The sequence below is a fragment of the Centropristis striata genome, chromosome 1 (genome assembly GCF_030273125.1).
Source record: "Centropristis striata isolate RG_2023a ecotype Rhode Island chromosome 1, C.striata_1.0, whole genome shotgun sequence".
Classification (NCBI taxonomy): domain Eukaryota; kingdom Metazoa; phylum Chordata; class Actinopteri; order Perciformes; family Serranidae; genus Centropristis; species Centropristis striata.
Window position 1 is genome coordinate 14,354,644 of NC_081517.1, and position 72,089 is coordinate 14,426,732.

Here is a 72,089-nt window from a genome sequence, read left to right on the forward strand (position 1 = left end):
ATGTTAATCAAAGCAAAACAGGCAGAGAGAGAGAGAGAGAGAGAGAGAGAGAGAGAGAGAGAGAGAGAGAGAGAGAGAGGCTGATGAATGAGTGGTTTGTGTGTGTGTGTGTGTGTGTGTGTGTGTGTGTGTGTGAGTGTGAGACTTACTGAGTTTGAGCAGGAGTTTCTTGCCCAGTGTGTCCTCCGAGCCGCTCAGAGACAGGCTACTGATGAAAGGAGACGTGTCCGTCTCTATGGGAACAGAGGCCATGTCTGACAGAGAGAGAGAGAGAGAGGGAGACAGTCATGGCCCTTTCAATGATGAGCAGCTTTGGTCTCTGCTGGAGGAGACATTAAAGTCCTGCAAAAGTCTTTAAGATGAAGCTAAAGACGTCATGTCAGCTGAAGTCTGGAAATGTCTACAACTGCTCAAGACGAGATTTTAATTAATTTGAAAAGTCCTCTACATTAAAACATTTCTACCATGTATTGTTATGAGTGGTGGAATGTAACTAAGTACATTTATTCAAGTACTGTACCTAAATACAATTTTAAGCTACTTGTACTTTACTTGAGTATTTCCATTTTACTTCTACTATGCCACATTTAGCTGTAGACAGCGTACCAGTGTGTGCATCTGTCTCAGATCTGTCCTCTCTGATGTAAGGGATCTCATCCATCCTGAGAAACACGGAGTCGCTGGGACTCTTCTGGCCGTCAGACTTGCTGCCTGCAGCAGATACACACACACACACACACACACACACACACACACACACACACACACAAACACACACACACAAACACACACATCAGAATACATAGGACATATTTTTCCTTTATCAGATTAAAACCCATTTTTCAAAGTCTGTCTTCCACCAGAGAGACTTTGAACTGGTTTTCATTAGATTAAAGCCAAGAAAAAACTAAATGCTACTATAAAAATATGCACTTTGTAATATCCAAATCCCCTGAAAACAATATTAGTCATATAACAAAGTTTTAAATTATATATCATTGTATTACAGTTGCTGTTGTGAAAAAATAATCTGTTCTTTCCCACTGGTTCCCATTTATTTGTACCTGTGAATTTAACTGTTTACAGGTTTTACCTTTGTTTTTGTAAGCAGCAAAAAGTGAAATCAGTCCTTGACTACAATCAGTGTTCATTCGTAGTGAACACACAAACACAGTTGGCCTCCATAAGGAGCATCATTTCATACCACTTTGAACAGAGTAATTAAGCTAGAGTGGTGCATCGATATTCATGTTTATGTTCTCCCTCCCAGTGGTGCATTCAAAGAAAGATTACTGACTCAAGTTCTAGTCTGCAGTAAAATAAATGCAGCTGTAAGAGACAAGTGTCTGCATGAACTCAACACTATTATTTACTTATATATACAGTATTTATATTATATTTTTACTTTTACTATGTTTTTGCAAAGTAGTGCATATGGAATGATACTAAACATACAACCAATCAGCTTATTTGTAATAATAAAACACTCTGACAAAAATCCAGTTGGGAAAAAGTCTGCAGGTGTTATCTGTGCTGCTTTCAAATATCCACACTCCTGTATATGTAACATGCACATAATATACAGTATATATTCTTCAAAAAACTGTCAATAAATCTCCTACAAATCTTGTAAGTGAAGCCAATGTGCAATGGCCTTAAATCTGCATTCTTTTACTGGCCAGTAGGGGGCGACTGTACTGGTTGCAATAAAGGTCAGATTGTATAGAAGTCTATGGGAAAATGATCCTTCTTTTCCCTTAATTTATTTCCTCAGTAAACATTTTCATTATGAGTTTATGGTCTCAATCTCTAGTTTCAAGTCTCTTTAAAACAATGTGTAGGGATGTCAATTATTAAGCAGTTGTAAGTTAATTGCTTTTACTTATTTGACTGCGTGCCATAATTGTCAGAAAATGATTTACTGTAGTATGCAGCTGTGCCACCAGGTGGAGCCTGTTTTTAATGAGACTGAGTTACAGGTGCGCTGGGTGAGCATAACCCGAAAGGGCTGTACAAACACTTCAACAAACGCACCTCCATGCTCTCTGAGTAAGGAAAAAGTCACAGCATGACTCACTCTGCTGAGGTATAAATTGTGAAGCATAAAGTTTGGAATATTCCACAGAGTTGCTGTTTGGTGGCCATGTGGTTTGGCTCTTAGACACCCATAGGTACGTGTAAAATACAGTTTTGAAGCCTCAAGTTTGGCCTCTTGGCCATAGCCATCTTGATCTTTTGGGGCCAAAATTTGGCCATTTTTGGACGAGAACATGTTTACATCAACTTCTTTCATACAGTCTGCACCCAAAACCAATAAAAATCTCTCAGCCAGCCAACAAAAGTCTCAAAAAACTCAAAGTGCTTCGCATCAGGATTCATTAATAAGAACAAACAAGCCTGCTGCCTTTTCTTTTTGTTTCTGTTTTTCTATTATCTCATTCATATTCAATCATTCCTCTGTATGACAGTCTGTTTATCTCTCCTCGGACTCTGTCTCCGTCAGCCTTTTTGAAAGCATCTGCAGTTTAAATGAGGTTATTGAACTCAATTTATTCTCAGTATGCAGAGAAACTTATTCCGAGGGGAACCAGCATCGTTGGTCCTTGACTGTGAATCTGCTCCTGGAGTCGAGCACACTTACGGACGATGCGGTTCTTCTCGTTGAGCAGCGAGGTGCTGTGTGGGACGCTGGACTGCTGTCCTCTGGACCGGGCCGAGCTGGGCCGGCCAGTCTCCCTGGGCGGGGGCATGAGGGTGGCGGTGGTGGTGGAGGAGGTGGTGCTGTGGTCAGGGGGCATCAGCGTGGCGCCGTGCTCTGCAGCCGGGGGCTCCGGGGTCGGGGTGGTGCCTTCTGCAAGACGGGCGTCGGCATCGGGCGTCTGAGGAGAGCTGTCCATCCGGGTCGCTGTGACAGCATTCTGGTAGTGGCTGCGGGTGATCTGAGCAGAGGATTATGGGTTTTATTAAGGGTTATGGTGGAAGTTCTTTCCACTCTTGTCAAATACATTTACATTTACATTTAGTCATTTAGCAGACGCTTTTATCCAAAGCGACTTACAGGAAGAGTAAAAAGCAAACAATCAAGGTATAGTGCAATAAGAGCTATTAGTGCTAGTGACAATTCTTTGAGGAGTAGACTTATCATGTGGTCTAGGAGAGAAGATGCTCTCTGAAGAGCTGGGTCTTCAGGAGTTTTATATATATATATATATACATAAATAGAGACTCATCTGAGGTTGTGGGACCTTCAGGGGTTACCTTGATGATCTGCAGATGCGTAAGCTGTCTGACAGAGTAGTCCGGCAGGTAGACGTTCCCCCCTCCGTTCAGCTGGCCCATGCTCCCTCCATATAGCATGGACTCAGAGCGGTCCAAGCCACTGCTGCGAGACGGGGATCTGTGCACTGTGCAGGAGTAAAAAAGAAACCTCTAAATCTTTTATTAAACACTTTTTTATAGACCGTATCTAATCATGAGTGAGCTCAGGCCTGCTGCTTCATTCTGCCCTTCTTGATATAAGGTGGTCTAAGCCCATTTCAGCTGAAAGCTTCCATTCATTTTAGTCACTTCACTCCATGAATGCCGCATTCATTTTTTTTTCGGCACTTAAACTGCTCGGAAATGTTCACATATTTCAAGCTGTTCAGAGAAATTTAACTGAAGATTTCTGGAGATGTTGAGTGCTGCTGATTTGCACTCTGTCTGTAATGCATCCCTCATCTGTAACTGCTTAAAAAAACCTTTAAAAAACCCACTCTGTTATGGGAAGAACATGCTATCTCCACACACAAGGGCCCCACACATGCCAGGGGGTTATAACCCAGTACAGTAGGTATTTGTGTACTTTACTTCTACAATTGAGCCACTCTGAGCTTAAAAATAAGCACCTTTTCGGACTAAATTTTCAGTTTATGGGTTTATTGGGAATAAGTTATTGTTCTGTAATCAGGATAAGTTTGATGTTTAGTTTGATATGGTGGAGAGGAAGGTTTGATTTGGATGTTAAGGAGCAGCTTGTCATTGTTAGTGTGTGTGCGTGCGTGCGTGCTTTCATGCGTGTCTGTCTGTCTGTCTGTGTGTGTATACCTGCTGGCATGATGGAAGGAACCCCAAAGTAAGAAAAAGCTCCGTTCTCAAACTTTAGCGCCTCCTTGCCGAACTCCACCTCAACTCGACCCTGACGAAACACAGAAACACCAGGTGAGCCGACCAGTTTCACATCTTATTTCTAATATTTGTTGCAGTATTAAAAGCAGGCACCTGAAGGACCAGGATGAAGTAGTCCACCGGTTTGTTGCGCTGGAACAGGAAGTGCTGCTGCGCTCGCTTGTTCCTCTCGTCGAACTTGAGCTCCTGCACCACGCTGGGGTGTTTGATCAGCCTCAGCAGGATCTTCTCCGAGATGTGAGCTGGTTTGAAGGGCTCCACCTCTGATGGAAGAGAGGAGAAGAGACAAAAGGCTCTTATGGACCAATCAGGAGGATTTTCTTCCCACTCAGGACTCTAATGGGTGAGTATAATCATATTAAATACCACTTTGTCCCTTTCAAAAAAAGTAGTTAAAGTTTTGGTTAGTTTCTACTGTTTCTACTTCAGACTCATTCTGTTTCTGTCCCTTCTTGTATTGAAATTTGTTATACATTTAACCCCAACTTTAGCTATAAATGTGAACATAACCATACCCTCAAATTCCAGGTATTGTAGGAAATCTGACGCAATAAAAGCTGAATGCAGGATTATGTTGTTAATATTAATAAACAGGCATATACATTAAATATATGTATTTAAAGTACATATAAATATATGATATTTAGCTGTTTCATAGCTAAATGGGTTTTTTTTACTTTAATATGACGATAATTGTTTTTCTTTTGCTGCCGTACTTTTTACTGTTTTTTTTTAATGATTTGTTTTTACATTTTTCTGGTTCTTTTTGTTGCCCTTCTTGTGTGGACATTTATTATACATTTAACCCTAACTTAATCTGTAAATGCGAACATAACCATAAACTCAAAGTCCAGAGTTTTGTAGAAAATCTGATGCAATAAAAGATGAATGCAGGATTTTGGTGTAAATATTCATAATCTCTCTGTGATGTCCTCTACACCTACTCCCTCTCACACCATGCATCATTCTGTTATGCACAGAGCTTTCAGTGCATTTCCACCCCTGGAACGCCTGGTATGAAGTGTTTTCCTAGATGTGGTTTAAATGAGGAAGTGGTCGAAGAAGTGGAGTTCAATGCATGTGATTTAACGCACGTGACATCGGATTCATCTCTCATGCAGCAGAATTAATACAAGTACAAGGACGTTAAAGCAATTTATACAGTCGTGGCTCAGTGCCAGATATTTTGGGTACATTGAAAGTTGCTTCACATCGTGCTTACATGGTAAAGTTGTCAACACACATAATAAAGGTGCATCTCAATAAATAAGAAAATCATAGAAAGTTTATGTAAGTAATTCAATTCAAAAGGTGGAAATAACATTATATAAACATTATATAGACCCATTACACACAGAATGAAACATTTCAATATATTCATTTCTTCTAGTTATAATGATTATAGCTTACATTTAATGAAGACCTAAAATTCAGTGTCTCAAACTATGTAATATTACAAAAGACTAATTTTAAGTATGTTTAATATAGAAATGTTGGCCTCTGAAAAGTATGTCCATCTATATGACTCAATACTTGGTTGGAGCTATTTGACTTGAACTACTGGAAATGGACTTTTCATCATATTCTAACTAATTGAGATGCACCTGTATATGGTCTGCTTATATAATCAACCTGTCATAGCTGACATCTCACTCCAGTGGTCAGTAGCGACACAAGTCTAGTTCCTTAAATACACATTCCTAAGTATCAAACTTATCTTTATAACTTATGGATACATGCTATGCAGAATTACAAAGAATGCATCCTAACAGCAGTTTCCCTGTCTCAGTCAGAAACACTGAGCCCATTTCTGTAACACAGTTTTTTTTAGCTTGTATTCATCTGTGGTGGAAGAAGTATTCAGATCCCTTACTTAAGTAAAAGTACTAACACTACACTGTTAAATGACTGCATCAAAATGTACTTAAAGTCTTAAAGGTAAAAGTACTTGTTATGCAGCACTCAGATTGTTTGATATATATTCCAAATATGTTGTTGGGTTTTTATTTTTATGCAATTAAATTTTACAACAGTAAATGCTGTTTACAGCTCAGGGCTCATTTAAACTACTTAATCATGTTTTTTTATATTAAATATTGACCTGTAAAGTAACTAAAGCTGTCAGCTAAATGTAGTGGAGAAAAAGTATAATGTTACATAAAATGTAAATACTCAAGTAGAGTACCTCAAAATTATACTTAAGTACAGTACTTGGATATGTACTTAGTTACTTTCTGCCACAGTTTTTTTTAATGCAGAATCCTCCAAAACAGCAAGAGATATGAAGCCTGAGGATGTAAACTGTAAGAGTTTTGTGGATGTTATCAGCCATGTGGGAGAATCACTTCCCCTCGGAGAAATTGTAATTCTCTAACTCGTTATAATCACATTAAACTCCGGCTTTAAGCCTTAATTTAAACCTAATTCTTAACCCTCATGTGTAAACTAAAGATATCCTCAGATTGGATGATACCCCTAGTTTCTCCTTCCCTGTGTAGATGCAGTTACCTGTGGACAGGAAGCGGTGAGTTGCCAGGAGGAGCTGAGGAGAAATATTCACTTTCATCTCGTTCTCCGACAGTTTGAAGATGGAGAAGTCCTGTTGCTTCCGCTCGTGGTGAGAAACACGGCGCTTCGTACGATTGTCAGCTGAGAACACACCCACAGAATCAGAATGAGTGTATTTAAATCACACCTAAATATCCAAACATGTCTGTGTGCATGCGTACGTACTGTAGAGGTCGGTCTCGTCCAGGATCTCTGACTTGATGATTTCCTCGATGACGTCCTCCAGCGTGACGATGCCCATCACCTCGTAGAAAGGGTCGCCCTCGCCCTCGTTGTTCACCCGCTGCACGATGGCCAGGTGGGACTTCCCTGGAGGAAAAAAACATCCTCACGGTTATTAAGGAAACAAGTTTTTAGATTGGAAGGTCCACTCGAGGAATATAATCCTCATATCTGAGCAATAACCTTATATTGGTAATATCAGAGTAGCTGAAATATCATAAATCATATATGTATATATATATATATATATATATATATATATATATATATATATATATATTATATATATATATATATATATATATTATATATATATATAAAAAGGTAAAAAGTCTGGTAGCAAAAGTTACCAAGCGCCAAATACCTGTAAACAACAGTAAAGTTATTTTACACATCATTTCTTTAAAAATAGGGACTATATGCATTAAATCAAATTAAATGTATATATATATATATATATATATATATATATATATACAGTATATATATATATATATATATATATACAGTATATATATATATATATATATATATATATATATATATATATAACTTATGTAGCTGTCTTTTGCTGCCAGACTTTTTTTTTTTTTTTTACAATTTCTTTAAAACATTTTTTTACATTAAATTTCAAGTTCTGTTCTAAATGTATTATTTTACAGAGAATGTCTTTGAAAATACAGATAATGTAAAGTAAATATCTGTATTTACTATTAATATTTTAATACTTTAATATGACAGTGTGAGGCAACTTTTAAGTTTTTATTTTTTTTAATGACTTCTTTTAACATTTTTTTCAAAGTTTTACTGGAAGAAAACAGAAAGTTTACTTAATTTTACATTCAGCAATATGATGAGTATTTTTCTTTTTTTTTTACATTATTTTTACATAGAATTCACTGTGATTTAACATTCAAGCCCATTACGAGTTTAATAATACAAAAAAAAACTATAATGTTCCATTATATACATTTTTCAGACTTCTAATTTAATTGTATGGTTAATATTTGTAATAAAGGTAATTTCCTTTTTTATGGCATTTGCACGTGAAACTTTGCATTGTAGAAAACAACAAGAAAACCCCTGAATGCATGTAAATATATCAAATTGTAGAACAAAACACATCATTAACAACAAAAACACAGATGTGCAGCTGTTTTACTGTAAATTAAAAAAATGTCTGACTGGTATTTCACTGATATTTAAAATCATCAATAAATGAAATGTCATTTTCACAAGTTGCTGTAAAGTCTTTTATTGAAGGTGCTGATGTCTTGGCAGTAATAATTACTTAGGTAATCAGTTAGTTATTTAACTCAGAAAGGGTCAGAGCCACTTACAATAAATCAAAGAACAACATCTAATTCATTAGAAGAAATGGAAACCAGGATGCAGTTGCTGCATATTGTCGAGTAAATAAGATTATAAATGTAGATTTGGGATTAGATCTGAGTAATGCTGCATCTTCTCACATGAATGTATGACTCACGCTGAGTGGGAGCTCTTCTCTCTGATGCTTTGTAAGTGGAGCAGCAGCAGGAGCTAAATGGAGTGGGTGTAACAGCGGCAGGATTCAGTACAAAACACACACAAACACAGTCCGTCACATGGATACAGTGCTGAGTGTGTTTACCTCCATCACGATGAGTGTGTGTTGTGGAGGTGAAATCTTGGGGCGTTTCCAAAAATAAATGGAGTAATTAATAATCTGTGCACTGCTGGGTGAAAGGAGCAGAGTCTTTTACAGAAGAAGGAAATACAACAGACAGGCCAAATGGGATTTAATTTAATTTAGGATGAGTGGATCTTTAAATGAAGGCAGGACTGTCTGTGAAAACAGATATTCTTCTTTTTTCTTGTATGATTTTAATCGACAAAGTTTCTCCACATAGAGTCATGAAAAAGCAACACCTTAAGTTGTGTTTACCCAAAATTAGCTCATGCTTTTTGGAGATACAGTAAGTTGCATAAAAAGCATAAAAAATGACTAATCGACTAAAGAAAATCTAGTCAAATAAGACCAAAATTAGCTTTTATTAGTCAGCTAATGACTAAGCCCAGAAAGAACAAAAAGGGTTGTGTGTGTGTGTGTGTGTGTGTGTGTGAGTGTGTGTGTGTGTGTGTGTGTGTGTGTGTGTGTGTGTATCTGATGCCAAAGTGCGTATTACCAGCTAACGAGCCTCTGCAGCAGTTGTGTTTTGTGTTGCGTCACACATCTCACTGTTGCATTCACAACTTAACTGTCAGTTAGACGCACAAACAAATATACAGAAATATGCCACAGACACACACAGACACACACACACACCCACACACACACACACCCACACACACACACACCCACACATATGAATTACATACACAAAGTACATACACTGACAGAAAACAGAGTGAATCGTTGTTTGTAGCTCCTCCTCAAACAATCTGGCTCTAAATCAACTTCCCTACTGAGATTCTCTCTCTGCTCCTACACTCCCTGCCTGCCAAATACTACCTCTCACACAAACACACACACACACACACACACACACACACACACACACACACACACACACAAATGCACGGTATTCTGGCAGAACTGCATTCAGCTAAATAGGTCAGCCTTACATACAAAATAGTCTGAAAGAGGGAGAGGAGAGAGCACTTACAGCTAATGTGTTACATGCTCTTTCTCTCTGTATTCTGCACAAGTTTCTTTTCCTCACGCTTCTTCTTCCTTCTAGCATTTGTTTGACCTCCAAAACTTATCTAATCTCCTTGATTTTCTCCAAAACAAGTTTTCGGATTGGAAGGTCCACTCAACAAATATACTCCTTATATCTGAGTAATAGAAATATCATCTCAATCCAAAGCACTTTGCAGCTAGTTTGGACCTACATTGTATAAAAAAACGTAAAAAGTTGCCAAATGCTTACCATCAAATCACTGTAAACAACTGTAAAATTATTCTACAAATACTTTCTTTAAAAATAGGGATAATATACAGTAAACACCTTTATTTAATATATAGATATATAAATGTATGAATATCTATCTGTTTAATAGCATTTAAAAAAACTTTAATATAATGATCATTGCTCAGAAACTTTTGCTGCCAGAATTTTTTTTTTTACAGTTTTACTGCAAAAAAACAGAAAGTTGCCTGAATTGTCATTATTTTTATGTTGAATTCACTGTAATTTAACATTCAAGACCATTAAGCAATTTAATAATACTGTAAAAAAAAAATCATATTAATATTATATTATATTGATTTACAGATTTCAACTTTTATTGTATGGGTTATTTTTGTAATAAAGGTATTTTTTTCTTTCTTTTTTTTTAATGGCATTTGCACTTAATGTAGAGAGAACAAGAAAACCCATGTAGAATAATACAGTACCTTTCTGGAAAACACCTTTTTTTTTTTTACAGTGTCCCACTCGAACAGGCGTTCAGACCAAATAATTCTACCTGTGACAGATTAACCAACTCTCCTGCAAACTTGTTCTTCTGGCTCCTCAGATTAGATAGGAAAGTGACACACACACACATAAAGAAGGCGACTTTACGGCTGTGGTTGTAGATATTTATATACTCTTTGAAAATGTAAAAATAAAGCTTTAAATGCACTTATTAGAAAGGCTACTTCTTACAGAACTCCTCTGTGTTCCTTTCACACTGTGTCCCACGTCAGGAAGCAAATGTGTGACCTTCAGGGAACTCAGAGGTTGAACTCAGTAAGCAACAGATTTGACTGAATTCTAAAATTATTTTAGAAAAGGTGCCACGGACCAGGAAGGATTTCAGACAACCTGCTCGCTCATTTATATGCTTTAAATTACTTTGGATGCACTTGTTTTTTTCAGAATAAGAGCTCAAACTACCAAAAACAGTGACATGAATACAGAGAACAGATGGCAGGGAGACAGACTGTAAATACAGCACACTGAATATTTTATACTCCTGCCTCTTGGGAGACAGTATAGTGACAAGGACAGAGAGAGGAGAGGAGTCAGAGCGAGAAAGTGAAGGCTTGTGTCGTGTGGATACATGGCAGTAAAAGGGCAGTAATATATCATAGAAATTAATCTCTGTCAGTGGGAAAAAATGGTTAAATAAAGCCCCACCTTCCTTGTAGCAGGTCCACATTATTAAGGGTAAAATGTGCTGTAAGTGTGAAGCTAGAATAATCTGTGAAATTGTCAAAAACTGAGAAGATTATGCTTCTTTAGGAGATAGCATGGTGAAATATTATTGCTTTCTTATTATTTATTTGGACAGAGAGTTTGAGGCCGTACCACAGATCTTTAATGTGACTAAAGCTTTAATTTAAGCACACTGAGACTTTCCTTATCTTAATTTTGAAGCTAATGCTGCAGTCGCAGTGTCTTCTGGCTCGGCATTAGAAGACACATTTCTCTACTTTGAGCTTGCTGGCAGAGGGCTGCAGACCCTGGTCCAGCATTAGTGTGTAATGTTCGCCGTTCAGCTTCCCATCTGTGTAACCAAGCTTCCCCTGGCACAGCGATGGCTCTCTGTACCGGCATGCTACTGCTGCCGTTGTTCACAGCGGGGAAGGTGTAAACTTGGCTGGTGTCATTTGTGCCAGACATACTGCTTAGCATTCAGGCCAAAAAATCCCTCTGTGGTCTCACCAGTCTCTGTTCCACCTCTGCAGTGCCTTTGCATGTAGTGAAATCTGTGGTTTACTAACTCTTGGCAGGCAACAACGTGATTTATTTTGCAGATTCTGCTTCTTCTATCCTTCCAGTGAATTCTGCTGCAGCTAATGAGCTCTTTGTGCATGCATAGATCTGAAGATTGGCTTATTATGAGACTGTATAGAATTGTATTATTATTTACAAGCTGAAAACAGGTGATCCACAGAGACAGATTTAGACTTTCAAGCTTGCAAATATGAATAATAAAATGTTTCAACTCTCCAAAGGTCACATTTCAAGAGTTGGGAAGACTTTGGTGTGTCATGAGCTTTAAGTTGTAATGGGGAAACAACTTGGATGCCACAAATATATATATATATATATTATTGCTCAGAGCCCTTAAACATATATTAACAGCTGTTTCCAGTATTTCCATGATAGAAACTGATCATGTGAGCCATAAAAAATGTTTTTCCGATTATTCCAAAACAACGTGAATGCAGCAACAATTGTCCTTTCTTTACAATGCAAATGAAAGTGATGACTTCAGATCTACTCCAAAATTGAACATGTTCTTCCTCGAACAATGCTGCACCCTTCCACAAAGTTTCATGAAAATCAGGGAAGTAGTTTTTCTGTAATCCTGCTGACAAACAGCACACTAAAAACATAAGGTCCTTGGCCGGTCTATTCAATTTGCGTACAATGACACAACTTTGCACTTTCAAATTTGTGCAATGCATACGCCTTTTGCATGCACAGGATATGCACAGGAGCCAAAAAATAGCAACCACACCGGTTCCAGGGCGTCGAAACTTCATTATACATAAACATAACGATCGGTGATGTGAAAAGGTTGAAATGTCGGAAGCAAGAAGCACTTTAGGGCAAAGGCTCTAAAAGACAGTTTAAACATTAAATAAATGATGTAAATGCTGGAAGTGAAGTAGTTACGAGCATGACGTGACTACTGGATGTGACATATTTAGCAAAACGTGATGCAGGAAGTTAAGTAATGTTTGAAACACTTGGGATGAAACACCAACGCTGTTCTCCTGGATGAAGGTCTGGGGTTTGTTTGACCCTCCTGCCTCCTTAACTGCAACTTTTGTGCTTAATATTCCACCTCTGCATTATTCATCATAACTATAGCCCCTAGAGGGCACCAATAACACAAAACGTAAACATAGGGAAGGATTGGCGTATCATATGCAAGCAAAATTGGATTTAAGTGTATGCATTACACGTAATTTAAATGTGTTAAGTCGTGTTATTTAAATGTGTTAAGTCGTGTTAATTGCACACAGATTATAGAGGTTGGGCTGTAATAAGACAGAGAACAACCAGCTGTAAATGTAAATCAGTTCTCAATCAGAAACAGATCAGAGCAAATAAACTGATTAATGTTTCGAAGCATGCCACTGTTGGCCTGAAGCTGTTTGTGGGATGCGTTCAGACCCACAGAAGTGATAACGCTGAACACATCAAAGAGGGTTGTGTAACTGTAGATGTGTTGTAAATTTACTAAATGCTAAAGTACTGCACAGCTGTTTGTGTACGTTTTAGTGTGTTTTTGTCCCCAGAGCTCTCCCTAGCAGCATCAAGAGCAGAGAACCTGCGTTTGTTCTGCCGCAGTGCCAGAAGAGAGAGAGAGAGAGAGAGAGAGGGAGAGAGAGAGGGAGAGACAGACAGAAGGAAAGATGTTGTTTATAATCCTCTCGTCTGTGTAGATGATCTCATACAGATCCCTTTGTGGCACAGTGACACATAAATCATATTTTTTGTTCATCATACAACTCTGATGGCATCTGGTTTTGTACAAAATACTCCATTAACACACACAGATACACACATATGGAGGTTAAAGTCATAAGAATGTGTGTATATCGTTCTGGACAGCTGCATAATAATAAAACATATTATGCAGCTCAAATTGTGGACTTGTATCTTTGTATTTGTTAATCATTTGCAAAGATGTTTTGATGCATTTTCAAAATATGCCATGCAATCAAGCTAAATCAAGGATTATCTTGAAAATATGGCATTTGCATGACACTAGATTTTCACTCAGTGCTTATAATATAAAAAGATTTTGTAAGTGTAAATATATGAACTGTCTTTTGTCTGCTGTAAACAGAAGCGGTCAAGGTGTCCTTCTCTGTTTACCTCCGTCTCTTCCTGTCCTCACCACTAACTCCAGCAGATAAAAAAACAAACAGAAAACGCTGACTATGCAGGGTCTCTGAACATGCAGGATAGCAGCAAGCAGGAGCAGCGAGGCTTGTGATTGGCTGGTGAGCACCCCACCCATTTTATAGTCTTCAATAAGGCAGGGAGGCCAGCTGACTCCAGGCTGCTCTGCTGCAGCAGCTCTGCACACACACTCACTTTCTCTCTGTTTCTGATGCAGGGGAGGGCAATGCAGACTGAAACTTCTTCTCCAGCTCTTTTTTTACACAGATACACAGTCACAATACGTAATCACTGACTCCTGAGCAGCCTTAAAGGAGCAGGGGAAGGTTAGAGAAGGTAATGCCAGTCCAGGGACTCAAACCAGCAACTGTTCGCTCACATCCTCCTTAAATCTGCACAAGCTGTCTGCCAGAATCTTGTTTTCTATAAACAGTGTCTGGACATGTTTTTCCCAAATTGAGCGTACATAGAGAAATCAATAAATGTGATGTTTTTTGCACTCTAACCAAGTTGTTTTTATCCCAGCGTATTCCCAGCATCTCCTTGCAATTTTGTTTTGTTGGCTTGTTTATTTTGCTTCATACTTTTTCATTTCTTCTAAAAATATGTTCATACTGACTATATGTTTCCAAAGATATATGAAACACTAAAAAACCTGTCATAATTAAGGAAAAATATTGTTTTCATGTTAAACAAGATTTGGCTAGTCATGTTTTTTTTCCCTCAGGTCTAATTTAAAAAAGAGATGGCCCAATTAAATGTATCAACATGTAAGTAATTCAGAATTTCTTTAAACTTTTGACCTCCACTAAACTTCACCTCAAGTTTCTACATCCTGACACTGAGCTGTCCCAGACAAGCTGACAACAGAAAGAGAAATGTGGTGGAATAATAAATCCAAAGAGATGACCAGTTTTACTCCTCAAACTTCTCACTTATCTCACTGTGTGTATGGACCGTAATCAGGCGAGCTGTGTGGGCGTCAAAACACCTTCTGGCCAATCAAAGGGCTCCTTTACAGTAATGCATGATGTGTGTTTGAGCTGTTTCAGCAGGTGATCATTGGAACATGTCATCACTGTCAGGTGGCAAACCCACATCTCCAGATATGAAAGTCCATAGAAAATAACTGCATGTTTTCAGTACAATTTGGTTTCTTCTGCAAATTTGATAGTGTCTTCATCCTGACCACCCACATCAGTGTTGAACAGACGAGGGAGGTGTGAGGTCGTCACCAAACAGTGATAATGTATAGATTATAGGCTTGCCGTGCTAAATATTTTGCAGGTGAACAGATACTTTTTAAAAAAGCACTTAAAGCCCTTTAATAGTGGGTCGTTTGAGATTCACTCGATGCTCGTGTTTTATCTTTGGTGTTAGATTTTATTTGACACATTTGATTTATGCTTTTATGATTATTTTATGGATAGTGACATCTTTTTAGTACTTTGTTTTATGTATTCTTTATGAGTGAGTTGTTTTTAGTCTTTCTCTCTTCGTTTAGCTCACTGAGACCAGTTCTGATCAATAATGTTAATCTGGCACTGAAGTATTTAGTCATGACATTAAGATCAGGATAAACAAGATGAGTGGAACTTTCTCTCCCCCTGTAGTACTCCTTATCCAGAGGTTACCATGGTAACTAAACACCCATCAGATGAGTGGGGGAAATAATAAGTTATCTCATAATCAGTATAAGTACACATTCAGTAGCATTACCAGAACCAAATATTATATCTCTACATATACATATGTGCACAGTGTGATTTGGGATTGGTAAATAATGCACAAATAATATAACATCTGGATAATCACATAACTTGCAACTTTTACTATTTTGTATTTTGTATGCAATTTAATACACTGTATTTATAATTTTGCATGAACTTTTAGAAGATTTGACCACACTGCAGAATCACTCCACGAAAAGTAAAAGTCCCACTCAAGTTTTTATATATTCCAAATATATTATTAGATTATTATTATTGATGAATTTATGTAAGCAGCATTTTACTGTTAATGTAGGACTAATTTTGACTAATTAATATACTGTCATGTGTTAAATCTATCACTTTATTCATGTTAAATTTTGACCCGAAAAGAAACTAAAGCTGTCAGCTAAATGTAGTGGAGTGAAAAAGTACATAAATGACTGAAAATGTAGTGGAGTAGAATTATAAAGTTACATAAATGGAAAAGCACATGAACCTCAAAATTATACTTAAAAGTACTGTACTTGTGTAAATGCACTTAGTTACATTCCACCACTGGTGAACAAGTCTGTGAACACACACACACACACACACACACACACACTTGCCCTCATCACCTTTCTTGAACTCCTCCAGCATGGCGTCCAGCTTGGTGTCGTTGAAGACGCAGTGCAGCGGGTGTTTGTAGAACTGGGTGATGGTCTTCAGCGGGGTGCAGTCGTCCGGGTCCACGAAGGCCAGGTCCTTCACGAACAGGATGTCCACGATGTTGGACCGCTCGTTCTCATACACCGGTATCCTCGTGTAGCCGCTCTGCATCATGTCAGACATGGTGTTGAAGTCCAGAACCACGTCCGAGGACAGCATGAAGCAGTCCGTCAGCGGCGTCAGGACGTCCTCCACGGTCTTGGTGCGCAGCTCCAGTGCGCCCTGGATGATGTTGAGCTCCTCTTTGACCAGGTCGTGGTACGGGTCTGTGACGCGCAGCACCTCCAGGAGTTTCTCCCTGGTGTAAAAGTTTGAGATCTCCTGGTTGAGGATGAGGTCCAGCAGCTTGCTGATGGGGTAGGAGATGGGAAAGGAGAGCACCATCAGCAGCCGCGTCACCCATATGGTTTTGGAGGCGATGGCCAGACCGTGGCGCGACGCCACCGAGTGTGGGAGGATTTCCCCGATGAAAAAGATGCCGAAGGCGCAGATGACCGTGGAGAGCCAGGTCATGCCCAGGATCTGGCACATCCACACGGCGAGCGAGGCGTTAATGATCGCGGTCCCCAGCAGCAGAGTGCACAGGACGTAGTTGCCGTGTCGACGAACGGACTCGATTTTCCGCGCGTAGTTCTGCTCCTTGTCGGTGCCGCTGTTCTGGAGCACCTGCAGCTCCACCGGGTCCAGCGCCAGCAGGCTCAGGTTCAGCCCGCTGAACAGAGCCGACAGCCCGAGCAGCAACACGGACACCAGCACCTGCAGCCAGAGCTCCGGGACAGCCGAGCGCTCCACCACGGCCACCCAGAAATCCCTCGTCCGGTAGTGTTCCCACTTGGAGCCGTCAAAGGCGCACATGGAGTAGTACTTGATCTTCTCCCCCCTCCGTAGGTCCTTGGCCAGCAGCTCCACCAGCACCGAGTTCTGACTGGAGGCAGACTTGAAAGATCCTAAAACCTCGATGTCGGACGTCCTGGCGGTCTTGTCCATGCACATGTTCCGCTTCGGGTGAACTTGTCCCTCCCGTCCGGGAGTTGGCTCCTCGATGAACGCGATCCAGGGCGCGGCGTTGTTGGCGCGACTCGCCGCGGTGCGGTTGAGCCTCTGCGGGGAGGTGGAGTAATAAACCCGCAGCATGAAGCGGGTCCCCTCGGTGGTTTTCAGCACCCCGTCCGCCACGGACAGCTCCGCTCCGGTTTCCTCCGGCCGAAAGCCGAGCAAGCCGAGCGCCGGGGCGGGGAGCAGAGAGCAGGCGGCGAAGGAGAGCAGCAGCAGGCGGGAAGGAGAGAGCGGAGCCCCGCGGGAGCAGAGCAGGGCTCCGGTTCGGGACCGCGCGGCCGCATCCTCCGCAGCCATGATGCGGTGTGAGGTGCTCGTTCAGTCCAGAGCTCCGGGGTCACGTGGTGGCGCTGCGTGGTTCCGGTCCATATGGGAGAAGGAGGGACCAGCAGATCTCCGCGACCAGCGCTGATTATGATGTTCTGTTGCACTGACAGGGAGAGGCGCGCTCCACTGTGCCGTGACGTAACTTTCCAATAATAGCCTCGAGCTCACCACCATGACAAATGACTGTAGAATAATAATAATAATAATAATAATAATAATAATAATAATAATAATAATAATAATAATAACAAAAATAATAATCCAGGAGTTTATGTTTTATTTATTGAGCTAAATCACTGATTTGCAGTGATTTTCTTTGTGTTTTATGACTCTTTTGGGCTCACTTGTAAACGATTTCTATTGTGTGACCGTCAATGACTGGATCATATTAAATAGGCTAATAATAGTAATTTTTTTTACGAAGATAACAATGGTTGTAATAGTAATTAATTGTATTGCTGTTACTCATTGAAGCGTCCCTAGTTAGGTTATAGCCTAGACAGTAAAGTACAAATATATATTAGGTAAACAATGGCAGCAAAAGTTGACAAACACTTACCGTCAAATAACAGTAAACAACCGTAAGTAATTTTACAGATTCTTTTGTTAAAATTAGATATAAACCTGTGTACAAAACCCCCAATATCTTCAGAATAACTAAAGGGTTATTTTTACTTTAATATGACAGCAAGTTTTACTATTAGAACAGAAAGTTGCCTTTTACAGATTTCAACTTTTATTTTATGGTTAATATATGTAATAAAAGTAATTTACTTTCTGTAGCAGTTGCACTTATTGCTCTGGAAAATAACTTTTTTTTTCATTTTTTATAAAAAAAAATTAACAGCATAGTTATCTAACTCTAACCTACTTTATAGCATTTTTTAAATCAAATTTTCCATATTATTGCTCCTTTATTTCTAAAGTGAAGGTGGTCAACACTGATATTTTGACTGCCATACTGCTGTTATAATGCACTCATTACAAACTAATGGTTTTATCAATAGTTCATAAATAAATAAATAAAATAAATAATATTTTGAGCCCTGAGTACATTCACAGTGTGGTATTAGTACTTTTACTGAAGTAAAGGATCTGAATACTTCTTTCAACCACTGCTTCTCCCTCAATGTTTCATCTGTTTCTCTCTCAAGATTTCTGTGCATGAATTGATAAAAATGTGTGGTCCAAAACATGTTATTACTGGATACACTTGCAATATAAACATTGTCACAAGAATGTGGACACTGACATCTCATTCCAAACCTATAGGCATAAATTTGCTGCTGTAACCACCTCCTCTCTCTTCTGATTTCAGGCTTCCCACCAGAAACAAACAAACAAAACAGTGGAGCTTGACTGTGTGGTGGTGATGTCAGAGAGGAGGATGCAGTGCAAGCTGTGAGCATCATGCACAACTGGCATCATGCAAGAACACTTTTATATTCTTATCCTAACGTTCTCTTACTTTGTGATTTAACATTTATATTTAAACTGAAAATCACCCCAAAGTAATGACATATAAAAATCCATTAGTGAAAAACTGCATGTGACTCCTAAAACCAGTCTTGTAAATTGTCTTTGTGCCAAGGAGAAAATAAATCTATTCACAAGTGGTTCTTGCATGAGGCTCAATAATTCTCACCCTCTCCACCATGTGCTGGCCACACACCTTCAGCACCAGACTGATATCACAACAATGCACCACAGAATGCCACAGGAAGTCTTGTCTTCCTGTGGATATCAGACTCTTTAATTCAATCAGCCTACATCATGCAGAGAGATGGACGTCAGAGACACGAGCCTCCTCCCTGCTCTGTTTGAATCACACCTCATCATCAAAATATCTATTATACATGACCCTCTCTGTTCACTGTTTACTTCTTTGGCAAGTTTATATTTTTATTAATTTGCACCTTTATGAAACTTACTGTTAACCTGTGTTGTTGGTGTGATATTAACCTCTTTTTTTTAACAATTACATTCCAATTACTTTGTTTTCAAGTGTTTCATCACCAACATCGGAAGAATTCACAAGCTGATTTTTCGTATTATTTTTTTAAAATTCAATTTTCAAGAGCTTGGGATAATTTCAAGATAGACTCTGACAGATACTGGATTTTTTTGGAGGCCAAATACTGTCTGATACTAATATAATATTAGGGAGTAAAAAAAGTCTGATATGGATTTATTGGCCAATATTTATGTGATCAACACATTTTTTTTGTTATGATCCCTTAAATGAGGTCATCAAACATTTGTGAAAAATATTGAGGAATTTCGCCTTACTATTAAAAGTTTATATTTATGACACTACCTGTTATCACCTATATGTGCAGATTTTTTTGCGCCTTACTGATCATCTTATTGTTTATATTTTCCTTTATTTGCACTATATACACTACTGGTCAAAAGTTTTAGAACACCCCAACTTTTCCAGAATTTAATTGAAAATTATGCAGTTTAATGTCTCAGTGTACTCTGAAATGAATGCACATTTGCAACATTTAAAATTCTTTATTGAGCATGATAGTGTTTTGAAAGTAAAAGAAAGATTAAAAATCACATTTTATGTTGGACATAAAGACTAAAAAAAGACACAAAATGACCAAAAAAAGACACAAAATTACTTACAAAGACATGAAAATAATTCAAAAATGGACAAAATAGCCCAAGACTCCATAGAGTTAAGTTGTTAATCCACTTCTTGTTCCCTGAAAAAGGCCTACCGTACTTGTATAATTCTGAAATGTACATTATTTTTCAGTTTTGGCTAACCTTACCTTTTTTTATTTACCTCTGGCAGTTCACCACTTACCTTTGTACCCTTTCAAGCTGTTCATTAGACTTGAACTGCTTGAATTTCAATAAAAAACTGGAAAAATTGGGGTGTTCTAAAACTTTTGACCGGTAGTGTATATTTGAACTTTTTCCCAGTTTGTAACTATATAACTATAACTACTTGTATTGCAACTGCTGCACAACAATTGACCTTCGGATTCATACAATATTATTGGTTATTAAAATTATTGGTAACACTTATAATAAGGATGCAAATCATATTTTTAAGTAATGCTTAACTAATGCATGATTGATGCTGATTTAATGCAGGGTAAGACCAAAGTGCTTTACACTACAGACTGCGCTCATTCACCCATTCACACACACATTCATACTGGTGGCCGAGGCTACCAGGGCACACTGGTGCCACCTGCCATCATCAGGAATTCATTCACACACCGATGAACGCAGCATCGGGAGCAATTTGGGGTTCAGTATCTTGCCCACTTCGACATGTAGGCTGCCATGGTCAGGGATCGAACCACCGACCATCCAATCAGTGGGTGGACACTCTACCAACTGTGCCACAGCCACCCAAAGTTGTAATGCTGAAATTTCAGATGAGTTTCCCTCCTAAACTAAACCTCTGTAAATATAACTCCCCATTAACACAATACGACTGGTAGCACAAAAAGAGAAGCATAACTACCTACCACTACCTACCACATCAAGACATCCAGAAATTAGCCACAGTTGAGAAGTTTTGTTTTGAAATAAAATTTTGAACTGAGCCATGTTGGTTTTGAACAAGCTGACTCTTCAGAATGAAACAGATCACTGGCGATCATGTGTTTGCCTGCTGTGTGAGTGTATGATTCTGTCTGTCTGTCTGTCTGCATATTTGCAGCTAATCTCTCATACTACTGGACCTAACATTTGTTGGCATATGTGTGACCCGATGCGGAAGGACCTTTCATGGTTGCTGTAATTCATCAATTTTAATAAACCAGTTTTATTCATTGTTTTGTATCACAGTTGACTGCTGACTCCTTACTCCTCCAGCCAGCAGGGGTTTCAAGTTGCTGCTTAAATTACATAGCAAAAGTGCTTCCAGCAAACAGTGAAGGGGAAAAAACAACCCTTCACCTGTTGCAGGCCACATTAAGTCCTTAGCAGCACTTTTAATTTCAGTGGCCCCAAAAGTTTAACAGCTGGATCACATCTGTGTTCATTCATGAGACACACCAGCATAAGCAACACCACAGAACACACCACAGAAAGTAATGCAACAGTGGTTGCATTACTTTCTGTCATTAAAAGTAACCAGAATAACTACTATTGCTGCATTGTACATGTACGTGTATATGTCAGGAAACCAAATGCAGTCATGTTTGGATTATTAATATCATTCAGAGATCAAACAGCTCAGTGAATTTCATCAACTTCTTCAGAAACTGCATCTGTATGGCTAGTACAGCGCAAATGTGTCTCCATTGGTAAAATTGTTACCTAAAATACACTGATTTTGTTAAATTGTGACGCAATGCAAATAAATGGTTAGTGTGCCAAAATAACTAAAACATGATGCGAATGTGTAAAAAGTTGATGTCAAGTCTGTGAGCAAGCTGACAAGTAAACAACTTCTAAAAAATGTTGTTTTCTGAAGGGAGTTCAGGGCTAATAGGTCTATGCTAACTGCCGCTAACAATATGTACCCAAAATAAACTGATAAAACCATGATTTGATTGCAATAAATGGATTAGAAGCAAGCCAAAATAACGACATCATAATGCAGATGAGTAAAATGTTTGAATTCATGCTTTATCATTTTTGTCCACAAGATGACAAACAAAAAACTTAAAAACAAGAGTTTTCTGAGCGGAGTTCATGGTGAAAGGAGCTATGCTAACTGCCGCTCATACAGTGGAAGCAAAATAAACTCATAATTTTCGCTATTTAATTGCAAGAGACGGATCAAAAGCATGATGAATTAACGTTGGGTTACCTAACGTAATCCCTGGTTCTTTGATAACAGAGTGAGGTGTTTCACTATGGGAATTGCATAATGCGTGACCAACTACGGAAGCTCCAATGACACCATGTCTTTCTTTGACAGACAGGTTGAGGCCCCGTCCCCCTTTATTATAATGGCTGACTGCACTGACCAGGTCATTCTTAAACGGTTTCTTCCCTTACCGGGCAAGGAGGGAAGTGTCGGTTAAACACCTCACTCTGCTATCAAAGAACCAGGGATTACGTTAAGTATTAACGGCATTAACTACAGATAATTTTAGTGAGCATGAGTGACCCTGTTCCCTTATACTGTTTGTTTTTATCATCTTTTGTTTTGTGTAATTTGCCCGCAGCTGAGCCTGGGTGCAAATTTACAGACTTTATTTCTTTCAATAGGGGGATGTGAACTACAGTTTGAGAACAGTGAACATCTTGTGCTTGATGACACATTAAGAACTGCCTCTCTGTCTCCTCGCTCACATCTAGAGGAGAAATCCCCCGGCTGTTGGCTGGAACGGGAGCCACCGCAACATTGAGGGGGTAGAACTCACATCCTCTCCTCTTTGCCTTTTTGCAGGGGGATGAGGGGGTGATGGGCCGGCTTGGAATGTTAGGATGACCATTTTTTCTTTCCTTCCACGGAGTGGGAAGGACGGCGATTCGCCGCTGCAGCCACGAACGACTGTTTTCCCCAGGGTCTGTTATAGCTATTATTGCCGGCTCCTTCTCTCGGTGACTGATCATTGCGGCCAGCCCCGGGCTTTGTGTTGTGCTGCCTTCCTCTCGCTGCAGCGAAGCCAGTACGGGCTGGGGGGCACAGTGTCTGCTTACGAGGCAGGCACAAGTCGAAAGCCTCCCCTTCCTGTTTTCTGAGGGTGCTGGTTTCTCATTTTCTCAAGGGCTGGGCCGAAAAGACCCTTGGTGGGGTCATATGTTGCGTCCATCACTTCGGCTTTCTGTGCATCCCCTAAACCTGACAGGTTGAGCCACAAAGCCCCATGACGTGGCCACAGCCCTGCACCGCTCAACGGGAGGAACGTAACAGTAAATCGTTTGTCACGCAAATCTCGTTGCTGGATTTTTAACTCTAGAATCTAGCTGTTGGCCCATTTCCTCTAATATCTCAGCCTGGTAAACTGACAACAGTGTGACAGCGTTCAGAAAACAGACAGACTGAGCTGCGTATTTCTACATTTTCTGATAAATGGCAGCAGTAGTTTGTTCTACCTTACCGGGCAGTGAGACATGAAAGGACGCAGAAACGGACTGGCGATTCGGGTGGAGGTGGTGTGCCACTGGCTGGGGGTTCAGCCAGCCTCTGGTCAGCCATGCCATGCACCTCTAGTTTAGAGTAGCACTGTGGGGCAAGTTTGCTTTTATAAGGGCTAGACCAAAAACAGCTCATTTCCTTCATGCATGCTGGGAATGCTGGAAGTAACTGTTTGGCCGGAGGCTGGGCTGGAGGGAGCCTTTTTCCATCATCACTGTCCGTGTCCTGGGCCGCTGGCCATTGGATGTTTAGCTTGGCAGCGGTGTGCTTGCAAACCTCATACAAGTTGTTATCGACCGGGGAGGCCGCATCAGCACTGCTGGGGGGGGGGTCTGGATTCTAGAGTGGGGAAGATGGAATCATTCGCCCCCTCCTCCGTATCATCCATATCGAGGATGTCAGAACTGGCATCGCCGTCTGCATCGTCGCTCCCTGCTAAGAAACCCTTGAACAGCGGAGGCATGTTCAGTGGCTCCAGCTCGTCCATCACGTCGGCCCAGCTCGTTGAGGCTGGCCGCTAATGGGCAGTGGGGTTTGCTCTTGCCTCGGTGGTTTTAGCCAGGAATGGGTCCTGGCTATTAGTGTAAGTTACCGTAACCCTCATTCTCCTCTCTAGTATCTTTTCAGGCATGGTGATGCAGTGAGCGCAGACCTGCGGGTCAGCTAGTGAAGCCTGGGCGTGTTTAGCATCCATGCACACTATACATATTGGATGTGGATCCCTGCTCGAAATGATGGCTCCGCATAACGCAGGGCAAGGCCGGGACGCACCCCCTGCTTCCTAGAGCTCAGCGCCTTTGGCGGGGGTCGCAGGAGACTGGAGACGTAGAAAGAGAACTAGACTGTTAACCTATATTTTTAGTAGAAAACAAGGCTCGTCGTAACACGTTCGTCTTGTAACAGAGCACCGGCTATAGCTAGTGTAACCTCACTACAACCCGTACCCTGTGGAGGATGCTTCGGGAGTCTGGTTAGCCACCAGCTAATGTTTAGCTAACCTGACCGGGCTCGCGTGAAGCTTTTGCCCTAAATAATTGCGTGCCGCTTGGTAAACAAATACCAAGTCGCTTGCGAGAATAGCTCGCCACAACACAGTTGCTATTCCAACAAAGCTTAAACTCACTTTATTTCAATGACGAGTCGTAGTCCATCCGCAGAACTGCGCTAGGCAACGTAGCTCCTTGACGGGACGTCTGATAGCAGTTAAGCAAATCCGACTCGTCCGGATGCGCTGAAGGAGCTTAAATGTAGATTATTCCGTATGGGAAGAAAGCGAGAATGACCTGGTCAGTGCAGTCGACCGTTATAATAAAGGGGGGCGGGGCCGGGGGCAGGGGCGGGGCCCTACCCAGGAGTCGACCTGTCTGTCAAATACAGACGTGGTGTCATTGGAGCTTCCGCAGTTGGTTAAGCGATTCCCTTAGTGAAACAGAAAAAGAACTTAGTTCTTTTAGTTCTTTGAAAAAGAACTAAATTATGATGTAGATGAGTAAAGTGCTTGAATTCAAACTTTATCTTTAGGTTTTTCCACAAGATGACAAGCAAAAAACTTTAAAATGCGTATTTTTTCACTAGAGTTCGTACCGATCAGAGCTATGCTATGTTCGAGAAACTATGTTCGAGTTTACATACATTTTTTTAATTTAGGACCATGCATTTGCACTTCACGTCATACACCACTCGCTGTTTCAGTGAGTGTGTGTGTGTGTATGTTTATGTTTGGGCAAAACTTAATCTTAATCTATATCAAGTAACTTTGAATTAACATTCCTTAACTGATGATCGATTCAGCATGAACTAATCACATAAAGTCATAGTGACTTGCTTGTTTGTTGATGGTGAGCAGCAGGAATTCATGATACATTCTGCATGAAGTCATGCATTAAATCATCATGAGTCATCACGAGCGTTAGTTCATTATATAATTTGTACCATAATTGTAGAGTGTTACTGTCTTATTTGATCTTATCCTGTCCTGTGTTTATCTGGCTGGAGTTGCATTAGCGAGGTCTCACTCTGATTTTGGAAGACAAAGTCTGGTTCACTGTTTGAGTTCTAGATTAGTTTTTTGCTAAGGGGAATTGTAATTTTGATGATAAAAAAGGGGCCACAAAACCGGAATTACACTTCTGTTTAAAGATTTAAACTAGGAAAATGGGCCCAAGTTCAATTCATGCACAGCTTCATACTAATGGCACACACACATAATGTGCAGGAGTGTCCAAATATTTTTGTGCCACATAGTAGACTTTTGCAGAGACACTATGTTATGGTATGGTGCTTTGTATCACATTTGCATCATTCAGAGATAGTTTAGTGGCACAAATTGCAGAACATGGAGATTGTTCAGTGTTCTGTGCCATGTGAATGCATTAAAATTATTCTCCACAAAGGGGCAGTAGTGTAAAGGCTATCAAAGCCTGTGGCGAACATGTAGCTGACACTAATTATAGTAATGCATAATGTTATTCTATAATAATTGACTAACATGTCTCTTAAAGACTTTATCTGTCCTAACTTATGATGTATTCTTCTTGTTTTCCTGCAATATTAGTTTCTATTGAATTGCTGTTTGCAAGCCAAATTTCCCTTGGGGAACATTAAAACTCTGCTCTACTTTTTAAGTGTTCATTTTTATTCATGCACTGTTGATGTGACTGCTAATGGCCACAAAACAAACAAATTACAAATGCAACATCTAGTGTTCATTTTAAAGATGAATCAAGCATTACTTTCCACAGCTAAAAAGTATCAATTATCAATATTTTCATCTGAAAATGCAAATATACTCACCGTTTCGGAAACCCCAAAGTTACTGTCAGAAGATTTGACTCGTTAGTTTACTTCAACTTACTATAAAAGTTACTTTTTACAGTCACACATTAAAACTTTAAAGGGGAAACCAGTAGTGCATAATCACAGCTCCAACGCTTCAATATTTTGTACAAGACTCAGATGCAAACATAAAAAGTACATTTTCACATAATTTTGGACCATTATTATTGTCATATCTGTGTACAAAAATGTGGGAAAAAATGAGAGCAGATAGTAAATAAAAACACCCTCCAAAAAACGAATGCAAAACTTGCTGTTAACCGGGAGCCAACTATAACCATAAGATCTGTAAAAATGTGGTGCTCTCCACATTGATTTTCACATAAATCCAGCTAAAGTGTTGCCAAAATGGCTCGGGTGCTTTGTGATGGTAGGGGAAACCCTAACTGCATAAACTGCTGACAGCGGGATTATGATAATAAAAAGCTGTCCCCCATCCTGAGTCCTGGGACCTGCAGCTGATTGATGAGCCCTTACTACTCCTGGGAGGAGCTTTGGATCTGTTGCAGCATGCTTTGCTAACATTGCGAGGTGAAAATCGCTATTCCTAGCCGACCTGCAAAGTTTCTGCTGTCAGTTGTTTTGCAGGTAACTGAGTGAAATCAACAGGAAAAAGCGCGTTTTAACAGAGCAGCTTTTTACGCTCCGCGGAGAGCAAAAGCGATTAAACCCAGCTGCTCAATGAACCGAGTAGCTTCAAGTGAAGAGTTGAGACAGTTTCCAATCACAATATTTTGGTCAATATTTACAAAAGCGGGTTAGTGATTAACTGTCCTCGGTTGCAACAGCTGCACAGAGTCCCAGCAGGCAGGCAGCGAGCAGCTCGGTCACTTTAATCCGCTTCACAATGCTGTGCGCCCGGGTATGGAGAGGTCTGAGTCCCCTGTGCAGAGGAGGTCACCTGTCAGTATGGAAACGACCCCAGAGCCATACAGCAGCAGCCAGGCCGGACCTCAGCGGGATCTATCCGCCCATTGCAACCCCGTTTACCGCCAAGGAGGACGTGGACTACCAGAAACTGGAGGAAAACCTGCAGAAATATGCCAAGATCCCATTCAGAGGTCAGGCTTGAGCGCAAAACTCGTGTTTGCGGAAGGACGGAAGACTCATGTTTTTTTTAGAGTAGGCTAGAGTTTAAGGTGCAGGGGTCACAGAGAAAGACCCAGATGGTCTACAGTGAGAAAAGCTTGAATCTGTCACATTGGTAGTAATGTACACAGCGTTTGGAAGAAGCAGTGATGATCAGGTGCATGTGTGACTCAGACGAGCTCCTTCAGGAAAACACCCTATTAATGTGCAGATGTCTCGGATGATCCTGTAAAATATTTGGGACATCAGGATCACTTAAACTCGTTACACTTTTACAGAACCTGCTGAGCGGATCATTGGCTGGCAGGCAGCAGTGTTTGGTTAGTTAGGGATCTGACAGTGAGGATAAAGTTCAGCATGCAGGAAAAAACGCAAAATCACCTGGAGGCCAGCAGCTGTTTGTCGCCCTCTGGTGGTCTTCAGTTACTACTACGTCAAGTAACACTTCGTTCTTATCTACTGCTAGTATTGTTTATCTTTACATAGAAATATAATATGCCCTTGTTTATAATACACAAAGTGTTGGAAGGTAAGTGCATTTACTCAAGTACTGTATGTAATTGCAGTTTCGGGCATGGATGTATTATTGAACAGTGCCAGGGGCCCACAACTCATGTGCCAATAGTGAAAAAATTCTAAATGGCCATAAAGAAACATAAATAGACGAGAAAGAGATGCAAAACAGCTGCAAAGAGACTATGAAAAGCACCAAAAAAACCCACTAAGACATGCAGACAGTGCGCTTTTGGGTAAATGACTCAGATGATGGGACAGAAAAGTAGTTTTAGAGGTACAGTTACAGATAATCTGAATAGAAATAAAGGGTTAAGTTGAGGTAACAAAAATATAATAATAATAATAATAATAATAATAATGATAATAGAGTGTTTTGTGTTGCAGGTCTGGTGGTTCAGGGCTCCAATGGAGAGTATCCGTTCCTGACGGAGGAGGAGCGGGTGGAGGTGGTGAGGATGGTCAGAGGGTCACTGCCGCCGGACAAACTGCTGATGGCCGGGTCAGGCTGTGAATGTAGGTCTGTGTGTGTGCCTGTGTGTGTGTGTGTGTGTGTGTGTGTGTGTGTGTGGGTGTGTGTATGTGTGTGTAGGCCTGTCACGATAATTACTATATTGACTTATCGTTTGATATATAGAAATGGGCACGACAGTTTTTTCTGGACTCAATATATTGTCGTTTACATGTGTGACTTTTTGAGTTTTTTGTGTAAAGTAAAGCTGCAAATGTTTGACAGGCAGCACGAACTGCTGAAAAACCCTCAACTATATTTCCCAGGCAGCCATTCCAGCTGTTTGTATGTTATTTTAATAATAAAATAATGTAATACATCATGATTATCTCATTGCAATGTTTTGTTAACAGAGCCTGAAAGTCTATTGTATTTGTTATGGTTGTAGTTTATTTATTTATGTTTTATTTGTCTAGGATGTTTTAATATTTCTTTTCCACATTTCAGTTCCAATGTTTAATATTCTTGAGATATAAAAAATCATTGCTGTGGAAAATGATGGACTTATTATGCTGTAATATTGTTATAAAACTAAAACGACATCGATACAACGATACTATCGTTTATCGTGATAGTTTCTGGGAAAATATATCGTCCTAAAAAATGTGTTATTGTGACAGGCCTATGTGTGTGTGTGTCTATTTGTGTGTGTGTGTGTGTGTGTGCGCATGTGCATTTGTGCATGCATGCGTGTGTGTGTGTGTGTGTGTGTGTGTGTGGCATAAACTACACAGCATGAAAAGTTGCATTCTTTTATACATTTAGGGCTCAGTGATAAATAATAAAAATAAATGACATTAATAAGTTGTTTTTCTGTCAGCAGACATGTTAATATAAGTGACATTTTAATAATATGATTTTTCCTAAATTGACTCTCTGTCAAAACAATCACTGACACAAGAGTCATTATGGAACAAACTTTTAAAAGTGGCATCTGACATGAATTTAACTTTTTGTGGATAAATGTCGGCTAACTAAAAAGGTGAGATTAAAAAATAAAATCTTTACTAAAATAACTATTAGTAAGTATTAAAGCGTGTCACTTTTCTGGGTGTAGGTGGTGTTTAGTTTGCAGTATATTTTCTGTCCAGCTTAAAAACAGTTATCTGGGGGTTTTTTTTCCAGTGAAATCAACTGCATGATGTAACTATGTGCAGATGAGCAAATGCACAAAAACGTGCCGTTTTAATTCTGGTTTTGACTGTAACATCAATATTTCAATATCACCAATGCAACACATTTGCAACTGTTTGTATATTGTGTTAAAAAAGAAAGGCCAAAAAATGGTTGCTAATTTGTCAGAATGAAATCTTGATATTGAAATCTTATATAGAAAGAAATCTGGATGCACAATCACATAAGCTATATCTTATAAAAACAAGCACAGAATCTAATATGCATGCATGTAAACATAATATGTGTACAGCTGGAAATATGTATTTTTTCTTTCTCTATAACATCACTCTTAACTGCTATGCTCGTTTTGCACAAAAGCTCATAAGTAAATGAGAAAATCCTAATTTTTCAGCTATTTAATTCACACACAAGTATATGAAAACAAGCTTAAGCATGTGATTATTTCATATATGGTTGTTAAATGAATTACAAGAAATTGTTATTGTCCTTATCAACCCATTAGTCTGGTGTACTGCTCACTGTGAAATACAAGTATTTTTCTTATGTAATAGTGCAGTTTTCAGCTGCATATATTGCATATATTGTTCCCAATTTTATATTTATATTTCTTCTTGTCTAAATTGTCAATACTTATATCTATTGTTCATATTGCTTGCTTCTACTATTTGTTATTTTATTGATATTTTTGCTATACACTTTTTGCTGCTGTTATACTGAAAATGTCCCCGTTGTGGGACTAATAATCGAATCTATTGAGATATAAAATTCCCTTTTTTGGAATTGAATATTTTGACCAGATCGCTGAGCTCTAATTGCAACTGTCGAGTCCTGTTCCACCCTTTAAAAATGTCCCCATATTGTGAAGAAAGTTACTGAAATTTATCATTATAATGACTCAGAATAACCTTGAAATTGTCTCAGTGATGGTAAAATATCTTCTGCAGCAGATTCAGTTTGTTCAGACCAAACGCAGATTTCTTTCAAGGCAGTATGATTAAAATACAACTTTAGATTTTCTGCTTTAATCAAACGTCTGTTTATTTTGACTTCCACCCGTTAAGACTTTGAAAGATTAATTAGGATGACAGATCTTGTCAGCGGTGCAGGCTCCTGTGTGTGCGGCGCTGACAGCTGTAATTGGCTCTGCATGTGTTTCCAATAAAGATCTCAGCAATCTTGATTTTAAGCTCATAATGAGCAGGTAGTGTCATTAATTCTTATGGGCTGATAATTGAAGTGAGATGGAGTCTGTAACAGTTTTCACTTGTGTAATGACTCTTCAGAGATGTGCATTAACTCGCTCTGCAGCTCCTCTACTTGCCTTTTCGTCCTCCATTCACTGACATATAAAAACCTCCCGGGCTCTCACTTTATCACTTATTTCAGATGTTTATTCAATAAATATTCCAAGGACAAATTGGTTACATAAATTGTCTGGGTCCTGCTCAGCTTGAAGGAGAAACTCATTTTAAATCCAGCCATTTCTCTTCATTGTATCTGTTTCATTGTTTGCTCTTACTTGCTCTGTATTGTGGAGACACCGTGTATACAAATTAAGGAAGTGCTTGTTGTGTTTATTATCCTAAGTCAGAAAAAGAAAACATATATAGATATATATATATACATATAAATACAGGTGATAGAGCGTGAATGGAGTCCTTGGGCACACACGCTTACATGCATACATACATGTGTGCAGTGTATTACAAAATAAATAGATACTATAGAATGACATTAACCCCCTGAACCGCCTCTGGAAAAGCATGTTTTCTTTAAAAGATCATCCATAATACACCATTTATTGTAGAAAGAAGCTGTAAAAACAGGCATTGTCGTATCCATGAGAAAAAGTGACCCTGTTGGCACACCTGGCACAGCTCATACCATAGAGGCTCAGTCCTCGAAAGTGGGAGGCCCGGGTTCGTATCCGGCTCAGAGCCCTTTACCGCATGTCTTCCCATCGCCACTATCAAATAAAGCTATAAAAATGCCAAAAAATATATTTTAAAAAAAGTGATATCCCTGTCAAAATCACTTTATTCCACATGTTGGCAAAGTTAAAGTCTTTGCATTAACCAGATCCTGTTAAAAACAATAAATTCTGCTCCCCAGAGCCACTGTGAAGACATGATTGATTCTGCTGAGACCAACGGTCACGTGACAAATATTCACTGAAAATCTGTTTACACAGAGCAGAGAGGAGAGGACAGGAGAGGCTGTTTACACAGAGCAGAGAGGAGAGGACAGGAGAGGCTGGAAACATGACAATACTTTAATTTGTATAATATGTGGAGACACAATTGTTTTTCCCAATATTCATGACACTTGTGGGCACTTGGAAAGTGTTTATATATAAATTCCAGTTTATTCCAATTTAAAAAAAAAAAAAATTAACAGAGAAATTCAACTTGCATTTTATAAATTGCATTGAAATACAAGGGCATAGTGAGTAAAATGAAAAAAGAGCGGAAAACTGTCCTGAAAATGCTTGTCTGGCTAAACAGAGTGAGTATACATCCAAAACATGCAAATGTGCAAACATGCAAAAAGGAAAAAAGTCTAAAACCTCCGGCAGTTATTCTTTGATTCTCTCCTGCAGTCATTTAAGGTCTCTGACTGCATGTTAAAGCTGAGTAGTAAAGTCTGTTTTATTCTCTCTCGTCTCTTTAGCCACGAGAGCCACAGTGCAGCTCACAGAGAAGATGGCGGCGGCCGGTGCTGATGTGGTCCTCGTGGTAACACCGTGCTTCTACAAGGGCAAGATGGACAGCCGCGCTCTGATGCAGCACTTCACCAAGGTCAGCTCACGGTCACACAGACTCACTCACATGTGTGCTTCCATGAGGACCCAGACGGACATAATGCATTTCATAATTCTTCCACTAACCTCAACTTGGACCTGATTTCTAGTTTTAAGGGATAGTTTTTTTTTAAGTGGGGTTGTATGAAGTACTTCATTATTTACTTATGGCAGAAGGGGTGCTATAGAAAATTTCACAATAAAGGGGTAAAGTTTGGAAACCATGGATCTATTATAAAGTATTCCTGTTTTTTAGAAGAGTTTAGCAATAACATGCATCCAGTTAGACTATTTAAACACAACATTTATATGCAATTAATATTTTATTGTAAGTATTTCCAGGCTTGTTATGATTATTATGTTGATGTCATATCATGGTATGAAAAAAGGATCAAGGTCATGTGTAAATATGGTACAATATTGCCCCGACGTCAGCATTTAAGCAAACATGAGGCCAGAAAACAGCAGGGTTTTCTTGACCAAGACATTTAAAAGACAGTGGCAACTTATGTTGTTGTTAATATTATTTCTTCTTATTATTTTTTTAAAGTTAATTAATTTATCTATTTTAGGATATTTTAATATTTATCTCCAAATTTTAATATCCAATGTCTGAATGTTCTTAAGATTTAAAGTTCATTGCTCTTTTAAAGGGTGTACTTGCATTATTGTACTATTAGAAGTAGGACATAAAACAATTAATATGGTTTGTCACATACATTTTTGGACAATATAAAAAATATAAAAGTTATTGTGACAGGGAATTATATACTGAAACTGCAATGAAAACCTGTTCAATTTAAATGGTTCAAGAGGGCGATTAAGAAGGTGATTAAATGAGAAAAGCTTGAAAAAAAACTTGACTTTTTGTTACATTTATTGCCGATGAGGGAGAGATTGAGTGACGTAGGGGGGAGACTGTGATTCAAACATCGTTCCTCTGCGTCCCCCATGCAGGTGGCCGACAGCAGCCCGGTGCCGGTGGTTCTGTACAGCGTGCCGGCCAACACGGGGCTGGAGCTGCCGCTGGACGCCGTGGTGCAGCTGTCTCAGCACCCAAACATCCTGGGCCTAAAGGACAGCGGAGGAGACGTAAGCAACACATCTTTTTCTTTTTTTCCATGAAATCTGTGTCAGTGAGTAATCTCTGTGTATGTCTTTACATCAAACTATTTCATATTTACCAGACAATGTTAGACATCCCGACCAGATTGTCCAACTGAAATACTTGTTAAATGTTTAAAAACTCCTGAATCCAGGCAACAAACAAGATGATAAGAATGTAACATATTGCATGAGTTTGCAACTGCATAATAACCCTTTTTGTCAAGCACAATGTCTCAGATTGAAATTGTGCACAGAGCCTAATGACAGTTCTGCAGTAGGTCCAGTCGGGGTACAGAAAGGCTTAAATCATGCCTAAGTATACGGTGCAGTCTCTTGAAATGTCACCTGTTATGCAGAGCCACAATGATATACAGAAGCTTCAAATTGTTGGTTGTTGCTGCAGGGCTCACTTTGCATGGCCAAGATTAAAACTTTTCCACCCAGACTTAATATAAAACCCAACAAAAACCATGTCAGCTGCCCTGTGATCAGCCTGTAAAAATAAGTTTGTACATTTGGAGCCATATGAAGGTAATCGTACATCTGCACGTCAAGGAAAAATTGTGTCCATTGGAATGAACGTGTTAAACAAAACATTAATCATAATTTTTTGTTTATGTATTTTTACACAATTTAAATATTAAAAGCTAGTAGAATCATCATCAGTCCGTGAAGATCTGTCCTCAGGACAATATATGTCTGTTCCAAATTTCTAGGCAATCCATTCAGTAGTTGTAGATATTACCTTTCCTAGAGCCACACCAAGGCGAAAAATGGCTGAGATAAGATAAGATAGAACTTTACTAATCTAGAAGAAAATTCTGGTTCCAGATTGCTCCAAAGCCTCCACAAACAATTATAGAAACCTCACAATAATAATAAAAGAAAAACAATGAACAAAATAGGTAACAATCACAATATATTATATAAATTTCACAATATAAAAGGAGTAAAGTGAGAAAAGTGTAGTAATGTCATATACAGATATATTGCACATGATAATGAATATAATATAGTCAGTGGTGTAGAAAATGCACATGATGTCAATGTTAGTCAGTCCTCTATGTTTCTTGATCAAGCTTTGCTCCCTGCAGAAAGAGAACTTGATCAGAACATAGTTTCAAACCGCCTACTTCTCTGATTTCTTCAGTGAATGAGAGAAATGAAATGTAAAGTCAGTCTGATTGCAGCAGTCACCAACCCTGCATTTCATTTCAATCAGGAGGATTTTTTGTGTTTCTTTTTCCATTTTATCTAGACATCAGGGTTTTTCCCACCATTATAAGTCTTAGAACAGCATGCAATGGTTTTTAAAGACCAGCTGTAAAATCAATGTGGAGAGCACTCAGACTAACTAAATTACTTTTTCTAGATCTTGCTTTAAGCTTTTTGATTGTTGTTTAAGTATTATCCATGTTGAAGTAGCTTTTCCAACTTTTTATGCACAGATGACGTAGTAATAATGCTCCAAAAATAAGTGAAATTGCATATATTATTTATTGGTAAATGTTAAATTTTCTTGGTCAGGCTCCTGAAACAGCTGCAAAATACAGCTGCAAGAAAAAGTATATGAACCCTTTGAAATTATCTAGTTTTCTGCATTAATTTGTCATAAAATGTGATCTCATCTGCATGATCAGCATGTGCTAAACCTTAAACAAACCTAAGGAAAACGCTGGACTTAATGATCTACAGGGTTTTTTTGTCTTTGTAAGCTGATTAAATCAGCTGAAATTAAATTATGTGAAGAAGGTGCAGTAAATGAAGGATATACAGATACGTTTTTTATTTGTGACATTCATTTTAAATAGCAGAATTAGATCAATATATATATATATGTATATATGTATATATATATATATATATACATATATATATATATGTATATGTATGTGTGTGTGTGTGTGTATATATGTATATGTATATATATATGTGTGTATATGTATATATATATGTGTGTATATATATATATGTATATATGTATATATATATATATGTGTGTATATATATGTATATATGTATATATATATATATATGTGTGTGTATATATATATATATATATATATATATATGTGTGTATATATATATACGCCGTCGTAAAAAATCTCTTGATTAGTAATAATAATGAGCCAGAAGCAAAGCTAACATTTAAAATCTTTAAGCAATTATTAGAAGAAAGCAATACTTCTTTGGCTGTACAGTACACTGTAAGTCTGCTCATCAGTGGAAACGGCCCTGTGTCCCCATGTTCATTTGAGCTGCACGTCTTCAGTAAACGAGCTGCTGCAGAGAAAAGAGTGGTGACTGCTGAAGAACCTAAAACTAAAGTGTGTGTGTACTTTTATCCTTCGGGGCTGATTGCAGGGTTACTGCTTGGAAAAAAAGAACAGTTTGCCCTTAATACCTTTTTTTCTGTGTGGGAAGTGTTTGCAAGAAGTTGCAAATGGATTTCTGATTTGGGAAATAACATGTTTGTCCACTCGCTGGGAGACAGCAGCGTGGGCGTAGTTCAAGCACAGAGCGGCCCTGCTCAATAGTGGGCGTGAAGAGGCCAAACACAGAAAACAAGGGGTGATGGGTCAATTTGAGGGAGGCAGACAAGTTGCAGAAAGATTATACAGAACATGAGTGGCAAACAGATTTTCCCACATCAGCCAGCTCCTGCTATTTGGCACTATTTTATCAAAAATGTATTTTTCTTTTGGCCTGCATGGACTCCATATCAGAACATTGCACATCAGAAAGTGTGGATTCTTTTTACTAATTTTCTCCTGAAGTTTAGTGAAGCATATAACCCAGCATACATAGAAATGCTGTTGAAATGCACTTCAGCACAGTACTTGAGGGAACAGCTACGTGGTGGAGAGTTTTGAGTGTTTGGAGACTCTGATTGCAGAGTTTGTTAGAGCATCAAACATCAGCCAAATCCTCAGAGTCTCTCTGCTGCTTTCCAAACAAACTAACAAGAAGTAGAAATAGATTTGTTTGTGCATCTGTGTGTTTCCTACACAGGCACCAAAGACTTGTGTTCATCACGAGATATTGTGATGCTGAGACAGACAGCTGTCACATCTGACGGCTCATTTGTGAACAAAATTTACTATTTTGTCATATTTACATCTTTTTTTTTTTTGGTAATTTTGTTTTTTGGTCTTTTTTGGGTAATTTTTAGTAATTTTTTTGTCAATTATTTTTTACATTTTTACATCTTTTTTGGTAATTTTGTGTTGCTTCTGGTAATTTTGTGCCTTTTGTTGGTAATTTTGTGTCTTTTCTTGGTCATTTGTGGGTAATTTTGTGACTTTTCTTACCTCTAAACAAACTGACAAGAAGTAGAAATAGATTTGTTTCTGCTTCTGTATGTTTCTCACATGGGCACCAAAGACTTGTATAGTAGTTTATTTTAGTTCACATCTGACAGTTCATTTGTGAATAAATGAATAAGACAAACTGAGGGAGAAAACCAGAGCTGATACTGATTTTGGAGCAGAAACATTCATAGATTAATTATGTCAATGAAAACTGTGATAAAACATTTGGCAGCATCTTATATCATTGACAAGAAACACAAGACTTAAATGTACTAAAGACTTTATTTCTGTATTTTACTCACCTTCCACCTTGCCTTTCTCTCTCTCACACACACACACGCACACACACACACACACACACACACACGCGCACACACACACACACACACACACACACACACACACACACACGCACACACATACGTTGTGTTTCTGTTACTTTAAAATATGTCACATTGACTTGCATTCATTTCCTATAGACTTTCTGTTGCTCTGTCCCTCACAGCAACTTGATTAGTGTGATGACAACATTTCTAAATCACCTCAAGCTTTTATATTGCAGTCCAGATCAGACAACTTATATGCTGATTACCAATAGATACCGATAGATACCAGTTTACCATAGTAGGCTTATACTGGCCAATAATAGAGAGCAAACAGAGTTTAGTAGTTTTGTAGGCAAACCCAGAAGTCAGCATCACCATGGGGTCTATTGAGAATTTGCATTGGATTTTTTTTGGTCATTTTTACATCTTTTTTTTTGGTTATTTTGTGTTGTTTATTTAGTCGTTTTTTGTCAATTATTTTGTCATTTGTACATCTTTTGTTGGTAATTTTGTGTCTCTTTTGGTAATTTTACGTCTTTTGTTGGTAATTTGTTGTTAATTATTCAACTTTTTTTTGGTCATTTTTACATCTTTTTTGTAGATTTGTGTCTTTTTTTCCTGTCCTTTCATGTCTTCTTTTGGTCATTCTGTCATGATTTTTTTCCAATTATTTTGTAATTTAAAAAAAAAATATTTTGTGACTTTTTTTAATTTTATAAATGTGTTGTATCTCTCAGGGCTGCAAGAAAATAATCTGTTCTTGCAGCCCTGAGAGAGAGAACAAATGTCTCTGCTCTTGCTCTTGTATTAGCCTTTAAGCTTGTATTCAATGCAGATCATATTTCAACCCATAAAAAAATCCTCATTGAGTTTGAGAGGAAAGACCTCAGGGTGCTAAATTGATAACGTACTAACCGGGTTTGAGACCTCATTCCTGTGGCGTCCTATATTGGGGGTATAAGGATCGTCAGCTGGCTTGAGACATTTGTCATCCACCAGTTTTTCTGAATCACCTCCAGACTGAGCAACGGTGTATTTAAAAAAAAACATGAATAAAAGGGTTTAAACAAAAAGTAACTCCACTTCTCTTTAGAGCTCCTAATGTTCTTGTCATGTAATTAAGATATTTTTTAGTTTTCGCAGGGATCATTGAAGTTTCACCCCACCTCCTCTAATCTGAGTCCTGCTGCCCACGCTGTTGCACACACACATCTTGTGTTTTTACTTTGAGCCTGTGCAGCTCCTGCATGTGCCAGACGTGTGAATCCAGTGGGCATTATGGCGAGGCATCGTCGCTTTTGCACAACGACCAAAATTAACCTGTCTGTGAAATCCAAACAATTATCATATCCCGAGTGAAATAATCCTGCCGTCTGTTGTTTATCCCTGTAAGAGATCCGAGAGTGTTTATAGCTTTGTCTCAACAGCTCACAGCTGAAAAACCGACTCATGAACACCTTAATATGACACGAGACCAAAATAACACCTTTAATTGTCACAAAAAACGAGAGTTGATAAAGATGACAAGCCTTTAGGAATTTAAAGCTATTTGTCTCCATGTTCACACTGTGTTTTGACAAGAATTCAGTCTAATTAATTAACTCCTTTTCTTCTTTTTTTTAAACATTTAATAAATAAGATTCATTTTATAGAGCTCAGCATTTCACCTCAGAAAGCTGATGTTGTTATAAATATTTTTACATGTTGTAATATTTGAACTAAAGTGGGGAAAATGTTTCCTTTTTTTGGAAAATCTGTCTTTTCATATGGTCATGTTTAACATTTCACCAGGGTATATGACAGTATTTGTTTTGGTGCATACAAATCCCATCTGATCAATTGTCTGCCAAACAACGCTACAGCAACTCCTTGTCATTTTTTGGAGGCAGGTTCATTAAACATTCAAAATCAAACTATAAAAATTCCTGAAAAAACAGCTTGGTCTGTATCGGCTGGCTCACCTTTAACATCAAGATTAAACCCAAAACACGGACTGAGTCAATTTAATTAAAAAGTCCTGTAAGTCGCCGTGTTCCTCAGCTAAACTGCCTTAACACTGACCCCAGTGCATCTACTGAGCATTACACATAAAAACCCAACACGAATAGTAGAGGTGTAAATCCCAAAAGGCCCCATGATACGATTTTATCCCGATACTTGAGTCCCGATACAATATTATTGCTATTTTAAGGATTTTGCGATATGGTGAGCATTGCGATATAATATATTGCGATTTAACTGTTTAACTGCATTTTGTGTCCACAATATTAAATTCAATCAAGAATTGTTTGTCAAAGTCTATTCATCTCACTTCAGTCTTTTTATTTCTCCACAATGAATTTAGTAAACTGAACTGATATCAAACATGTATGGACGACAACAACTGCAGTATTTTCTCAAACTTCCCCCAACTTTAAGCTTCACTGCTCTGAAATTTTTTTGAATGAAACAGAAAAAATGGCCAAACCTTGCAGTGTTATTTCGACAACTTCCCGGCACGATATCCTGACACACATGGTGCCTATAGATTCCTTAGATCTTCTTGTTTCATATGATACCAGAACCCCAGTATATTCCAAAAAAATACTGACGACCGTTGAAACTTGGTGGCCATGAATCGATAAAATATTGTCACACAAAATATTGCAATACTATGCAGTCAATTTAATTGAAAAGTCCTTTATGTCACCCTGTTCCGCAGCTAAACTGCCTAAACACTGACCTCTGGTGGCGACTGCTGAGCATTAAAAATAAAAAATACAAGCCGATTAAATAGTCTAAATTAGCAGCAAAATCAGGATTTTATTTTTTATTTAGTTGTATGTAACAATGTAATACCTCACATATTACTTGTAGGGGGAATAAAAAACATAAGCATGTTTATTAATTTCTAAATATAAATATATATTTGTTCTCCAATGTGCAATATCTGTAAAATGCAAAGTACTTTCAGGAAAACAAACAAACACAAAAATGTTATATTAATAATAAATGCCAAATAGCAGAAATGTATGTATATAATGTGTATGTATATGTCTTATTTTTTATATTCTTATTCTGTTTTTTATATTTGTGTCTGTATCTTGAGCTGCTGTGACGACTTAATCTTAAATAAGGATAATTGTCAAAGATATATTTTATTAAAACACTTAGAAGTAGTTTTCCATTTGTTGGCTCAAGGCAACATTGTGCACCAACACAAAGCTGCTTGATAGAGCCACAACATGCTCCATAATGGAGATGTAATGCGCTGTGAAATAAAGACCTTGTTCATCCACCTTGCTATCCACTGATACTCCGAGGCAACAATGGACACATGGGTTTGATCGAGTGCTTCTGTTCGCTCTGGTATGAGAGTGAGGGTGGAGCCCTTGAGGGAGAATCACCAGTTTAGAACCAACAAACACAAATCACTCATTCTTTTTTACCACCATATAATTAAATAAGAATGACCTTTATTTATTTACCATTAATGAAAGCTGGACCAATCTTTAGTGAAGTGTTTGGTGGAATGAAGTGGAAGAAAGAATAGGTGAGAAATGTATATGTACAATGTATTCCAAGGTTCAGTACAGAGAGAATGAGGGAGTTATAGGCATAATAAGTGTCACTAGGAACTGAATTTAAATTGATTATATCTGAATTTGAATGACTCAACTCAAGTAACTGCAATAAACACTAAAGTTGAATCACATCATTTAAATTTTTGTTTAGTTTAAGTTATTGCAAAAACTGAATCTGGAAAGCAAAATTCGAACGTGAATTTATTATTTTTGGAACTGAATGTCAACTTAAAACTAAATGTAATATGATACTGAATTCAGTCGCACTGATTCTGTTTGTTAATCACTGAAACGCATTCAGTTCTCACAATTTTAATTCAGTTACTGAGACATAAATTTGTTTGTTCAGAAAAAGCCACTGACTTCAAATTTCACCAAACTCTGTGTCCATCTAGACAATGTTTTTTTAATCATTTGATTATTGGTCGAAATCTAATTGTTGCAATTATTGAAGTTAAGCAATTCAGATTTATGCATAAATGATTCAAATTCAGTTTCTAGTGACACATTTCTGGCAATAGTTTTATAACATGCATTAGAAAAAGAAAGAAAGTTGTTGAAATAACGCTCCAAAGTTAGGTTCTTTTTTAATGTTTCATGGTGATTTTCAAAGCTTTCATGTGACCTCTGTCGTCATGCTATCTAAATGAAAACAGGCTCTCTGGGTTCCCACAAGTTGACTCTCATTGTGAAGAAATAAAAAGACTGAAGTGAGATGAATAGACTTAGAATTTCTCTTATTTGACAAAACAATTCTTGATTGAATTTAATATTGTGGACACAAAATGCAGTTAAACAGTTAAATCGCAATATATTGTATCGCAATACTCACCATATCGCAAAATGCGTAAAATGTCAATAATATTGTATCGTGATTCAAGTATCGGGATAAATTCATATCATGGGGCCTCTTGGGATTCACACCTCTACTATTCGTCTTGGGGTTTTTTTTATGTGTAATGCTCAGTAGCCGCCACCAGATGTCAGTGTTAAGGCAGTTTAGCTGAGAAACACGACGACTTACAGGACAGTTGACTCAGTCCGTGTTTTGGGTTTAATCATGTTGTTAAAAGTGAGCCAGCCGATACAGACCAAGCTGTTTTCGTGCGATTTTTTTCTCATTTTATTTTTCAAGTTTAACAAACCTGCCTCCAAAGAACGACAAAGAGCTGCTGCAGCATCGTTCGGTGGACAGTTTATCAGTCTCAGTTTCAACAATTCACCAGGGTATACTGTCATATACCCTCGTGAAATGTTGAAATATGATCATATGAAAAGACAGATATGCCACCCAAAATGCAACATTTTCCCCACTTTAATTCAAATAATATAGACTGAGAGGGGTTGTTACTTTTGCAGATATTTAGTTATAAACCAAACAGCTTGAAAAAATACAATTTTGGTCAGATTTCTGTACCAAACCTGGCAGTCCATCCAATAGTTGTTGAGATAATTGACCTAAAATACCATCTGTAATATATTTATACATAAAAATTGTTGTTTTAATACAACTAATACTAACTAATTTTCTTGGTGTTCATATTACTTATTGTTGCCTGGAGGCAACAAACAAGTATCGGGGTGTATTTTTTTGATTGATGAATTATTATAAGACTCTAATCTTCAATAGAGGATTAAGCTCCCCTCTGCTCTCAAGTTGCACACTGCGGGCTAATGACAATAATGAGACTTAAAAACTAAAAGCTAATGAGTGTTTTTCTCTCCGCGGTGCAGACAGTGCTCTCACTGGGGAGCTGTTTCGAAATAGCCAGAGTGCTCGAGCTTTCAGGAGACCAGCAGGAGCTCCTATAACCTGATTGACTGACTGATCAATTACAGTCCTGCGTGTTTGAAATGACTGATATGGGGAAACTGATTGACACCCGGCGGTTAAAAATAGAGCCTCTGCGATAACAGTGATGGACTTAAACCGGAGGCTGCAGGTTTTCCCTGCGGAGTTTTCAGTTTCATGTGCAGAGCAGAGCGGAGTCGTCTTACGCTCCCTTTGAACATTTCAGGTTTATTTGGATTCTGCACTTCATATCCGGATTGACAAAAGAGAATTAAAAGAGGCAAAACAAAATAGGGAGCTTATCAATTATTCATGAGCCTTCCCCATCCTCCTCCTCCTCCCCCTCTTTTGAAGTTGATTCCTTTTTTTTCCTCACTTGGGACTTGTCTGTTTTTTCTCTCTCTTCTCCTCCTTTCTTCTTCTCCTGTTTGGGACTTTTAACAATCCCCTCCTCCCAAAACCTCCTCCATGTTAAGAGTCGATGTTGGTCTCAATTTGAGCGATTTGTTTACCTGGTGAGATGTTGGATTTGTCGTCGTCTCTTGTGACAGTGTCTCCGGGGATTAAAAAAAAAATACAACAGATATTAGTCCTGACAGTAGGGAGGAGTGATGACAATGAAACAGGTTTTTTTTTTACCTACTTTACCTTCTCATTCACTGCTTCTTCTTTACTCTGTTCCTCAGATCTCACGGATCGGCCTGATTGTTCACAAAACCAAAACGCAGGATTTCCAGGTGTTGGCAGGCTCAGCAGGGTTCCTCATGGCCGCCTATTGTGTTGGTAAGAATCTCTAAAACAGGACTAACAGTGCTGTTGTTCCTCACAGGGAGGGACTGTTTGTTTCCTTTTGATCTCAACCAAAGTGGAGTTGACTCTGTCGTTTTAGGGACATATTATTTACAAATATCCTTTTTTTGTGTGTTTTGACAACTGATCATCCACACAAAACAACACCTGCCTCTTTCTACCCATAAACCTTTGCATTCTGGGGTCACTTCCTGTAGTCCTTTCACATTTCGCTCACGCTCCAGATGATCAGAGCGCTGCCTGAAGGGATTGTCTTTCACCCTCTACCCAGTAGGTGCATTTCCACTATAGCTGCATACCCAGAATGAGGCCTGGTTGCTGATTGGAAAGAAAGCTAAGCGGGATGTGACGTAGTACTCGACGCCACAACAACATGCGCCATTTTTAAAAGCTGGTGAAGTATCGAGTAGTCACAACAAGGCCGCCATGTGCATGAACACAGTGACTGAAACACAGCAGCTCTGCTCCTTCCATCTCTGTGTCTCCTTCCTTATTGTTTATGTTTGGCTCGTCTCCCGTGTTAAATCTGTCGCGTATGTGACGTCACGGTCGAAACTGTCGCTAAGCAATCGTAAAGCATACGTCAACTCCGGAGTCTCGTAAATCCCTCTGGAGCCTTTTTTTGTAATGGGGACATGCCGAGTAAGCGGCCATTTGAGGGTGCGTGGCCTGAAACTTTCCCAGCGGCCACTTTTTATCCTAATGGAAACGCGCCTAATGTGTGGGAAGAGTTGCATGTCCTAAACATGTCCTCAGTGTATGATTTTTAAATGGCACGCTGACATTACAGTAACAAAAGAGACATGACTTGTGAACAAATTCGTTAACTTCTAGTCTTTGCGGGCCAGTCCACACTGATCAACTTGCAGAAATATGCATTAATCAACCACCCAAACCTGACGAGTAAACCAACAACTTTGCATGCATTTTATGCAACTATGCATTATAGTAGCACTTTCAGAAAAGCAGAGAGCCGGACTGTGCATGGTGCTGTCCAAGGTGTGCCTGTGTGAGACAGAAGAGAAGATAATTTGTGCATGCAATGTTAATACTTAACTTACTTTGAATGCTGCTTGTCACTTTTTGACCTGTTATGATCCGGCTCACAGACCACACAAAACTAAGGAAGCATATAGGGATTAAATGGAAAAGTATAATTTATTTTAACAAAATGAATCCAAAAGGAAACAACATAACCAAATCTTTACTAAACTAAACCAAAGGAGCTGACAGAAAACATACTACTTGGTCAACTTAATATAATGGAAAACTAAACACAGAGAACTCAAACAAAGGTGATCAGCTCCTCCATGATGCCAAGGGAAAAATAAGAGACCAAACCCCTCAGGAGGGCAGGTTTTAAAGGCGTGGAGACAGTGGCCAGCTGCCTCCAATCGGATCCAATCCAGCACCCTGAAACAACAGACAAACAAACAAACACACACACACACCCACACCCGGGTGGGGCCTGGGGCCGTCACAGACCCACCTGTGCATCACTACACTGTGCAGTCTGCCCTGCCGGCTACCGTCAGCTCGCCTCAACCATCAGCTAAGCTAAAAACGAGCCTTCTGTTGCAGCCATATTATCGTGGAATCACCTGTTTTCGTCCACGACTTTGGCTGCAGAATCAAATTTTATTCACGCTACTTGCATAAGGTGCACCAGCGGTAAACACACAGCTGCAATAGTGCACACAGCTCAGTCAATTTCATTGCCCTATCCAGGAGCTTGGTCTGGATGACTGCCTATACATTGCTACTACATCTGTATGAAGCCAAAACAAACTGACTTTTGCTGGGATTTAATTGCATAGACAGGACTTAAGGATGCCGAAATAACTACAACATGATACAGATGTATAAAAAGTCTGAATTCATGCTTTGTCAGGTCTGTCTGCAAGGAGACAAGCAGACAACTTTTTAAATGCATTTTTCTGAGTGGAGTTTGGATGTATCAGTTATTCTATGCAGGAGGTTCTCAGTGCCTGCTGCAGATCTGCACTGTACTGATTGCACTTTTGTAGTTTTTTTAGACTTATTCCCTGCTGCACCTTCTATGTGGCTGCTATGGTTTCAGTTCATTTTACTCCAAAAATCAATTAGCAAAGGCATGGAAATTACTTGGGAGAATTAATCTATCACAAAGAACATTAAGTCAACTCTAATTAATATGCTGAAGGCACATTATCCTCTCTTCTGCAGTTGAATTAGGTACTGTTTTAAAACCTTTTTACATCTAATGAATAATGCATAATAATGGAAAGCATTGAGCTGTAAGGCTGGCAAACTTAAACAGAAGATCTTAAAAAATGAGCAAATTTCCACCTTGCTGAAAGAAAGTTTCACACAAATTTGCAGACTTAAAACTGACCTATAAAGTACTGCATAAATTGGCTCCAGATCCTCTGCAAGAGTTCATCAGCCAAAGAAACAGCCTTGAGCGTGTTACTCGAGGCTCTGTCAGAGGTGACTGTTATATTCCTCTGCGCAGGAGCACTTTCAGTAAGTCGGCCTGGTCAGTAGGAGTGCAAGTGTGTGGAACTCAGTACCTGAGGAGGTTAAACTGCTAACAACATACAAGGCCTTCACAAAAAAGTTGAAATTATGGCTTATCAACACCTACAGCTGCCAACACTAAAAGATAAGCCTGTTGTGTTGTTTTGATGTTATGATAAAATTTTATTTTGTGATGTTGTATGTGATGTTGTATTTTTTCTTAATCGTAAGCGTAAAGTGTTTGTATATGTATTTTGTATATTGTACGTATTTTTATTTTTATTTTTTGTTTGTTTTTGTTAGTTTTTGTTTTTTTGTTTGTTTGTTTTTTGTTTCGTAATGCTCTGCTTTTTTTACATCATGGCCAGGGGACTACAGATGAAAACTAGCCTTCTGGCTAACTCTGGCTTTTTTAACCATGTATAATCATGTGTTTTATGAAATTGCACTGTCCCCTTTTAAATAAACTAATAATAATAACGTCTTAATGCACCATCAATGTATTTATTATTTTATTACTGTAAGAAGAGAGAAACTTTCTTGCAAATATAAAAGGATCTAATGTTGGATTTTACTCGTTTAGTGCCAGATAGATTCACTGTTCTACTCTCATTCAATGATACAGTCATACTTCCAATAAGAGTTGAAGACATAAGTTGTTTTTGAAGCCTTTACTGGAAGGAAGTTTGATATTTCTCAAATTCCACAAGTTTCTATTTATTAGAACTTGAGAGTCTGAATGTGACGAGCATTATATAATCATAGCCTGGAAGTTCATTGGGTCACATGCTTTGAGCATTCAAACCTGCTAACCCCTTTGAGGAAACATGTGACCTGTCAGCAAGAAAATTTCACATTAAAAGTTTTTTTTATGTCAAGGACAACTCGTCTGTGCTTATTAACTTTTTTTATATGTTAGCCCAACACAGTTGATCAGAGTTCCTCACCCTGCAGAGAAGCATATGATCTTTTATTTGAAGTTGCAGCAAATTATCAAACAGCAGCAACCTTTTCACAGCAGCGTTGTGCAACGATGTCTTCTACCTGCTTGGCATGTCGGCCACGTACAGTGCACTGTAAGACTGGATTAGATAACACGTTAGGGGATATGCATCAATATGATCCTCAACAACCTAATGAGTCATGTTCTCCCACTGACACACACACACACACACACACACACTTCCACAGCTCTCTGATCTTTGCTCCATGACATGTTCTCATCTCCATAACTGAAATATGGGAGTAATTGGCATTGGCTGCGTGTGTGTGTGTGTGTGTGTGTGCGCGTGTGTGACTGACACAGCTAATGCAGAGCAAGGTAACTCTAAGTGATTGATATGATAATATGTCCAAGCTGTGAGTGTGTGTTTGAGTTTTGGTGTCCAAATTCATGCTCTCAGCACCTCCCACAGTAATGCTGAAAGGGACTGGCCTCCTCAAAACAAAAAGCTTTGATGGGACAATGAAGAAGCTTACTCATTGTCAAAATATACAAAAAGGGCAGACTTGGCATGCTTGAGTTTTGTACGGTTGTTGAAGGGAAAGTCTGACATTCGAGCTGAAATCTCTCGACTCACCATGTTCCTGTTTTTCTGAGGGAAATATGGCGAAGCGAGGCGAAATGTCCAGCTGTTTTTGTCTGTGAGATTGTTCTTTGTCTAGGTCAGGGGTAGGGAACCTGCAGCTCCAGAGCAACATGCTACTTGCATAAGGTGCACCAGCTGTAAACATGCAGCTGTGAACATGCAGAAGTGCACACAGCTCAGTTGATTTCATTGCCCTTTTTGGTCTGGATGACCGCCTATACGCTGCTACTACATCTGTATGAAGCCAAAACAAACTGCTTTTTGCTGTGATTTAGCTGCAGAAACAACATGATGCAGATGTGTAAAAAGTCTGGATTCAAGCTTTTTTCAGGTCTGTCTGCAAGGCAACAAGCAGACAACTTTTTAAAATACTTATTTTCTGAGTGGAGGTTGGATCGATCAGAGTTATTCTGTGTTAATATTCTATGCATCTACAGCGGCTCCCTGTGGCTGTCACCAAAATATTTATACAAAATGAAACCGTTATTCCCTTACATTTTTTATTTTTTTTATTTTTCCCTCGCTAGCCAAATCTCCTGGGATATTTCTTCAGTGTCAAGCCTCTCATTTGCACTTTGGTTCTCACTGTTTTCGGACAAAACCATATTCATAAATGCTCATTATGACCTATTAGTAATGCTGGTAGGCTAATTTAGACTAAGTAGGCTGTTTTATCATCAATGTAAGGCTTGAATAAGGTTTGTCGCTCAATTCCAAGACATTTTTTTCTTCTTTTTTCGGCAAACAGTGACTAAAATTTGTCGACTGCTGGCCTAGGTGTTGTGCAGAAACAACCCTTTTAGTTTTGGTCTATTTAGTCAGTTTTTTCTTTTCATTCTGCCTGTATTACCACTTAAAAAATGTTTACCATGACATGTTTGTATCATTTATTCAGCACAACCTCACAGAAATGACCTGACCATTATTGTTTCACTTTGACTTATTGGATCAACATTTTGAACAACCCCCTAAAGAAAACATAAAATCTGATCTCGAAAATTAGGTTTTTTACTTTCAAGACACAAACATGCTCAATAAAGAATTTGCAAAATATATTTGACCTTATCACCGGTTTTATTTGGCCTGTCACCATGAAACAAAAACTGGCATGGAGTGTGAAGGCAGAACTTTAGAGGGAAGCTGACGGCAGGAAACACGCTTCTGTAGGTTTTACAGCGTGACGTCACGAAGAAGTCATGCCCCGGCACTTTCCGTGACTCCAGAGGGTTAAATACACTATATTTCCAGTGTGAGTGTGAATTAAAAAAAAATCATGTTTACTGTCAGTTGTGCTGCCGACATGAATTTAGTCAGAAAAGCCAAATAGATGCCAAGTCACTAACTTTTATAATGACACAAATTCCAAAGTCCAGCCTTACGACATTAACCTGCTGAAATGTGAGATATAGAAAAAAATTGTGGATTATTGCAGCAGATTATTTTCATTCAGAGGCTGTAATGGGCTCTGTTACAAGCTACGGAGGAGATACTGCTGCCACATGACACTACTAGACGATGTACAGAATCCATATCGGGATATCATGTGGCTTCAGACAGAGGTTAAATTTTAGCGTGAGAATGAAAGCGGGTGCTATATAAAGTCTTTTTGTAACTTTATGCTAATCCCATGCAGTGTAGGGCATACTACATGCAGTTTTCCCTTTTTGCATTTGAATATTTCTGCATACCGCGATGCCTAAACAGTCTGTGAACTGCATACATTAGTTGTCACTAGAAACTGAGACTCTTGTGGATTCGACGAGCCCAATTTATTCATGTGTGATGATTAGATGATTAGTCCCCGTAGTAGCCGTTTCTCTGCAGTGAGAGAATTCTTTTAAACTTGAGCTCAATGTAGAAAATGTGCACATTTGATGCTCCAAACTGGAGGCAGTCATCACGCCCACACAGCAAGTATATCTCTGGCCTTAATCCCATCTACATCACTGTCACTTTACATGATGGCGTCAGAATACGGAGGAACAACATATTTTGCAGCTTCGCCCCACAGAAACACAGAATCTGCAAGAACTGCCAGCACTATACAGTCAGATAGATAGAGATTACAGGTGGGGGAAAAAATCCATACAGCATAGTATCACGATATTTTGCGTGGCAATATTATATCGATTCATGACCGCCAAGTGTCGATATTTAGTGTTCCGACGGCCCCCGTTTTCGCCGTTCCGGAGGATGTAGCAGGCTCACTTTTAGAAATATACCAGAGATACTGCTGTTATATGAAACTAGAAGATCTAAGGAATCTATAGGCACCATGTGTCAGGATATTGTGTCGGGAAGTTGTCGAAATAACACTGCAAAGCTTTAGCCTGGCTAACACCAGACCAAATCTCATTGGAGATTAGGTCTGGACACCTTCAATGCTTTTCTCCGTAGAGGAGGTGTGGTTTACGATCCTCCGGAGCCGTTTATTGGGAGCTTAGAATGTCTATCAAAGCGTCTGTAGGTAGCTCTTAGCCAATCAGATCAGTTATACCAGATGACGTAGTAGAGCAACAGAAATGGATGTTTGTTGTGTGTGTGTCTGTGAGAGAGTGTTGCTTGCTGCTTTGCTTCTCCAGTTCTCGCTTTCTGCAAGATTATTTATTTTCACGCTTTATTCCCCCTCATGTCATTCAGCCACACACATCCACTGATTTTATGGGCAATAAACAAGCTGCTGCGGGTCTCTGGGGGCTCTGCTGTCCCCCGGCTCGTAGCGAGATCACCGGCGGTGACCGGCGGTCTCACCGGCTTGGCGCAACGAGCCGCAGAAACCGCCCGTGCGGCGCTAATAGCCCCGCTACCGGTGATCTCGCTACGAGCCGGGGGACAGCGGAGCTGCCGAGAGACCTTTCGCCTTTCAACTTTCGCTCTAAACTATTTAAAACACCATCTACAGCTAAAGAGAGTTTCGCGTCTGCAGCAGCCATGTTGGATCCGGAAAGCTTCCAAGTGCCGAGTAGTACGCGTCATCGTCTCACCGTCCCTCCCCGCTCTGTGATTGGATCCCTAAAACAGGGCTAGGGAAATCGCTTAGTTTCCAGACCGCCTGGAGGTTCGAAGTCAAATTCGAGCGCGCAAGGCAGTCTGGGTATACCCAGGCTAGCAAAGCTTGGCTTTTTCATGTTTCATTCAAAAACATGTAGAGCAGTGAAGCTTGTTGTTTGTGAAAGTTTGATAAAATGCTGCAGTTGTTGTCGTCCAAACATGTTTGATATCAGTTCAGTTCAGTTTGACTGAATACTTTGTTGGTCAGTCTGTGGGTTTGACTCTCATTGTGGAGAAATAAAAAGACTGAAGTCAGATTAATACACTGAGAATTTGCTCTGATTTGACAAAACAATTCTGGATTCACACCTCTAATAGAGATATGGTTGAAAATTGGCAAAGGTGTTAATTGATTATGATTATTAAATAAGTCTGAATGGTAGAGATCTTTTGTAATTTCTCCTCCTCTGTCTCTGCTCAGCTGTCACTCGCGGCGTAGCTCGCCTGTCAGTCAGCAGCGTTAGGTAAGCTGCTGTCAGCTGTGTGATCTGAGCGCGGCGGCGGCGGGGCCACGGAAACATAAATCAGACTGAAAATCTGCCCATCAGCAGCCGCCGGCTCGTCTATCCACAACAACAACTCCAAGGCCAGGGACGGAGGCTGCCGCTGCGCTCCTCTCCTCCACCAGACGCAGACAATGAGATGTCACGCTGAAAGGCCATGATATCTTGTTGCCTTGGAAAATGTATGTGTAAATAGCTCTGTAAATAAAATAAAAAAGACATCATACACGGCGCTGCTGCCTGCTGATCTGTCAGTAAAGAAAGAATAACAGGATGGAAGGCTGAAAAGCTTCTATCTCTGCAACATTGTCAGTGAATCATTTATGTCTGTGTGCTGACAACAGAACTGCAAAACCAGAGTGATGGATGGCTTTATTTAAAGGGAATATACGTTAAAACCAGGGGAGAACAAGCCTCGGTGCTTTCTGCTGTTTTATCTGCAGCTGTTTGAACGCTGAATCCTGTCCACACGTTGTCATGTGGAGACTCCAGCTGAAGGATCTAGCTGCACGCTCCTCTGATGGCTGAGGAGATTCTCCAGCCTCTCGGGCAACTCGAGAGCTTCTTGTACTCTGCTGCGATGCATGCTAATGTTTTAGCGCGCTGTGCATGATTGCTGGTTGGAATATTTAATATTCTAAATCTACTGAGTTGAGTGATTGCACTCAGTGAACTGATTAGACGTGATTTATCTGGTCACCTCCTTCAACTTAACAAAGTATAATATGCAACATTTGCGTGTTAAAATGTGGAAAACCAACTGTTATGTTTTTCTGATGTGTGTACTCATATTATCCCAAATATAACCAGAGAACTCTGTCATTTCAATCAAGAACACGCTTGATTGCTGTCATCTGTCAGTGGCGGCATATCCCCTTTGTGGTTGTCTCACATTGACTTTTTATCCAGTTTTCAGCCACATATTTATGACACGTCATTTTTGTAGGTTGATTTTTTTTTTTTTTTAGTGTTACAAAGAATGTTTTACAACAAAGTGCCCTTAGAATCTCACCAATAAAAAACAAACAAATAAAAAAACACATTAAAATTAGTGGACAAAATTTAAATAAATATATAATAATAATATTAATAAAATATCAGCCACCATCTATGTAAAAAAAAAAGTAAAAAAAAAACCCCAAAACAAACAAAAACCCACAAACTTGCCTATGAGTGTTGGTCCATCTTTCAAATTTCATCATACATTTTTTATTTTAACTTTATATTTTATATCTTAACTTATCAGAGGAACCAGCTGAGCAAACGTTAGCAGCAGCTCTGCCTGCCGACACACTGAACTGCATTGGAGAAACACAGATTTTTAGATTGAAACGGCTTTTTCCTGTGTTTTTACTGTTTTAAATAACTTGGTCAGTTTGTTTTGGAGAGGAGGAGACCTCTGAGGATAATTCTGCTTTAGTTAAAAACCTCCTGAATATCTGGATCTTAAATTATCAGAGGAACAAGCTAAGCAAATGTGAGCAGCAGCTCAGCTCGCAGCCCCTCTGCTGACATGCTGAACTGCTTTGGAGAAACAATTTTTAAGGTGAAACTGCTTAAATTAATCACCTGGTCAGTTTTTTTGGGAGAGGAGACCTCTGCAGATGATTTGGCTCTCACTGAAAACCTGAGTGTCAGGAACTTAAATTATCAGAGAAACATAATGAGCAAACTTTTACCGCCCCTCGAACTCAATCTATGGTTGAACTACATTGGCAAAACACCTTTTTTTTCTTATTTATTCCGTGTTTATACTGGTTTAAATGATCTAGTCAGGTTGTTTTGGAGAGGAGGAGACCTCTGAGGATAATTCATCTCTTGGTAAAAACCTCCAAAACGATAAACACTGAAGGAATTTGAACTGACAGAAACTGAACTTAATGACGTCTCTTTGTCTTTTGTTATTGTTTTAATTGAGAGACACCTCGTTGGTATAAAATTACATTAAAAAAAAAACATTTAACATGGATATGAAACCCACTTCAACATCTGGTTGTGAATTAGAGTACAACCCTTTAAATCTGCATGACTTAATCTAAAATAGGAGAGACATGTCAGGTTAGAGCCAATCAGACGGAGCTTGAATCCCTTAACTAATTTGCATTGTTTTACCTTGTTGAGGCTTAAAAGGAGAATCTAAATAAGCAAATCTAACAGTGTGCAGGAAAAGGAAATGCAGCAGGGAAATGAACATGCAAATAAGAATGGAAATTGCCCTTTTAACCTCCTAATCCAGAAACCCCTGCTGACACGATTACATCTCTATTTTTTAATTCAATTTGTGAATTCAGTTGTCTCTTTTTAAACTTGAATAAAATCATGTATTTTAAAATAACCTCTTTATTGACTGTTCTATGCTGTTTGTGTAATATATCATTTGTAAAAAAAGATATAATTTATTTTTTTTGCACATTATATAACAAATAATGAATGACTTTGGATTTAGTACATTTATTTGTCGATTAATACATTCATTTTTGAACAAACGCATTATGCAGTATTAATGCATATTTCTTATTGTGCAATTAGTTGTGAATTTATGAAATACTGTATTATCGTTATTATTATTATTATTATTATTATTATTACTACTATTATGAGAGCTGCAAGCATGACTGCAGACTGCAAGTCCTGTTTTCTCGTTTATTCCTTTTTATTGAGATTAATTATATTACAAGCAAAGGATAAAAACAAACTCCTTAGATATTCATCCTTTGTCTGGTTGTGCTCCTGGTGTGTAGGTGCAGTCGGCGGTGTGTGTGCGCTGGCTAACGTGCTGGGCCGGGAGCTGTGTGAGTTGGAGCGTCTGTGTGTGTCGGGTCGCTGGGAGGAAGCCAGAGTCCTGCAGCAGCGCCTCATCGAGCCCAACGCCGCCGTGAGTACCATCTGCTGCACCGCGGTGGACGCTTTTATCCACCGCGCCGCAGAACAAACTCCCACAAACGGTGACAGACTGGAGGTTTAGTCACTGATCTGCAGCCTGATTAAAACCCTCAGTGGGCAAAGACAAACCACAGTGGTTTTGGGATTTAAAAAACAACTCTTTTGTAGATTTGCAGGATTCTTTGCCATGAAGCGTGGATTCTTCTTCTGCAGATACAAGTTTAAAGGCTGCATATAAAGACTTTTAACTCATATTCTATAAAGTCCAGTCTGCCCAGAAGGAAGGCAACTTCCCTCTGACATGCCTATACCATGTCAGAGGGAAGTGCATTGTAAAAATGTGGCTTAACACTGGATATAGTCAATTTATGAAAAACACTGCACAAAGGGGTTCTCCTTCTTGATGAAGTATTTCTCTGGGTTCGACAATTGTTGGAAACATTTGGAATGATGTAAGTACACAAGTGATTCAGAACCTTCGACCTTTCACTAGGGTTATATTTTGACCAAGTATTTTTATTTAAATGCTGCTGGAAACTACAAACAAATGACAAAATTGATGATTTCAGTCAAAATAAAATTTCTGCAATTTTTGCCCTAGACAAAATAATGACCATTTATAAAAGGAGAGTAGGTACTGTAGCTGAATAATTTTTATGATTATTATTATTATTATTATATTAGATTTTTTTTAATGGTTAAAGAATAGATCTTTTAAATCTTAGAGAGACAGAACGAGCAGATAAAAACTGTTTACTTCAAGACAAAGATGTGTTTTGATGCTGCCACTCTGGGCCTCTTAATCAAAACAATAACAGAAGATGAAGCAATGCAGGCAGTTTCTGTCATTTAAAATGCAGTGTTCATTGTTTTTAGCAGCAGCCAAATTATCTGCAGAGGTCTCCTCCATTGCAAAACAAACTGACAGGTGATTAAACTGGTAAAAACACTGAATAAAGTTATTTTACCTTTAAAATCATTATTTCTCTGATCTCTCTCTGATCTCTCTCTGATGATTTCTCGCAGTTTGGCATCAGTGTCTGCTGTAACTGAGCTCCTGCTAATGTTCGCTCTGCTTATTTCTCTGATAACTCCAGGTTCAGGATGTTTTTACCAGGAGCTTAATTTTTCGTAGAGACCTCCTCCTCTCCAAAACTGACAAACCAGATGATAAAAACAATTGAAAACACGAAATAGATCCATTTCACCTTAAAAATCATTATTTCTCTGATGCAGTTTGGCATCAGCAGAGGGGCTGGAACAGAGCTGCTGCTAATGTTTACTCAGCTTGTTTCTGATAACTTCAGATCCAGAAGTTCAGGAGTTTTTAAACAGGAGCCGAATTATGCAGAGGTCTCCTCCTCTCCAAAACTAACAAACCACATGATGAAAACGGTTGTAAACACCAAATAAAGCTGTTCCACGTTGTCATCTGTATTTCTCCAATGCTATTTGGCACACTAGTGGGGGAGCTGAACTGCTGATCCAGACGTTCAGTGACTAAAATCTTTCACCTGGTTAAAGTATATAGAGTTAAAAAATTACCAAGATTTAAGAAGTGTATCATAAAAATGAGGCTTTAAACTAGGGCCGGGACTTTAACGCATTAATTAAGATTCATTAATTACACAAAAAATAATGCGTAAAAAAAATTGACGCATTTTAATCGCACTTATTTTTGCGGCGCAGAACGTTTCTCACTGGATGGGTTTCAGGCGGACCGATTATACTGGAGCACCAACTAGTATTCATGAGTTCAGACAACAACAAACCACAGTGAACATGAAGGAAGAAGCTGATGAGACGCTTTGGTTGGCCCCGTGGATGATGGGACATTTGTTACAAAAAACGAACGGATGGAAGAATTCACATATCACCGCAGCACATCAAGCCTCAAGTTTCACCTCAATGCAAAACATATAGCAGCTAGCGTGGACGCTAATGTGGTATTCAATGGTTTACTAAAAATCCATATGAAAAAAATTACTTCTCACTGTTCTCAGGTCAAATATTTATATGCGATTAAAATGCGATTAATTTCGATTAATTAATTACAAAGCCTCTAATTAATTTGATTAATTTTTTTAATCGAGTCCCAGCCCTACTTTAAACTTGATAAAGAGTCCATGTATGACAAACGCTGCACAAAGGGGTTCTTACTCTTGCTTAAGTATTTCTCTGGGTTTGAAAATTGTTGGAAACATTTTGAATAATGTAAGTACACAAGCCAACAGAATATATAACAGTGGTCTTGGTTTTTTTTAGTCATTTTAATGCAGAAATGTTACATAACATACTTGTACAGTACATGAAACTGAAATAGGCTCTAAATGAGACATTTGCTGGCACTTAACAGCAGCACAAAGTAAAAATGTGTGTGCTTTCAGAGCTGCTCTGAGCCGTGTGTGGAAACAGCACTGAATAATACGCTTCAGGCTACGAATGAGTCTGTTAAGGTGTGTTAAATGTTGCTGCCCTAACAGCATCAATCCACCACGCAAACACCTCCACATGCTGCATCTTTAAAAAATCCAGCTCCAGTCTTAATATCAAGTGACACGTGGACCTGCCGGAGCTCAGCAGCCAAACATCCTTCACACAAACACTAAACACGTCTGATTTTAGGTGTCAGTATTGATGAACTGTGCTGGTTTCTGGAGGCTGATTGGTAGGTTCTGTGTTGCTAGGTGACCAGGAAGTTGGGAGTTCCCGCCCTGAAGCAGGCAATGGAGTGGTTCGGCTTCCACGGCGGTGCCTGTCGATCACCTCTGCAGCCGCTGGCTGAGGCCGAGGCTCAGCAGCTGAGGAGGGACTTCTCCTCCAACGGCTGGCTGTGAGGTGTGTGTGTGTGTGTGTGTGAGAGAGAGAGAGCGTGAGCGTGTGGACGGAGGAGGAACACTGTTCTCATCCCCCATTAAAAAAAAAATCCAACAAACATTAAACTCGGTTCATATACAGTACATCAAATCGGTTTGTTCCTGAATCATTTACCATGTTTTGTGCTGGGGAAAAGCAACCTTAAACAAATCAATATAACTTCTCTTTTTCAAGAAATAACAAATTTAGATCATTGATGAATCAGTGTGGGTCACAACACATGCGTTTAGACTGGGTATTGATTTGTAAATTTCTACTAATACAAAAAATAATGCACAAAAGTCAATTGTTGAGAAACTTCCCCGCAGTCTGATTAAGGTTTTTTTTAAATAATATTTTTACTAATTCCTCTGTTCACTTTACAATAAATTCTAATGTGTTGAAAAGTAAGAAAAATGTTGTGAATGCATTAATTTTGACAATAAAATTGCATTTCTAAAATAATAAAATTTGTTTTCCTTTCATTATAACAGTGAAGAAAAAGTGGGTCTGTTTTGTTTAGAATTTATAAATTTAATGCAGACAGATTGGTGGTTTAATTCAACTGTTTGTGAGGCAAGTGTAGAAAATATCTCTCTGATTGGCTGTTAACTTCAGTTATCTCAGTCACAGGTAAGTGCATTACAAATAGTTTAAAATAGTGAAATATGTATGTATTTTGGGATGTGTGGTGCATGCAAATACAGACATGTTGAATCAGCAAATCCAGGGGAATTAAAAGCATCTTTTAATGTTCACATTAGACATCCTTAGTTCAGGAGCTGTGATAGGAAATGCAAAGTGCGTCATAAGTGCTCACATTGTGGTGCAAAACTTACGATACCGTATTGTACCTTACATTTGTGTTTTCATGCTTAGACTTTTGCAAACATTAAACTTTCTTATTTAGCCACAATTTACTAAAGCACAAGTTGCAACCTGTCAATATGCTTCAGCTTAACCTACATAAATATAGTTGGCCTAAAACTGATATTGTGTATATGAATTTGTGACATAATACATAACATTAGACATACAGAGGATCCTACAGACTTTTTTATACACCTTTATCCAGTGGTGGAATGTAACTAAGTAAATTTACTCAAGTATTGTACTTAAGTACAATTTTGAACAATGTGTATGTTACGTAAGTATTTCCAATTTATGTAACTTAATCCTTCTACTCCATTACATTTTGAGGCAAATATTTTACTTTTTACTCCACTACATTCAGCTGACCACTTTAGATACTTTCCAGGTCGAAATTTATTTTAAAATACATGATCAATTAAAAGTGATTCGAATTTTTTAAAATTAAACCTCATAGCAGTTTATTAAATAGTCAAAATGTGTCCTACCTTTTCCTAAATTAAAGCGCTTTCATAAATGCATCAATACAAATAATCTAATAATATATTTGGTATATATTGAACAATCTGAGTAGATCCATTCTGCATAATGAGTACTTATACTTTTGATACTTTAAGTACATTTTGATACTTTTGTACTTTTACTTCAGTACGTTTATGCAGGACTTTTACTTGTAGTGGAGTAATCTCACAGTGTGGTATTAGTACTTTTCTTGAAGTAAGGGATCCGAATACTTTTGTCCCCTTAAGAACTTTTTTTCTTAAGAACTTTTTTTTAGTTTTGCAGCTTATAAAGACATAGTTATGGGTTTCTTTACTTGTGCATTTCACCACATAGCAGCTTTTCAGCATTTCTCTGTTGTATGGTAGCATGTGCTCTGTCTCTTCAAGTACAAAAAAATAAATAAAATGCATATGGCAGCAAATGAGGAGATTCCAATGTAGCAGCAGGGACCAGCCTGAGGATTTGACACCACATATCTGGGTTTTTTACTGTAAAAATATTTGGCTGCAGAGATTTTTTATATGAGTCAGAGAAACCTAAAGTCTCTCTCGCTCCTCCAGCTGCTCAACTTCATGACATCACATCACCCCACTCGTGGTTTTTGGCTCCCTATTCTATTTAACATTGATGGAGGCATTATATTGCACATCTTGGTCTGCCCCCAAGAAATGCTGACCCCCATATGGTCCCATTTGCAGCCTCAGTTGCTCCAGTAGGGCCTTCCTGCCTGTTCTAGTCCAGGCTTAACCTTAAGGTGATGGAGCCTTCTCTACCAGGACTCTTCAGCTTCTGAATGGTCTGTTTCTTTGTTTAAATCACTTCCTAAAACCCATTTTATACACTTCTCTTGCTTTTTTTTTTTTTTTACCTTACTGGCGCTTCTGCTTTCTTTTGCTTCATTGTTACCTGAAGTATTTTAAGTACATTTACTCAATACTGTAACTCAGCCAATCAGTTTGTGAGGACGGCCAGCTCTCTGCAGATTTAAACAAGCACCATACTGCTTCCATTTCTGAATGATGGTTTAACTGAACTCTGTGTGATGTCCAGTGAGTTGGACATTTCTTTGTAGCCATATCCTGACTTATACTTTTCAGTGATCTTTTCTCTGAGTTGCTAGGAGTGTTCTTTTGTCTTCATCTTGCAGTTGTAGCAGGAATAGTGATGAACCAGAGAATGGACCTCCCAGACACAGATGTTTTCATACCAAAATCACGTGACACACATCAACTGCGCTCAGGTGATCTCCATTTCACGAACTGTGACACTGCTGCATCAACTAGCTGGACCTCTTTTGAATTAGGTCAGTTACTTTAAAGGGGGTGAATATTTATGCAATCATTTATTTTACCTTATATATTTTTAATTGATTGACACTATTTTGTAAAAATCTGTTCAAATTCTCATTTAAAAAAAGCCAAATAATTTTGACCATGATTTCATGTGTAAAAGCAACAAAAGTGTGAAACATCCAAGTGGGGTGAATACTTTTTATAGGCAGTGCATGTAACTTTATACTTCTACTCCACTACACTTAGAGGCAAATATTGTAGTTTTTTTCTCCACTACATGTAACTGACAGCTTTAGTTACTTTTCAGGTTAAGATTTAACATGAAAAACATGATACATTTAAAATGATTATGCAGCTTTATAAATTAAACCACATAATCGGCCCTTCAGTTTTACTGTCAACATTAAGACACTGCTTACATAAATGCATCAATAATAATCTAATAATATATTTAGAATATATATAACAATCTGAGTGGGTCCATTCTGCATAACGAGTACTTTTACATTTGATACTTTAAGTACATTTTGATGCTGATATTTTTGTACTTTTAGTGCAGTAAAGGATCTGAATACCTCTCCCACTACTGCCTCTGAGTAACCTGATGTTGCCTTATAAACTGTCATTCAAAAGGGGCTCTAAAAGTAGTTATAAGTACTACTATTAATATTGTAATTACTAGAAGTCTACTGATATATATGGACATTAAAAGAAAATAATGTTGGAGGTTAATTTTGTTTAAAATCCCGACGTGATGAATGTTTCCTCTGGATTCAAAGATCAGCTGTAGTTCAGTAGAAAGGAGAACTGAAGGTCACATTCACAATTTGCAGTAAATACTCTGCACTTAGATGGGATAAAAGTTAAAAGCCACAATTACCGCAGTAATTAAAGTCGAGTGGAGCAGGTAGCCATGGCGATGAGAGTCTTCATCTTTTGTATATGCCACTTTCTTTTCTTCGACGACTCCAATTAGCACTTTTTTCATCAAAAATACTTTTGGATCATAGAGAAAGGATGCATTGTGTGTGTAGGGGAAGCACTTCAATTAAATCCAGTGTGTGAAAATCAGCAACCACCTTACATTTTCTCTCTGATAATGTAAAATGTTCCATGATTCAATGTTGGAAATGGGCTCCTTCAACTTGGCAGCCTGTTGTGAAATCATCTAAACACTGAGTGCATTCAGGGCCGTAGTTTCTGCTGAGGTCACTGAGGTTATGTCCTTGGTTAGTGACAGAGGTGCAAAGCAACTTGTTACTATGTGTCCGTTTCAGTTTTAGTTCAAATTTGAGCAAAATGTTCAGTTATAAATTCAGCCTTGTTTGGAGATGTCAGCTTGACATTTTCCTGTTGTGCATGTGGTTTTTATGATAATGTGTATTTTGTGCCGTGGCACAAAGTTTATACAGTCATGGAAAAAAATATCAGACCACCCTTGTTTTCTCTAATATCTTGTTCATTTTAATGATATCTAGCTGATATCTAGACATTTTCCATGGTTTTCTTGATAATAACCAAAATCATTATCAAGAAAACCATGGAAAATGGCTAGATACCAGCTCTTAAATTAAATTCTTATGAGCTATTTTTCTTGTTATCATTATATTTGTCCAAACAAATGTACCTTTAATTGTACCAGGCATTAAAATTAACAAGAAATTAGAGAAAACAATCGCGGTCTAAACATTTTTTCCATGACTGTATGTTCACCTGTCAGTTGCTTTTATGTGTTATAGTGGTCTTATTCTCGAGACGAGAGGACGCTGGCGCGCTTGGCTGCCGCTTCTCGCTCTAAAAACTCTAAAAACTCTAAAAACTACATTCTCGGCTAAATCTACCTGGATTTTTTTCAAAGCAACATCGACGGTGGTGCTAGGCTACTGTTTCAGAGCCCCTCTCAATGTTCTGTGCAGTGTGTTAGCCTGGACACTCACCGCACGGTGTCGAAGGATCCATCCCCGCAACCTGGTCGAAGGTAAACCCGGACGGATCTCCACCTGTACCGGTGCGGCTGCTTCGGCCCGCTGCCTTCTTCCCGAACCAACCCTGCTCCCATTCAGTGGACGGCTTCCATCGCCGCTAAGTTGAGGGTAGAGATCCGGGCAGGTTTCCACCTGTCTCGGTGCGGTCTAGCCCCTTGCTGGCTGGGACCGCTACCCTTCGACTCGAGCCGGCTAACTAGCCAGTGGTGGCGGCTCCCTGAGCTAGCTGCACGGCTACGTTGGCTTTCTCCGGCCTCCAACCCTGATGGGCCCAAGCGGGCTGGTCTCTCCATCCGCCACGCTGTGGTTGTTGATCCTGTTCCACCTTCTGCCTCTTCACCGGTCACCATCCATCTCCAGCGTTTGCCTCTTCACAGCCTCGGACATGGCACTTCGCTACTCATCCTTGCAGCTCCGTCAGCTCATTCCCCAAATTCCTCCTTCAACCGAACTCATCACCACTTTAAAAAACTCTCGACTTCTCCTCCGTCCCCGCTACATTCATCGAGGGTCCCGCCGCAAGTTTATTTACAGTTCCACCGCAGAAAACTTCATCCCAGCGCTCTGGTCTGACCGCAGCTCACCCACCGGCTCCCGCACCTGCTCACTGCGTCATCACAACAGCTCACGTCATCAGAATGCGTCCAGAGTGAACACCTTCAGCCTCCGTCAAATTCCTACTTCCGTCCCACCAATTTCAAAACAAAAGCACCTAAAAATCGCCCTCTTCAACACAAGATCACTCAACAATAAAAGTCTTATCCTCAATGAATTCATCATCGACCAACAAATTGACCTTCTGTGCCTCAATGAAACATGGCAAAAACCCCTGGATTATTTCTCACTAAATCAAACCACCCCCACTGGATATTCCTACCTGGACAACCCACGTCCTGAGGGCAGAGGAGGGGGCATTGCTGCCATCTACAAACAAGACCTCCAACCTCGCCCTCTCTCCATCCCTGCTGCTCCATCATTTGAACACCTGGCTTTTAAACTACCCGGCCCTAAACCTCTCATCATTGCAGTCATCTACCGTCCACCCAAACCCAACCCATCATTTCTATCAGAACTCTCTGAATTCATCACCGCACTCTCCTCAATCTCACCATCTGTTTTACTCCTCGGCGACTTCAACCTCCACATTGACTCCCCGGACTGTAAAAATGCCATGGACTTTCTGGACCTAATCAACTGCCTCAGCTTCACACAACACATCAACTTTCCCACCCACAACCGTGGCCACATCTTAGACCTGGTTTGCTCCACTGGCCTCCACATCCACAATATCTCCAGCACCGACCTCTCCATATCCGACCACCTGGCCATCACACTTGTCGCTGACACTCCCGCCCTCCAACCCAAACAGGACCGCAAAATCACTTTTCGCAACCTTAAATCCATCTGCCCAGTCTCTCTCTCCACTTGCATAGCAAACACACTTTCCAGTCTCACCTTCCCTGCAAATCCAACCCCCATGGACCTCGTCAACATCTACAACAACACACTGTCTTCATGCCTAAACAATCTGGCCCCCCTGAAAACCAAAACCGTCACTTTTACTCACTCGGCTCCCTGGTTCACCCCGGAACTTCACAAACTCAAAAAACAACTGCGACAATTAGAACGACTTCACAGGAAAACCGGTCTCACAGTACATGCCCTCACATACAAAGAGCACACAAACCTCTACAAATCAGCACTAAACAAAGCCCGTTCTGTCTACTACTCTGGCATCATTCACTCTGGATCCTCCAACCCACGCACTCTGTTTTCCACCATAAATAAACTCCTCAAGCCCCACGACAACACTTCATCCTCATTCACCCCGGAGAAATGCAACAACCTCATTTCATTTTTCAACTCCAAAATAGAGAACATCCACAACCAGCTTGCAACCTCCTCTGCCTCCACCCCGGTCCCTGAACCCACACCTCCTTCATCCTCAGACCACCGGCTCTCTACCTTCTCACCAATAACCACAGCAGACCTCTCTAAAATACTCTCCACCATGAAATCATCCACCTCCCCCCTGGACCCCATGCCCTCTGAACTCGTCAAAGCCTGTTTCACCTCTGTCGCCCCACTCATCACTGACATCATCAACTCCTCTCTTTCCTCTGGCACTGTCCCCCCACCTCTCAAGCTTGCTGCTATCACGCCTCTCCTTAAAAAACCTGGTCTTGACTCCGACGACCCCAGCAATTTCAGACCCATCTCCAACCTCACATTCATCTCAAAACTACTGGAAAGAGCCATCGCAATTCAACTCAAGACCTACCTCCTCTCCAATAACCTATATGAAACATTCCAATCTGGCTTTCGAACCCACCACAGCACTGAAACAGCTCTAATCAAAGTCACAAACGACCTCCTACTCTCATCTGATTCCGGCTCTCTCACCATTCTTCTCCTCCTGGACCTCAGTGCTGCCTTCGATACCGTCAACCACTCCATCCTCCTCAGCCGCCTGACATCCATAGGCATCACCGACTCCGCCCTCTCCTGGTTCAACTCATACCTGTCTGAAAGATTTCACTACATCGCAATAAACAATCACACATCCCACACCACCCCTGTCTCACACGGAGTCCCCCAAGGCTCAGTGCTTGGCCCCATCCTCTTCATCCTCTACATGCTCCCACTTGGTCACATCATCCGCCGCCATGGACTTCACTTTCACTGCTATGCCGACGACACTCAACTCTACATCACCACCAAAACCATCACTCCAACTGTTCTCTCCACCCTCACCAACTGCCTCACCGACATAAAAACCTGGATGGACCACAACTTCCTCAAACTCAACAGCAGTAAAACTGAAATCATAATCTTCGGCCCAAAATCCACCCTCCCCACCTCCGAGAACTTCACACTCTGTATCGATGGTCACTCTGTCACTCCCTCCCTCCTGGTCAGAAACCTTGGCATCTACATGGACCCCGCACTCTCCTTCAAGTCACACATAAACAACGTCACCAAAACATCCTTCTTCCACCTCCGCAACATAGCACGCCTTCGATCCACTCTCTCCTTCTCAGCCGCTGAAACACTCATTCATGCCTTCATCACCTCCAGACTCGACTACTGCAATAGCATCCTGTATGGCCTCCCCTCCACTGTCCTTCAAAAACTGCAATATATACAAAACTCCGCTGCCCGACTGCTCACCCACACCCCCTCCAGAGAACACATCACGCCCATCCTCCGTCAACTTCACTGGCTTCCCATAAAACAACGCATTCATTTCAAGATCCTCCTCACCACCTACAAAGCCCTAAACAACCTTGCCCCTTCATACCTGACAGATCTCCTCCATCGCCCCATTCACCCCCACCGAACACGCTCCACTAACGCCAACACCCTCACCATCATCACCAGGACCAAATACCGCACCATAGGGGACAGAGCTTTTGCCATTGCCGCCCCTACCCTCTGGAACTCCATCCCCCTGGCCATCCGAAACTCCGACTCACTGCCGTCTTTCAAAAGTCAACTAAAAACCCACCTCTTCAACATCACTTACAACACCTGATAAATCATTTTCCACCCTCTGTCTTCTTATCTCTTTCCTATCCACTGTATTGTTGTATGTATGTATGTATGTATGTATGTACTGTATGTATTGTACATTTGTTCACTCTGTGTTTTTTGTAAAGCGTCTTTGTGTATTTTGAAAAGCGCTATATAAAACTGATGCATTATTATTATTATTATTAAATTGTGCACTACTGAATCATGCACAAGGTTATACATTGTTGAGATCTGAAATGTATAAAGGCATTTGGCCCAGAGAACTGCCACTCATTTGATATTTTCTCTTTTTCTGACCATTCTCTCTAAACCCAGCAGTTTGTGAAATACTCATGTGACATTTAAAGTCACTTCAATCACCTTTCTTCCTTATTCTGATGCTCAGTTTGAACTTCAGCAGCTCGTCTTCACCATGTCCACATGACTAAATGGACTGAGAAGCTGCCATGTGACTGGCTCATTAGATATTTGTGTTTAAAGAGCAGTTTAACAAATGTACATAATAAAGCGTCCAGTGAGTATACGTAAAATGTTTCCTCACTTGTGAAAAATGTATTCAGGCAGCATTAAGCTTCTCTTCACATATTTGCTGTTAATTACTGGTGCATGAGCAGAATTTCGAGGAAACTTGTTTGCAAACAGCAAACACCTTTTTAAACACCTATAAGACACAGAAACATTCATTTGGAGACAAGGTTCAGTACACTTTATCTGAGCTTGTTTGCAGAAACTGGCTGCCTAATGTTCTATTTAATGAGGCTGATTAAACACACTGTAAAAGTTCAGTAGAGCTGCAGAGCTTGTGATGATTCAGTTGAAGTTCCTATACGTATATAAAAAAACCTGTTTAAGGTCATTAATTCCACCTGTTGTACTCAGAATGAAAAGGTTGCATTCAACAGATCGGTCAAGAACTTTTGAATGATCGGGGCAGCCTGATGAGGCTCTGAACTTTTTCAGATTGAAAGGAATTCCAGTCACAGGTTCTTATTAATTCATCTATTTAGGTACAACGTTACAATACCAAATTAAAGGCGTTCATTGTGTGCAACAGTGAAAACATGTACACACGTTTCCCATAGGTTACGGCCCCTGTCCAAGGATTTCTGATACGATGAGGGGAATTCTTTTCATTCACTCGTTTGTAAACCGTCTTCTCAAGGACGGTCACGGCACTTAAATTTTTTTTGTCAAACAAAAAGAAAAAACATTTCTAATGGAATTTTTCCTTTTTTAATACCTCCATAACTACTGTCTTTCTCTCTGGCTGCTAAACCTTTCATTTTTGACATCCTTTGAAGTTTTCTTATTCATAACATAAATGTTTTTTATCATGGCTCGTATTAACTGTTGACATTTTGTGTTAACACTTGCTGACACCTGTGGACCTCAACTTCTTGAAACTTAATCAATGTAATTTCAATAATCTGAAGGTCACGCTGAGGGTCATCATTTCAAGCTTTTTGTTCCTTCAATGCAAAAAGAAAAGCTGCAAGTACAGTCAGAGCTGAAAATATTGGCAACCTTGCACATAAAAAAAAAAAATCAAAACCTTAGAATTTTCTCTAAAAATTAGTTGTGATTATGACTTTATTTGAAATTACAACTTTCTTTTTGTTAAATTACGACTTTTTATAAAATTACAACTTTCTTTTTTAAATTACGACTTTTTGTTAGATTTTGTTATGTCTTTCTTTTTGTTCAATAAGGACTTTCTTTTTGTTCAATTAGGACTTTCTTTTTGTTCAATTAGGACTTTCTTTTTGTTAAATTAGGACTTTCTTTTTGTTAAATTACAACTTTCTTTTTGTTAAATTACGACTTCCTTTTTGTAAAATTACGACTTTCTTTTTGTTTCTTTTTATTATATCTGGACTATCTTTTTGTTAAATTACATCTAAATTTGGATTTGGCAAATATTCATCAATGTTACATTCACACGTGTGACCACTGCCTAAACGTGAATATTGCACTTGTTATAGTTTGGTAATCTCCTGATTTCATGATTCCACGAGCAGATTCAAGACACCCAACAACCCCAAAACATCAGCGAGCCTCCTCCATGTTTCACTGCCTTATTTTCTCCTATCGGCATAGAAAATTGATGTGATTACCCAGAAAGCTCTAATTTGGTCTCATCTGTCCACAGAACTTTTCTGTTCAGGTGTGTTTTGTGTTTTTCTCTCTCAGCAGGAGTTTCCTCCTTAGTCTCCTCACACTGAGTTGATGACGGACGTTGCTATTTGATCACTTGTACTTTGTGTCTGAAGGTCAGCTCAGTTCTCTGAGGTCCTTTCTCCACCAGTCAAACACTGCAATCACTGGTTTGCTTTTGTCTTAGATCCTCCTCCACTGTCAGCTTCAAGTGTTTTAAACTAAACCTTACACACTGAAACATCAAGGTCTCCGGAGATGGACTGTAGCCTTGAGATTGTCCGTGCTTGTCCATCCTCCTCAGACAATTCTATGCTTCTTTTTCTCTCCTTTATCTCCACGATCAGCGTCGTACACACAGAGACACAAAACAGCTCAATGAGTACCTTGCTTCATTTAAACTGGATAAATGAGTGCAGGCACCGTGGACTCACCACAGCTGGGTTCAAGGTCCATCATCTGCTTGAAAAGTACATGCATCTTTATATATTTCTCATTTATCCATTTTTGCATCCTTGGAAAAGGTGCTTATAATATTTTTAGGGCTTTAGATAGTGTAGGATTCTGCTTTTTCTGCTTTTTTTGTGCTTTGTTTCTCTGTAAACTATGAAGAAAACCATATGTGGGTTCTAAAATATGTTTTGATTCCATAATATATGAGTAGTGTGTTCATATTTTTGGCTATACTTGAACTTCCTTCATCTTGTGTGAGCTGCAGTTTGTTGAAGCGGCCACATGGAGGCGACGCGGCCCACCGTGCTGCCCCTGCACTGCCTGCTCTGCGTCAAGGGCATCCCTTTGATCTCAATTAGAGGATCTTGGACCCGCGAGGCTTGTGATGCCAACACTCCCGGTGGGCACACACAGGGGGGGAGGGGAAGGGGGGGAGGCAGTGTGTATCTCGCTCCTGCTCCCGGGGCGAGCGAGTGGCGAGTCAGCAAAAGCTGCCCTCAGCGCTGCAGCGTCACAGGGAGGAGGGAGACAACGACACGGGGGGGACATCAAGTTGAAATCCCTCCACATGCACGCAAACCCTCTTCCTCATCTCGTTCTCTTCATCATCCTTCCACACCTGACAGTCTGTCATCCTTCTCCTCGTCTTCCCTCCATCATCTCTCTCCTCTCCTCTCCTCTCCTCTCCTCTCCTCTCCTCTCCTCTCCTCTCCTCTCCTCTCCTCTCCTCTCCTCTCCTCTCTCTTTACATCCCAGCCCTCCAGGCGTTGTGGTGACCTCTCTGTGTAGTGTAGCATGTAATGCCCAGTCCCTCTCTCCCTCTCTCCCTCTTTCCCTCTCTGTCTTCCCTCTCCCGTTCTGGCGGCGACCCAGATTAAAACCAAGCTTAAAAGATTCCCAGATTCCTCCCCCTCCCCCCCTTTTGCCTTCCCGTATCCTCCCCCAGCCTCCTCTCTCCTTCCCTGTGGTTAGCTGCTGCTGCCTGACTCACACCACACTCCTCCTCCTCTCTCTCTCTCTCTCTCTCTCTGACTACATCCACACTGAGCCAGATAAATAAAAAAATAGATATATTTCCACAGATCTGAAGGCCTCTGAGCTTCAGTGTTAGGAGAAATAATGATAAACCTGCCCAAACACAGCCAGGACTTTGTGGTATTCAACCAGAAACATGAAAGTACTTGGACTGGGGGTGGGTGATATGTTCTTTTAAGATTATCACGATATTTCAGGGTCTTTTTGCAATAACTATTTTGTTCTTAATCTTTGACATATCCAAGACTGTGATAAAACGGCCACAGCCCAAAATGATTTATTACATGGAAAATAACTAAATGTTTGTGTTTTTTTCATAAAAAAAACAAAACATCATTGACATTGTGTAATCAAACTGGCATTTAAAGGGTTAAAATGCCAAAAATGTTTAAACATTTGGTAGTTTTGAGCAGGGCAAATGTTGTTTAAGAGGTTTATGCAGAAAAAAAAAGAGAAAAAAATGTTATTGCGTTTTTTTGGAAGTGGACATTTTTGTCCATAATGGCCTTAAAGGACAGTAAATTAAAGTAATCCCAGAGGTTTAAAGGAAATCTCAAAGTGCTACAGGTTAAAAGCACAACAGTCTAATTATAAAAAGGATTTTAAAATGATGAAGGATGATAAAAACTTTTAAAAACAGCCAGAAAAAGGAAGAAAAACATGTGACATGACAACCACAAATGTAAAATATGTAAGCAAGAACAAATAAATTCTTAATTTGTCCATAAAACAAAATCCTCCTGTGTCATAGAGCTCAACCATCCCAAAAACAACAACAAAACAAATTAATATGCCAGTGTTCCACTGGGTGACATGTTCCTTCAGTACTATGACACACACCGTCCTGCTGCCACAATTACATATTTAGAGTGCCAAACATGGATTAGTCTGCCACTGAAATGAGTCCCCAAACAATGCACTATTTCCACCTGTTTCTATGTCAGAGGAGTCAGAGACTTCAGGTTTTATTTGTCTGGACAACCTTTCTATTTGAACAGCCAATCACAAACTCTAATATGGAGCATTATTAAGACAGGGATGGTAAAGTGGCACTGCAGCTAATGTGGAATTTTCTGTCAGTATTGAATGAACTGGATGGATTTTTGCTAAAACCAGAACGATCCCCTTCACTTTTTTGAAAGGCGTGTTTTTCTGACATTCTTTGGGTTTTCACAGTGAGACGTCAGTCTTGATTGGAGCTTGGCAGCTGGATGGCGGTCCAGTCAAAGAGCCGCAGGGCGCAGCAAGCTACCAAGTTAGAGAAAACCTGAATAATGGCTAGTTATTAACTTAATAGGCATGACCCATTTCTTGCCTCAAATGGAGACTGTCCTCAACAGAGCAATCAGCATTCATTGTTCAAATGACCTTTTTTTACTTTACAATTATGAATAATAACAGTCCCCTGATTTAAGATGGTAAAACTTGGAAATATAAATTATTGAAATTTAGGGCAATAACGTAAGTTAGCACAACAGTCAGTTGTATGCTCAAAAACAAGTTTGTGAATTGTTGTTACTTATATCTTTAAGTTGGAGTTCAAAAAAAGGGACAATAGTTCTGCTAACTCTTATTCCTTTGTTGTGAAATGCGGGAAAGCAGTGAAATTCATTAGCGAAAGCTAGCGGCTAACTGATGCTAGCCGCGCTGCTTGTTACAGCTACAAGAGTAGCCATTAGCAATGCTAACTCAAAATTGATATTTCATTGCGGCATTACAATCGTGCGAATTCAGCACATTGCAGAACTTAGCAGAAGTAAGGATTAAAATGTATTACAATGTAAAATTATAAGTTAGTACAACTTACAGACTTTCAGAGTTGAGCAGACTCAAAAACAAAACTTAAAATATTTAGTTTAATTGTCCAACTTAAAATTTTATCGAAGTTTGTTGCCTTGAAATTTTGAGTTCACCCAACTTTTCTTTTTTTGCAGTGCTTTAACAAGCAAAGGCAGGCGTAGTATGTGACATTGTTGTAACAGTGTAGAAAAGGAGAGCAAATACTTCTCACCTGTAGAATTTGTTTCTGAGGTGGTGGTTGTTTATTCATCCATAACAAATGTCGACAGAAACTTCTTGCAGCTTCAGTAATCAGACGTATCTTTTTCTACAACAGAGCAAAATTATTCTGTGTCACATTGTCATAGCTCCAAAACTCTGCAGAAAAGAGTATTTTAGAATTTATAGGCAAATTTAGGATTGTTTGTGGTCTAAATTAATGATGGATAGATAGTAGACGGACAAGGTTAATTTGGTTGAGTTTCACATTTCTACTGATGTGCTGCAACCAGCTGTGCAAGGGACTTTCAACTCAGCTATTGAACTATTTGCTTGTAAGTGGGAGCTTCCTCCATTATATGGACCTCCAGAAGCTCCACATAATGTTAGGCCACACCGTTAAGGGGTTCTAGTAATCATAATCAGAACAAACAGGAAGTCAGGTGACGTAGTATAAAGAGCGACAAAGCTGCTATGTATTTTTGATTTTAATGTTTTTGCATGTATTTTTCATTATTATTTTGATTGATTTATTCATTTTTAAATATCTCTATTTATTTATTTTTTATTTTCTCTTTGCATTGTTCCTGTCAGGTGACGTAATGTAAAGAGCGATAAAGTCCGCAACTATAGCTAAAAATAATCCGTCTTTGTGTGTAAGATGCAGAGAGACCCACTTCTTTTCCTCAGTCAATCAGAATTAAATCATCCACAAATGTTAATAATTATTATTATTTTAAATATATTTATCCATGTATTTATTCATTTTAAATATGTCTATTTATGTATTTAGTTATTTTTTTATGTATGTATTATTTTCCCGTCACATTATTCCTGTCAGGAGACGTAGTATAAAGAGCGTCAAAGTCCACAATTATGGCTAAAAATCAATCTTTGTGTATAAGATGCAGAGAGACCCAGTTCTTTCCCTCTGTTGATCAGAATTTAAAATATATATATATTATCATTATTTAAAATATTTTTTTCAGTGTATTTATTTATTTATTTATTTTAAATATCTTTATTATCTATGTTTTGATTTAGGTATTTATTGTTGTATCATTGTTGATTTTTATTTTGGGTTAAAAAAAAAAAGTCCGCATTTATGGCTGGAAAGCATCCGTCTTTGTGTATAAGATGCAGAGAGAGCAACTTATTTCCATCAGTTGATCAGAATTCAACACTTCTTCTTCTTCACTGCGGTCCTTTAACTCTGCCGTCACCGTGGCGCTCTGCAGCTTCACTGTAACCAGAGGCTGAATGCTGAAGTTCAAACATGTTTGAGCTGTAGAGCAGAAAGTCCAACATGTCTTTCGAAACATTTGCTAGGATCGACTGCAGATGGATCAGATGGATCTGAGCATCAAAGTGTGGATTTTTCCTTGATGGGACTCAAAATGTTGAATATGTAGATCATGTCTTCACATCC

General features: G+C 39.3%; 2 protein-coding genes across 2 annotated transcripts in view; one reads left to right on the top strand and one right to left on the bottom strand.

The window, feature by feature from the left end:
- LOC131970684 (metal transporter CNNM1-like) overlaps window positions 1-18,447 on the bottom strand; it is a 21,768-nt gene extending 3,321 nt beyond the window's left edge. Inside the window, exons 1-9 of the mRNA XM_059332114.1 lie at window positions 16,123-18,447; window positions 6,901-7,044; window positions 6,676-6,816; window positions 4,261-4,430; window positions 4,087-4,177; window positions 3,259-3,404; window positions 2,642-2,939; window positions 607-711; window positions 150-254 (exon numbers count right to left, since the gene is read on the bottom strand). Coding sequence (XP_059188097.1) covers window positions 150-254; window positions 607-711; window positions 2,642-2,939; window positions 3,259-3,404; window positions 4,087-4,177; window positions 4,261-4,430; window positions 6,676-6,816; window positions 6,901-7,044; window positions 16,123-17,566 — 2,644 coding nt within the window. The 5' untranslated portion in view covers window positions 17,567-18,447. The remainder of the gene's footprint in view (window positions 1-149; window positions 255-606; window positions 712-2,641; window positions 2,940-3,258; window positions 3,405-4,086; window positions 4,178-4,260; window positions 4,431-6,675; window positions 6,817-6,900; window positions 7,045-16,122) is intronic.
- An 8,584-nt stretch (window positions 18,448-27,031) lies between these two features.
- Window positions 27,032-57,305, top strand: hoga1 (4-hydroxy-2-oxoglutarate aldolase 1). The gene is made up of 7 exons (XM_059332230.1): window positions 27,032-27,556; window positions 28,485-28,613; window positions 32,416-32,543; window positions 33,503-33,637; window positions 43,331-43,427; window positions 53,838-53,971; window positions 56,667-57,305. Exons 1-7 carry the CDS (start codon window positions 27,343-27,345, stop codon window positions 56,814-56,816), a joined length of 987 nt encoding a protein of 328 aa, XP_059188213.1. The 5' UTR covers window positions 27,032-27,342; the 3' UTR covers window positions 56,817-57,305.
- The last annotated feature ends 14,784 nt before the right edge of the window (window positions 57,306-72,089 follow it).

Excerpts from the sequence above, each read along its gene's own strand:
- hoga1 (XM_059332230.1), top strand. The coding sequence starts at position 27,343 with ATGCTGTGCGCCCGGGTATGGAGAGGTCTGAGTCCCCTGTGCAGAGGA. Across the intron at positions 28,614-32,415 it reads GGCCGGGTCAGGCTGTGAAT|CCACGAGAGCCACAGTGCAG; the intron begins GTAGGTCTGTGT and ends TCGTCTCTTTAG. Across the intron at positions 33,638-43,330 it reads TAAAGGACAGCGGAGGAGAC|ATCTCACGGATCGGCCTGAT; the intron begins GTAAGCAACACA and ends TCTGTTCCTCAG.